Below are 64,910 nucleotides of genomic sequence, written 5' to 3' on the forward strand. Positions count from 1 at the left end.
TGTGTGCCTGGGATGGTGTGTGTGTGTATATACGTGGGATGGGTGTGTGTGTGTGTGGGATGGGTGTGTGTGTGTGTGTATATGTGGGATGGTGTGTGTGTATATACATTGGGATGGTGTGTGTGTGTATATATATGGGATGGTGTGTGTGTGTATATATGTAGGATGGTGTGTGTGTGTGTATATCGTGGGATGGTGTGTGTGTGTATATATGTGGGATGGTGTGTGTGTGTCGTGTATATATGTGGGATGGTGTGTGTGTGTATATCGTGGGATGGTGTGTGTGTGTATATATGTGGGATGGTGTGTGTGTGTGTATATATGTGGGATGGTGTGTGTGTATATATGTGGGATGGTGTGTGTGTGTGTATATATGTGGGATGGTGTGTGTGTATATATGTGGGATGGTGTGTGTGTGTATATGTGGGATGGTGTGTGTGTGTGTATATGTGTGGGGATGGTGTGTGTGTGTGTATATATGTGGGATGGTGTGTGTGTGTGTGTATATATGTGGGATGGTGTGTGTGTGTGTATATGTGGGATGGTGTGTGTGTGTGTATATGTGGGATGGTGTGTGTGTGTATATATGTGGGATGGTGTGTGTGTGTGTGTATATATGTGGGATGGTGTGTGTGTGTGTGTATATATGTGGGATGTGGTGTGTGTGTGTGTGTATATGTGGGATGGTGTGTGTGTGTGTATATATGTGTGGGATGGTGTGTGTGTGTGTGTATATATGTGGGATGGTGTGTGTGTGTGTATATATGTGGGATGTGTGTGTGTGTATATGTGGGATGGGTGTGTGTGTGTATATGTGGGATGGTGTGTGTGTGTATGGCAGATGGTGTGTGTGTGTGTGTGTGTGTATATGTGGGATGGGTAATGTGTGTGTATATATATGTGGGATGGTGTGTGTGTGTGTATATATGTGGGATGGTGTGTGTGTGTATATATGTGGGATGGTGTGTGTGTGTATATGTGGGATGGTGTGTGTGTATATGTGGGATGGTGTGTGTGTGTGTGTATATATGGCAGGATGGTGTGTGTGTGTGTATATATGTGGGATGGTGTGTGTGTGTATATGTGGGATGGTGTGTGTGTGTATATGTGTGGGATGGTGTGTGTGTGTGTATATGTAGGATGGTGTGTGTGTGTATATATGGGATGGTGTGTGTGTGTGTATATGTGGGATGGTGTGTGTGTATATATGTGGGATGGGTGTGTGTGTGTGTGTATATATGTGGAAGGATGGTGTGTGTGTGTGTATATATGTGGGATGGTGTGTGTGTGTGTGTATATGTGGGATGGTGTGTGTGTGTGTATATATGTGGGATGGTGTGTGTGTGTGTATATATGTGGGATGGTGTGTGTGTGTGTATATATGTGGGATGGTGTGTGTGTGTATATATTGGGATGAATTGTGTGTGTGTGTATATGTGGGATGGTGTGTGTGTATATATGTGGGATGGTGTGTGTGTGTGTATATATGTGGGATGGTGTGTGTGTGTGTGTATATATGTGGGATGGTGTGTGTGTGTGTGTATATATGTGGGATGGTGTGTGTGTGTATATGTGGGATGGTGTGTGTGTGTGTATATATGTGGGATGGTGTGTGTGTGTATATGTGGGATGGTGTGTGTGTATATATGGGATGGTGTGTGTGTGTATATGTGGGATGGTGTGTGTGTGTATATGTGGGATGGTGTGTGTGTGTGTATATGTGGGATGGTGTGTGTGTGTGTATATATGTGGGATGGTGTGTGTGTGTATATGTGGGATGGTGTGTGTGTATATATATGTGGGATGGTGTGTGTGTGTGTATATGTGGGATGGTGTGTGTGTGTATATATGTGGGATGGTGTGTGTGTATATATGTGGGATGGTGTGTGTGTATATATGTGGGATGGTGTGTGTGTGTATATGTGGGATGGTGTGTGTGTATATATGTGGGATGGTGTGTGTGTATATGTGGGATGAATTGTGTGTGTATATATGTGGGATGGTGTGTGTGTATATATGTGGGATGGTGTGTGTGTGTGTATATGTGGGATGGTGTGTGTGTGTATATGTGGGATGGTGTGTGTGTATGTGTGGGATGGTGTGTGTGTGTATATGTGGGATGGTGTGTGTGTGTATATATGTGGGATGGTGTGTGTGTGTGTATATGTGAGATGGTGTGTGTGTATATATGTGGGATGGTGTGTGTGTATATATGTGGGATGGTGTGTGTGTGTATATGTGGGATGGTGTGTGTGTGTGTATATATATGGGATGGTGTGTGTGTGTATATATGGGATGGTGTGTGTGTGTATATGTGGGATAGATTGTGTGTGTGTATATGTGGGATGGTGTGTGTGTGTATATATGTGGGATGGTGTGTGTGTGTGTATATATGTGGGATGGTGTGTGTGTGTGTATATATGTGGGATGGTGTGTGTGTATATATGTGGGATGGTGTGTGTGTATATGTGGGATGGTGTGTGTGTGTATATGTGGGATGGTGTGTGTGTATATATGTGGGATGGTGTGTGTGTGTGTATATATGTGGGATGGTGTGTGTGTGTGTATATATGTGGGATGGTGTGTGTGTGTGTGTATATATGTGGGATGGTGTGTGTGTGTATATATGTGGGATGGGTGTGTGTGTGTGTATATATGTGGGATGGTGTGTGTATATATGTGGGATGGTGTGTGTGTGTGTATATGTGGGATGGTGTGTGTGTGTATATATGTGTGGGATGGTGTGTGTGTGTATATGTGGGATGGTGTGTGTGTGTATATATGGGATGGTGTGTGTGTGTATATATGTGGGATGGTGTGTGTGTGTGTATATATGGGATGGTGTGTGTGTGTATATATGTGGGGTGTGTGTGTGTGTGTATATGTGGGATGGTGTGTGTGTGTATATATATGGGATGGTGTGTGTGTGTATATATGTGGGATGGTGTGTGTGTGTGTATATATGTGTGGGATGGTGTGTGTGTGTATATGACAGGATGGTGTGTGTGTGTGTATATTGGGATGGTGTGTGTGTGTGTGTATATATGTGTGGGATGGTGTGTGTGTGTATATGTGGGATGGTGTGTGTGTGTGTATATGTGGGATGGTGTGTGTGTGTGTATATATATGGGATGGTGTGTGTGTGTGTATATATGTGGGATGGTGTGTGTGTGTGTGTATATATATGTGGGATGGTGTGTGTGTGTGTATATATGTGGGATGGTGTGTGTGTGTGTGTATATGTGGGATGGTGTATTGTGTGTGTGTATATGTAGGATGGTGTGTGTGTGTGTATATATGGGATGGTGTGTGTGTGTATATGTGGGATGGTGTGTGTGTGTATATACGTGGGATGGTGTGTGTGTGTGTATATGTGGGATTGTGTGTGTATATACGTGGGATGGTGTGTGTGTGTGTATATGTGGGATGGTGTGTGTGTGTGTATGGGATGGTGTGTGTGTGTGTATATATGGGATGGTGTGTGTGTGTATATGTGGGATATGGGTGTGTGTGTGTGTATATGTGGGATGGTGTGTGTGTGTGTATATATGGGATGGTGTGTGTGTGTGTGTATATGTGGGATGGTGTGTGTGTGTGTATATACGTGGGATGGTGTGTGTGTGTATATATGTGGGATGGTGTGTGTGTATATACGTGGATGGTGTGTGTGTGTGTATATATGGGATGGTGTGTGTGTGTGTATATGTGGGATGGGTGTGTGTGTGTGTATATATAGGATGGTGTGTGTGTGTGTATATGTGGGATGAATTGTGTGTGTGTGTATATATGTGGGATGGTGTGTGTGTGTGTGTATATGTGGGATGGTGTGTGTGTGTGTATATGTGGGATGGTGTGTGTATGTATATGTGGGATGGTGTGTGTGTGTGTATATATGGGATGGTGGGTGTGTGTGTGTATATGTGGGATGGTGTGTGTGTGTGTATATGTGGGATGGTGTGTGTGTATATATGTGGGATGGTGTGTGTGTGTGTGTATATATGGGATGGTGTGTGTGTGTGTATATGTGGGATGGTGTGTGTGTATATATGTAGGATGGTGTGTATTGTATATGTGGGATGGTGTGTGTATATACGTGGGATGGTGTGTGTGTGTGTATATGTGGGATGGTGTGTGTGTGTGTATATATGTGGGATGGTGTGTGTGTGTTTGTATATATGTGGGATGGTGTGTGTGTGTTTGTATATATGTGGGATGGTGTGTGTGTGTGTATAACATTCATTGGCATCCACACCATGTATCACCCATTTCTCTAAATGGAATGACCTTCACAACAGTAGATAAACAAACACCACTTGTCATCAGAGGGATAAGTGGTATACACACACACAGTGAGAACAACTCTACAGTAACAGCTGAATCGTAGCCAAGTTAACCTTTACACAGTGTGGACCCAGGTACCCAGTCATAGCTGCTCGTGAGACCCAACAACACCATCTGTGAGGGAATTACTACACCACGGCAGGCCCCTCAAAACACCATCTGTGAGGGAATTACTACACCACGTCAGGCCCCTCATAACACCATCTGTGAGGGAATTCGTACAGCACTTGAAGCCCCAGTAGCCATGGCAGTACCAGTTATAGTATAATATCTCTACTTGGCATTTTTCGAGATTCATGATCATGCTATTGAAGTTTTACTTCATGGTGATGATTTTGGGTAGTGTGAATAGTTTAATCTGTTTGTATTGATGTAAAATTTAAAATCTTTAGTGTATTTGGTTTATAAAGTTGTATTGGTGTCCAGGGCGGTATATACGAGTGCAGCTTAGTCTATTGTCTCCGTACAATCCTGTTCCTCTACATACAATCCATTACTTGGGGATAATATCTTCGTCGGTCACTTTTCCCTCCCTACCATCACAGACTCTCTCTCTCTCTCTCTCTCTCTCTCTATCATCATCATCATCCTGTTTCCTCAAAATATCATATAATAAACTTTGTAATTATTAAATATTAATATATATTAGTCTATAACTGTATTATTGTTTTGTGCAATTAGAGTTTCTTGTTACATTATGTACAATAGTCATATTTTATACGTGTATAAATTGGTAGTGATTATGTTAGTAAGTCTGAATCATGAGTGTTCCGTGTACACAAGTCCCCATTAGCTCAGCATGTACAGCGATAGTGCAGGTCTACAAATAATAATCGTAGTTCAAGTATACAAACAATATACATAAACAGTACAGGTATACAAACAATGGTAAACAAGAATTAGCCAGTTATCACCAGTCACTGTAGACAATAAGCGGCATTAAATATGTACTCTGCATGACGTTTTTGTACATGGCAAGTATAATACAGTTATTCAAGCACTTCCGTTACCAAGGCATCTGTTTGTGACTTTGCTTCTGTTAACGGGATAGAAACTATGTATTTGTATTTCTTTGGTGAGGTGAGTCGCCAGACGGGTGACTCAGGTTGACATGACTCAGGTAGATGGGTGACTCAGGTTGACATGTGACTCAGGTTGAAATATGACTCAGGTTGATGGGTGACTCGGGTTGATGGGTGACTCAGGTTGATGGGTGACTCAGGTTGACATGACTCAGGTAGATGGGTGACTCAGGAAGACACGTGAGTCAAGGAATCAGTCGGCCATCCCGTGGTGGGTGAAGGTCACGTACCTCAACTTCCTCTCTCACTCCCTGTCAGCACCTACCCTCACTCCTTCCTCCCTCATTCCTTCTCTCCTTCCCTCCCTCCTTACCTCTCTTCTCCCGTCCTCCCTCCTTCCCTCCCTCATTATCGCCCCCCCTCCCTTTCCTCCCTCACTATCGCCCTCTCTCAATTCATTTCCTCCCTCACAATCTTCCTTCCCTCCCTTCCTCACTGTCGCCCTCCCTCCCTCCCTCCCTGACTCCCACCCTAGTCAACATTCTTAATAAGTTAAATCGATAGAAACTTAGGTTAGGTTAAGTTACGTTAGGTGAAGTTAGGTTAATATTAGGTGTCAGATTAGCGTTAGGTTAGGTGATTCATCTCTAGAAAGTTGACATATAAGGTGACGCGGCGACCGGTTCAAGTATATTGATCAAGGCGTCACAAGACACTTTGACATTTACACATCACCTGGTGGTTAGTCCCCCAGCTTATTTCATCTTAAGATTATACATCCTAACATTAACCTAACCTAATCTACCGTAAAACAAGCTAACCTAGCCTAGCATTAACCAAACCTAATCTACCGTAAAACAAGCTAACCTAGCCTAGCATTAACCTAACCTAATCTACCGTAAAACAAGCTAACCTAGCCTAGCATTAACCTAACCTAATCTACCGTAAAACAAGCTGACCTAGCCAAGCATTAACCTAACCTAATCTACCGTAAAACAAGCTAACCTAGCCTAGCATTAACCTAACCTAATCAATCCATGTAGCATTATGATGTTTAATCACCAGGCCAAATAAGCTAGGGTGGCTAATCTTCAGGTGACGCCTTATATACACCTCTTAACCCCTTGTACACGGAGGAGTCTCTCTCTTACTAAATAAAATCGTTTGGGCATTAAAAGTGGCGACCAGTAGCGAATTAAACGGTTTTATATTAATACTCTTGTAAATGAGAATTAGTCGGAAAATCATACTTATGGTAGACTAAGGGAAGTTCGGTGTTATTTTCATGCCATTGTGGATATTGTAGGTTAAATGATCCCGTTCAACAGGTTCTGAGGTGGAAAAAAAAAGTTGTGTCCGTGTTTAAACTTTACCCTTGTGTAAGTCAACGTAAATTTCTAGAAAATCATGACATCATAGAGGATACTTTTACTGTGACTGGTTGGGGAACTAACAACTCCCATCCTTCTAAAATACTTACTGACAATACTTAACACATACTAACAGTACTTAAATACTAACCATATTTATTACATACTATCAGTTCTTAAATACTTACTAACCATACTTAATACTAACTTAATACTAACAGTACTTGAACACTTAACTCATCATATTTAAAAAAAAAATCCTATACTTAACCTACAATACCTATCTCTCGTCGCCACGGCCACCTGGATTCCTGAGAGATCAATGTGGACGTTGCTAGTGAATAACGCAGGTGTGTGTGTTACAGTCAATAATTAATCTAAAACAAGACAAACAACAGATTCACACCACAATAGTATTCACGATGCAAAAAAACTTTCTAAATAACGACGAGGCATAACTAGAATTTCTTAGACAACAGAGCAACACCCAGTACACATAACCCTTGCCAGCCTGCCATAACAGACGTGGCACTTGTGCAAGCAAGAGCACGTTGCAAAACAATGCTAACTCCACTGAATGAGTTGGGTGCCGAAGACTGATATAAAAAGTTTATGTACAGATTTAAATAGTTACAGTAATAAGCTGGTATGTATACTTGAATCCTATGTAACGCCCGATCATGTACAGTACAGTATATGACTATGAATGGTCGTAAGAATTACTGAAAAAAGTTTACTATCCCATAATTTTAGCTAGATTTAAGTCAGAAACATAAATATGTCAATACAGGCATATTACAGTACAAAATACATTGTGATTTCGATGTATTGAAAAGCATGACGTAGTTAATATTAATATGGACAGAGACATTTATAGATACTACATGCACTAGTCATTTGTACTGAATTCAGTGGCCGAGGGAAGGAAGCCAGTGGCCTGTGTAGGATCCCTCCATAGCTTTGTCAGAGCAATGGGACTGTTCTTGATTTCACAGCCTGAGATGGTAGATTGGCCCATCGATCTACCAACCTCTACATTAAGAACTTTATATTGTTCTATGGGTGATACTATATACAATTGCTATTAGACACAAGGACCTTGTAGTTCATATTACACACACACACACACTTTAAATATTCAACTGCGACGATGTCATCAGAATCTATTCATACTAAAGAGAAAAGTGGTCCCTCATGCACAGTTTGGTGGCCTTCATATATTGTATGTGTAATTATAACGTTAATTAAGGCCGTCTTTTGATCATTGTTTTATATAGATGACTTAATGATTAATTTAGAAAAGAGAGAAATTACTAAATTAAAAATTGGAAACTAATATGTACGAAGTATCAGTTTCCATGCATTGTACTCTATTGTGCCAACAGGAAATCTAATACGAGCGAACTGTGTAGGCCTATAGAAAGATTCTTCACATACAGTTTTATTCAATTAATTAATTGTATTTAACAACATAGATAATAAAGGTATTTTAACAGATAAATTATAGAATAATGACGAACTGGCAAATTTATACCAATTGCATTTACCAACGTTCACTAAATGTTTTATCTGTAAAACTATATATAATAGCGTATAGAATTAAACCTTACAGCTTCAAATATAAAAATTATATAAAGGCCTTTATGTATATAAATTGGAAATAACATGATAGTAACGTTAAAGTGGTGAAAATGTATTGGCGGTTGAGCTTGAGGGAGGGGGGAAGACTAGGGAGAGCGAGCAGCAGACGACGCCAGTAGCGAGATGGCCACCACCAGGGTAAGAGGTCTACCGCATTTTGCTGTCGGCACCGTGGTCAAAGGCTTCGGCCGGGGGTCTAAAGAACTGGGAATACCTACTGGTGAGTGTAATAATAACACAGAGGAATATTTATGGCTGTATAGTGAGGGAAAGGTCAGTATTAAGGCATCGCAGCTTGATGAGAAAGTTTCAGGAATTTTATCGTGTGAACGTTTGGTTTTTATTTAAGTTGTGTAATGTACCACCAGCCTGTAACACCATCCTCATTATTATGACTTAAACCCAACGTATAAATACACCATATGCGTATACATACACACTTTTATATGTATAGATAAATACTGTAGGTTTACTGGTAGGTGTTATGTAAAATTATTGCATTATTTATGACTACTGCAGAAACTAGACATTATATTCCTTGCATGTAAATATCATATATTCCATACATTCACACACACATGCACATATGTACACACCTGCACATTACACGACACACACATGTACACGACACACACATGTATACGCACACACACTTGCATCATCGGTGTTACAATAAATACTTATCTGATACCGTAAGATACTCCCCACTATTTCTGGTCAATTCTTGCCCGTCCCTGTAATAAGATAACGTAAGATAACTAGTGTACACAGTGGTAAATGGTAGATAACTAGATAAGGGTGTAAATAACGGCTACCACCAGAATTTGTTTGTTGATTTTCTTTATTTTGCTGTACTTATTGTTTTGATGATTCTAAGTACTGTACAGTGTATATTGAGAGAAACGGTCAATTTATAGTAATACACTGGTCTTTCCCTCAATTTATAGTAATACCCCGGTCTTTCCCTCGCTGTTATTTGGATGTATTTTGTGATGTTTAGACAATCCCAATACATTTTTCTTCTATGGTATTTCCTCCGGAAATTAAGGATAACCGAGATATTAAAATTTCAATATTATTAGATTTCCTCAGTCACAAGTGTTGCCATGATTTGTTTACATCTGGCATTGGTCCTTTTTAGATATTAGAAATATGTTTTTCCTATGGTATATGATGAGTTTCGAACGAATTTTATATTAATTTCAGTCTCTAGATTTTTTTAGATCCCCACCCCACCCTACAATCTTACCGGAATTGGTAACTATTTTACGAGGGGCACACTTTCCGTAAAATTCTGAGAAATTTTTCCCGATATCCGGCAAATTTCAGAGATAGGGGAGTTTTTTCTGGGTTTGAGGTCGTCTCTTTACCCAGAAATCTCTCATTCCTGGAAGAGCTCTGCACCAATTGTTCCGGCTGTTGGAGGTATCATATTATTTACTTTATTATTACTGTACAGTATTTACATTTAAAAAAAATATATTTGTTTGCACAGTAATTACTTTATACTGTATATAGATTGTTTTATGTGGCGGCCCAGGCATAGCCAGGTGTGAAAACTGAACAGAAAATGAACGAATTATCGAACACAAAAATTTTGAAATTGTCAAATGTCAAAATATTCCAAACTTGGTTAATTTAGATTGTATGATAATTCAAGTGACCCAGAGCCCTTATTTTGTTGAATTAATGAGGGTAGAGTTTACCTGAGTGGGTTTGTTTAGATTCTTTTGCAGCCGATCGGTGTGTGTGTGAGGTGTCTGGCTTGCTAAACATGAATATTAAACTAATTCTCTCTTCTTAGTGTTAATTTCTCTGCCATTTTTGTTGAACTGTTATGATTCTCTCACACCTGAAAAAGGAGAAAAGAGATGAACACGAATTTTCTTTAGGTGTGTAGTCTATGAGACATCCTGTATAATCCATGGTACTTATGCACTGTGTGTGTGTGTCATCAGTCTTATGACATGACCCAGTGAGTCAACCTAACATATTATGTATACGGCAGGTCAAGGATTCTGTGATGGTACAGTACTCGACCTTGCAGTCTCTGGTTCTGGGGTGACTCTTGAAAGATAACAAGGCAGATACTGTAATATTTTGTTTTCTTTCAAGATTATCACTTTTACCCTGTGCTAGTTTCCTAGCCAGTCAGGTAGTTGGTCTGTTCTCTGTAATGACCTTCATTGTCCAGATGCTATTTAATAAAGTAGTAAAGCTGGTAAACTTTATTATTGGTGACTTAATCTCTTATCTTAGAACTGTGGTCACTAGTATGTTAGGTTATGACACTTAACACACCCTTATTGCAGAGGGTATGTGTTACAAGCTCTCATTGGTAAAGGTTAATTCACTGCTGGTACAACCTTATGAGGCCAGTACAATAGTTGGGGGTCAAGCCTGATTGAAATTATGATCTATATTGTTGTTGTTATAATGTTACTATTAATGGCCTGGGGATAGTCTTAATCAACATTTGATATTATGATTCACATCAACCCCCATCACTACAGGGATGCCACTCTTGATATTTTATTTGGCTAATGGCAGATTTATTTTATTCAGCACACAAGGGGTTAATGCCCTGGGGATAGTTTGAAGACCCCCAATCTTTCAGAGGATCAGTGTACAGTGTATCACTTATGTTAGAGCTACATTATACTGTACAGAACTCAGTCTCATTATGTTTAAGTACTGTACTATTATTACCCTATTTTTGTAGCTATCAATATGTTGGTTTTCTTTAAAGTCATTGCCACAAAACATTGATTAATGGTACTGAAAGTTTTGTTTGAGATTGCAGTAATATTTTTTCTTGAATGGTGTAACAAGAATAGTTGACGATTGCTCATTCCGAGGACGAGTAGATTTATCAACATATGCCATCAAGGAAATTTAGATACCAGGGGCATTTTGGAGAGAGCAGATGATGTCTAGAATAAGCTGTTGTATGATTTTATTAATTATTTTTTTCCATCAGAAAATTAACACCAACCTGACCTAACATCTTTGCCCTAACCTAGCCATCATTTGCTGCGTCGGGAATCTATTTTTCGTAACCTAACCTGACCTAACAATTCAATCCTTACTTGATTACTGTACAATATCAATCATGTTAAAGGTGTTATTTACTGTTGGTATTATTTTTCTTAACCTAGCTTAACCTAACCCAGTAGACCAGCCAAGAACCTCTAGTTGACCTCATTATGTAAGTTAGAAGCAGGATTTTTGGAGATTAAAGGCAAATGTAGAACTTAGCTGGAAAATCACACGTCCATAAACTGAATAAACGTATAATTGATGTGATCCAGTATACAGGACTGTACTATACTGTATTGTGTTTATATATATGTGTTGGTAAATTTTAAACTCTTGGTGATTCATTTTGTTTGACTATATCAGTTGGAAGCAAGAACAGTTCAGTACAGTGTTAGAGAAAGAAGGGGAAGATGTAAAGGTTTTCTTCTCCTTTATCATCTTCATTATCTTCTAGTTATTCTTCATCTTTGTAATCTTATTATTATTAATATAATTCATCTTCATATAACCCATCGTCAATCGCAGCGAACTTCCCTGAGCACGTGGTAGAGGAGCTGCCCGACGAGATCACGACCGGGATATACTACGGATGGGCCAAAGTGGACGACGGCCCCACCTTCAAGATGGTGATGAGTATTGGCTGGAACCCTTACTATAACAACAAGAAAAAATCAATGGTGAGCTGAACTATTAGACTATGTACTGTGATTTTTAGTGCATGTTCAAGTTATGGAAATTATATGCATACTGTACTGCTAAGAGATAATTACTAAATGATTGAGTTATAAAAGAATCATGAGTGCATTTGATATTAAAGAGAAAGTGCAAAGGGTTATTGTACTATTAACTGGAGAGAATTAATCCACTTACCCACTGACCTATTGTAATACATAAGCTGTTGCATTGTTCTCATATATGACCGTTGTGGTTCTTGTGCACTTTTTGGCTGACTCACTTATTGTGGAGGAATTTTTTTGGGCATTTTCCACCACTGATGACCTTGACTCCACTGGTTGTCCGGGTTATTGGTGTAGAAAGTTTTAGTTTAATAGTTCATATTGTAGTGAGTGAATCCGTCTCACTCAACTCATAATTAGGTCAGCTATAGTAGGAAACAAGGACTTACTATTTGTTCATGCTCTACTTATGTGTGAGGGTTTTGCCTGACTTGAATTGTTGTTGTTAATACAGTACTGTAATTATTTGATGTGACAGGACCCTATTAAGAAATGAGTCTCAAGGGGTAATAATATCTTTGCATTTGAGATGTGTTTGTCAAAGTACAGAGTTTGTCATTACGTTCCACAAATACTGTGTGGGCGGGTTAAGGCATGACAGGGCAACACCTAATGAACTTTCTTCACTGATCCATACACTGCAACAGGAGAGATTTGCAAAGTCATTGTATTGTGGGGAGGGTCACAGTTTCTTCTTTACCTACAATGAAAAGTGACCTTATGAACACTATATACAAGAGTCAAATTTGCATCCTGGGTAAAAAAATATGCTTCATCATGATGTATGAGCTGACTCACTGGTTGCCTCTGTGTTGACCAGCTGGTGACTATTGTGTTGATGATCTCGGCTGTTTTTACATTAGTCTTAACTCTTGTTTTGTGTTGATCTTGTTAGGAGATAAAGTGACTTAGTACAGTGTTCTCACAAAGAAATGTATGCTAGTGCAGATAACTTACAGTCTATGCATAGTAAAAGTTAAACACTGGAAAACATGCAATATTAATATGAAACAAGTAAACTTATTGCCTTTATTATTTTCTAGACACATAATTAGTGAGGAACACGACCTAGACCTATGAATTATTATTATTATTTGTATTATTATTATTATTATTATTATTATTATTATTATTATTATTATTATTATTATTATTATTATTATTATTATTATTATTATTATTATTATTATTATTATTATATTTTCGCCCCCCAGGCCCCAATGTGGGTCAGTGACCTGTGCCTGGGTGGTCTGATCCATGTATTTACAGTATATTAAAAAAAAAACTAACCTTACTACTGTATTCTGAGATCCGAAAAATTCCGAAAAATTCCGAAATGCATCTGGCCCCAAGGATTTTGGAAAAGGGATTGTCACCCTGTATTACTGAAAACAGTGTAATACCAGTGGCATGTTATTTAAATTCACTGTGAAGGAAGAAGAGAAAGTGCATGTGTGTGTGTGTGTGTGTACAGTGAATACAAAGTACGTTGCTTCCGACTAAACCCAGAAATTGTCATGACTCAGAGACGGGGCTGGGTGTTATGTTAATATCCTTCTCTTTGAGCTTCGTCTTGAGTGTTGGTACAAAAGTTTAGGTCTTACACAGTGACAAGTTGAGACAATGGTTATCCCGCGGAGGGTTGCCTGGTTCTTGTTTTGGGGGGATCTTTGTGACATTAAGTGAAGGTGTGAGGTGGGAAGTTGTCTAGAGGTATTTTATCTCTCTCTTTTCATCCACAGTCAAAGAGTTCATGCATCTTTGATGTGTTGGTGATTTAGTTACAATATTTGGGATATCAGTAATGTATTATGCATCACCTGAAGATTAAACAACCCTAATGTTGCCTGGTGAGGGGCTTGGGTTATGTAATGGTTAGATTAGATTATGTTAGGTTAGCATTAGGGGGATTAATCTTAGATGTTATATGCTGGGGGACTAATCTAAGGTGATCCCCAAATTTTTATTTTTTTTATTTTATTTTTTTACTGTATACTGCACTCTCTCTAAGGTTCAGTCACCGCACGATGAACCACTTAGCGTTTTTGTAATATTACTGTCTGTTTTCAGCACTTATTGAATATTTGGACTTTTTTTTTTTTACCTCTGACTATAACATGAGTTTTTGCTCACTGAAACTCAAATTTCAAGAGATTTTCCACAGTGTCTTGTCTTTGTCCTGTAACCCATTATAATCGTGGATACTGGGGTGTACAGTACAGGTTACTAATGAGAAGTTGGGGGAGGGAGGGTAGTGGACTCTGTTTATGTTAAGAGGAAGGAGAGCTGTTTGTGTAGAGAGAGAGAGGAGCTGTTTATGTAGAGAGGGAGAGGAGCTGTTTATGTAGAGAGGGAGAGGAGCTGTTTATGTAGAGAGAGAAGAGCTGTTACTGTATATATATAGAGAGAAACGAGAGCTCGGTATTTGTCAGTTTAAGGTGGACTTGATATTTATTTGCCTGTTCTCTAGCCCTTGGTAATGAATGTTGAAAATAACACTAATAATAAGTGTAGAAGGAGTAATAATGATAGTACAGTAGTAAATACAATGATAATAATAGATATGAAACAATAATTAACCCTTAAACAGTGACCATCATCTATGAATTTAGCTGTAGTGATGGCGGCCATCGTCGGTGGATGTTTAAAGTTCATTGTATTTCTGTTTTTACACAGGATGAGGAGGAGGAGTACTTAGCCACCATAAGGAAAAAAATATGATCCATTATTATAAGCCATGTTGTACAAAGATACCAGCAAAAGATTATTATTATTATTATTATTATTATTATTATTATTATTATTATTAACTATGAATTAAATTCCATGGCTGTGGATTTATCTTCATGTTTACGACTAAAAAAAATGTTTGATATTTCAGAATTTATTAATGAGAACTGATGTACTGTAGCATGTTGCAGTTAATGCTGCAGATGAGATACAGTACAGTACAGTACTGTATAGTAGTGCTGTACAATATTGCTAGCATGGTACACTTAATATACAGGGAACTGCTTGCATGGTACACTTAATACTCTACTGAAGACAGAACTACTAGCATGGTACACTTAATAGACAGACAACTATTAGTATGGTACATTTAATAGACAGAGAACTATTAGTATGGTACACTTAATAGACAGAGAACTATTAGCATGGTGCACTTAATGAACAACGAGCTACTTGCATGGTACAGCACACGATTGAGTTCCGAGCTTAATATATCCTCAGCTTGTACTAACTCACGGTTAGCAAAGCTACACTTGGGACCAGCCTGCAATGACTTGATTCAGAAACTCATTTGCTGTGCTTGATATATTTAGTTTAATTACAGTACCTTTACCCTCAACAGGTAAATTGGAACCTCTGGCTTCCTAATAATTAATGATAGAAATAGCGTGTCTCAGAAATATATATACACACTGCCTTACAGGTTTTCGTGGAGGTAGTACGAATGTTTTTATTACAACGGCAGAAATTTCTCGTCTGTGCATCAATAAGCGAGGTCTATATACTGTATATAGAGCAACATTGTCCGTACTAGTGGGAGACCTCGAACATCACAACAATGCTGTTGTTGCATGGATGGATCCAGGAATATTAAAAGGGAGTCCATGAAGTTGTGGGTGAGAGAACATGGGAAACACAGCAAGCCCATCCAACTGGGTGGGTTGGAGGGGCATTATAAGCCCCCAGATTTATTAATATTTTTTTTTAATCTGACCAATATCATGGGCATTTTGAGGTCATGTGCACTTGATATTAGGAGATATTCTGAGGTCAATAGTCATTACTTTCTACTTCGGTGTACAAAAATGACTGAGTACAATACAGTACTGCATTGAAGAAAATGTATTGGAATTTTCTGATGGAAAGGGGGGGGTCTGGACCCCAAGGATCTGCCCCTGTATTGTAATGTGATAGAGTACAAGTGTTTATACATTCTCCATGAAAATAACTCTAAGGCAGTGTGTACAATACAGTATACATTTTTGTGAGACACTTTATACTATTCTAGTTTTTTTTTTTTTTTTAGTTTTTGTTATTTAGGTAGAATTCTTCCTCTATATTTTTTCTGGTAATTCACTGCTGGGTTTCAGAGGAATATTTGTAATGATTGAGTTTACTTGTTGAAGCACATTAATATCTTCTATTAAATGTCTTGCTGATGTTGTCTGTAATGTGAAGTCAAAGTTAAACAACAATCCTAAACTAATTATTCCCAGTTTTTAAAAGTCTTTTAGGTTCACTTGAAGATTAACCCTCCCAGCTTATTTTACCTGAAGTTTAACTACCTTAATATTAACCTAATCTCATGGTGCACTTATGAGACACCACCTTAGTCACCGTACAGTAAGTTATCTGTCAATGAAAATCTGGTTTACAAAATACAGTAATCTATTTTTTGATACATTTGCTCATTCAGAATACTGTAGGAGGTTTAAGAATATAAAGTAATTGCCTTCCATTTAGTATTTATCACAAAGTACATGAGAGCGAATGAGGAGAAATTTGACAATTGGGCAACTGGCTGAGTGACTGTGTGGATGGAGTCTACTTGTCTTCATATGTGTTTAAGGAGTAAGTTTTTTGGTGATTTCAGGAGAGTGATGACACATGGAAAGCTTAAAGGTAGACACAATAACGTTAAGAGTGCTGGAGACTAATGAAGTAAATAAGTATGACAGGTATTTACAGAAACTAATAATATAACCAGCACTATGGTACATGTTTTCCTTGGACACACATTCATGATAGTATCCACATTACATAATTACTTCTTCATTTTACAGAAGCTTCTTGGTGCTACACTTTGGGGTTGACAGATACTTTACTGTACTATATTAACATCAGTGAGACACAGGCATTTTCTCTTTACCGTTTCCTTTACTTTTGATTAGCTCACTTTATCTCATTTGTAAAAGATGTAGCTGCTAATTATTCTTCTGTGAAGCCTTTATATAATGGACTTTTCTCCATATAATCCGTTAGCTGGGGTAGGTTTCACATCTAACGGACCCTTGATATAGTGGGCTTTAATCTCTATATAGTTCGTTATATAGAGATTTTTTATATAATGGACCTTCGATATAATGAACTTTCATCTCTATATAGTTCGTTAGACGAAATTTTCATCGGTAACGAACCCTGTATATAATGGATTTTCATGTCCATGGAGTCTGTTAAATAGAGGTTTCACTGTAAGCTTTCATAAACACAACACCTCTGAAAAAGTGTTCTTAATGCATGATGGTTTCACACACACACACACACACACACGCATTTGCTTGTTGGTGTTGGCTTCTTACTAATTAGTTATCTCATGTGCGTACACCCATGTGCGCACATCACAGGAGATGTATCTCTTCCAGGAGACGCACATCATGCATGTCTTTAAGGAGGACTTCTACGGATCTGAACTGAAGGTGGTGATGCTCGGCTATATTAGACCCGAGAAGAACTTCAAGTCTTTAGGTGAGCTGGAGAGATAGCTTCAAGTTTTTTGACAGATAGATAGTAATAGGGTAGTTAGATAGATAATGAGAGAATGGCAAGACAAAAGCCAATAAACTGTGAACTAGTACACAAAAAAAATGTTAATCATATACACAAGAGACAAAAGAAGTGCAGGTTAGTTTACATGTGAAGATGGATGTGTTACAGTGTTTTGAGAAGTAGGAGAACGAGCTGTGATCATCAGTCTATTTTTGTTTTGCTCGAGAAAATTTTTCCCCCAAAACATTGTTAAAAGTAAATCTCTCAGTTTAACGTCATTTCTGTTGTTTTCATTCTTTTTTCGTTCTTTTCTTTTTTTACCATACAAAAAATATAATTATTGTTTAGAGTAAATCTTCATATTTTTCAGTGTTTAGTATTAGTTTTGTTGTTTTCGTTGTTTTTCTCATTCAGAAGAAATTACAAACAATATGTTTGAAGTTTTAGGAGTTTTAAATGATGTACGGAACCATACATGTGATAAAAAGGTAAAAAATATCTCCAAGGTATGTAAACCCAACTCCTAACATTAAACTTGTAGTACAGTACTGTACAGTAGTGTTGGGTGATATGCATTCTTCAGGATGTCCTCAACTTTATCTTATCAACAACACCTGCTAGGTTTATCTCCTGAATCATTGCTGTCAGCTGTATGCTAGCAATATTCTGATAATAATTTAGATTCGTACTTTAAGTTACCCGGTAGGGCATTTCCTTACACTATACGGTATACTGTACCGGACTTAAGGAATACAGCATTTCCTCAATTTAACGAACTAATTCGAGCCATCCCTGTTCATTATATTTAAATTTTCCCTAAATTGAGCTTTCCTTTATGTTCGTTCAATTCACTGAACTACACCTTTTCACATATCCGTTAAGACATTGTTACATAACTATTTGACAAATTTCATAACCTAATGACAGAACACATATCGAATGACAATCTAAAATAACTGTTGGTGGTATGTCATTCTCCAATTGTTACATTCTCAAACTATATGTAGACTGTCGGTTTATTGTTCACGTCTGTCAACTTCATAACTTATGTCAATCACTTCCGTTAGCATGGACGAACAGTTATTTTAGATTGTCATTCGATATGTGCTCTGTCATTCGGTTATGAAATTTGTCAAATGGTTATGTAACAATGTCTCAACGAATATGTGAAAAGTTGTAGTTCACTAAAGGTGACCCTACATAACAATAGGTCTGGTCAGTAACATGGGATCCACTAGTACACACACCACCTACACCGCACACAAAAGAAAAATTATAAGGAGCATCTCTGGGGGGAATATCTGTCATAAAAAGTAAGAGCTCACTTTTTATTCGTAATACTGTACCACTGGATATAGCACCATCTATTTATTTTATATTTTTTCATTTGCTCACAGAACTGTAGATTATAGTGAAATATTAGGTCACAATATATATACTGTAGCCTGTGCTGTACACTGTAAATGCAACCACCTGTATCCATGATCCCAGTGTGACTAACACAGTCAAACAAACAGCATCAGTCAGTGCATGACAGTGGACAAGTTTAAAATGGGTATAGTGTGTCTGTTAGTTTATTTTATGTTAGGTTAGGTTAGGTTAGCATTAGATGGTTAGTTAGTTTTATGGCTGGGGGAGGCTAATCCTCAAATGATCCACGATCCTTGAAGGTAAAATTGTCATCAAGCCGTTTTCATAAATTTTTCAGAGGAACTCATCACCGCCATCCACAACGACATCTCAGAGTCAGACAAGCAGCTCTTACAGGCCCAACATCTGCACTACAAGCAACACCCATTCTTCACAGAAAAGTCTGGAGCGCAGTGCAACGGAGTGATCAGTAATGGAGTCGTCACCAATGTACATGGAAAAGAAAATGGTCTGGCTAATGGAAACATAGAACAAAATAGTTGAAAACGGAGTGTGTAATCGGTGCATTATTAAGTTAATTGGCTTTTATTAGTGATCCCTTGTGATACCAAAGGTTGAAAAGTTTAATTCTTGTTGCTCTGTAATACTGTTAACATTATCAACATAAATTTTAATAAGGGCAAGAAAAAAACACCTTTGTGTGAGATACTGTTAATGATGGTTTGAGATAAAAGGATGTAGCTATCTATGGCAATAAACAGTTCTTTAAAGAGTTAGAGTATGACCATCTCTGTGAAGGGAATTAGTTGAGGAAAAGTCAGATGTTAGGTAGACACTGAGAAGAGAAATGACCTGCCTCCTCACTACAATTATTTGTATAGTGTATTTAATGTGTCATTTGCCAGTAAATGCAGAATATCTGCACAAATTCACTTGAGTCGAAGTGTAATTTAGAAACAATGTATTTCAGAAAATCCTTAATAAATAAGTGATTTTAATATAACTGTGAGGAGAGTTGGTAAGAAGAGGAATCATTTTGTGTAACTATCCTTGTGTATTGCTTTTGTAGATGATAGAGAAGCCATTATTACTTAAACGGTAGATACATATATACAGGGTTACATATAGATGAGAAATTACTTTATGAAAAAAACATCAACAGTTAATCCTATGAGGGATTCCTGTCGTTATGTTGGTCACAGGTGTAGTAGACTGTTATTGTGAAGGGTGAAGAACACAGTCATGGCCTCAGTCCTTCTGTTGGTATTGAGAAATAATTTGTTTCAGTTATGACTTACAGTAACACCTGTAAGATGACCAGTTTATGTTATTTCACCATCAGCTAAATTTGTGTTGCCTTATTTTACAGACCAGCCATTATTGTGGAGAGGGGCGACTGTAATGGTATATAATACAGTTATAGGTACAGTGAAACCTCCATATAACAGAGTTTAGACGGGAGTTTAACATATAACGGACCCTCGATAGAACGGACTTTCCTCTCTACACAGTTTGGTAGATGAAGGTTTCACGTCTAACAGGCATTCTTTTTCATATAGTCCGGTAAATAGAGGCTTCACTGTATAGTAGTTAATGGTAATGAAGGTGTCTCACACGAGGTTAGCATTACAGTCTATACAAATGGGTCACTGTGCATTACAAGCTTAACTTAGTGTGTCTTAAACATGTTCATTTTTCACTTCACTGTGATTCTTACATATAGTACAGTATGCAGTGTGTTGGTAATGATCAGTTCAGTGCATATTTTAGTAGTAATTGTAGTTAAATTAATTTGACCATCAGTTTAGTTATTTTGTAGGAAATTGACTGTTAGTAACTTGTGTGTTTTTTATTTAAGATCAATTGGTTATCACTAACCTCTTAATTAAAGATCTAAGTTGAGCATTCTGCAAATATTTTTTTTACTCTGTGTATTCTTGTTTAGTGTTTTACTTAGTTACTTTATACAGCCACTTAGAGAGAAGTACAGTGCAGTATTTACTCCTGCAAGTATATGATTTTGTTGTTGTCTTGAAAAAGTCATAGTTCATTGGTTCATACAGTTTTGGGTTGGAATTCCTTATACATAAATAACTCTGTTTAGGGTCTTGACATATGGCTTCCAGCAGTTTGAAAAGATTACTATTAGTCCATCCCATTACATATTTATCACCAATTAAATGAAAAAAAAGGGGTGTCTCCTGTACACCAGACAGTTACTACTATACAGTATTAGTGAGGAAGACAGACTCGTTACCTGGGGTTTGTCACACACACACACACACACGTCACAGACCCCCAACACACACCTAGTGATCTCCCGTAGTTACCACAAACCAAGCTCTGCCATTTTGTGTGTAGGAAGTTCATTACCCCTAACAGTTGCTACCTGCCTCGTTAATCTTCTCTCGGTGAATTTGATCATCCAAAATCGCTTTCTTTAGGTTTTAGTATCATGCATTTCCCACTGTGTATGCTGTATAGTTTCCAACATTTAGCAGTATTAATGGGAATATTTAAGATTACTTTATCAGTTTACTTTGGACCATGTTCTGGTATATACTGTATAATTACAGTATACCTGTGTATCAGTTGTGGTGTTTTATGCTTAAAGGACCAAACAGTGTGAGTGTATGTGTAGGAAGAGCAACAGGAGCTTATGATGGTGGAGATTATCTTAAAAGTGTTGTTTTATACAGTAAATATCCCCCCCACAAGCCAACTGTCTCTGGGAAGAGTCGCTATCCATGGGAAAATATGTCAGAACTTGGGAAAAATCAGGTCTGTATGTACGTAATGTAATAGGTAATACATTTCCCCTTCCTGTTATAAATTATTTGGATGCAACTTTGAGTGTACCAAAGGTTTTACACACACACATACACATACTCATACACACGTACACATACTCATACACACATACATTTATTTATTTATTTTAACTAGTTTGTTACTATATGTTCCTCTCTGGTGATTTTTATGTGTTGTGTTGTCTAGTAGGCTGAAGGTAGCAATTCCTGAGATGTGACAACCTTAGTGATACCTCTTTCTCTCTCTTACACACACACACACACACACACACACACTGTCCAAACATACAAATTGTTCCCTCAATTGTTCTATATTCACTCACCAGCTATACACATTCCCTCGTTATTCATATAAATACTCCCTCATAAAATGTTCCCTCAATCAGTCTATATACACTCACTAGCTATACACATTTCCTCAGTATTTATACACACCCCCCTCACACTTCACACTAATAGCCATACTGTAGCTGCTTATAACCATCAGTACTTTATCGACCTAACTGATTGTGATAGAATGGCGGCCATCATAAAGATAAACTTTTGTTGTTTGGTAAAGGTGCAGTGTGGTGTGTTGAGGAGGAGTAACATAACACAGATGAAAATATTATTAAAAGATGGATAGACTTTCACAAACTCTGTAAGGCAACGATCAAGGAAATTACGATACCATTTTGTCAATTCTGTTTACTTTCTGAATTCGATATCATTCGACTCTACATTTGCATTTGTTCGTGTTGTCTATTGTATTATAATTAGTAATGTGTGTTGTCCCAGGATGGTTGCAGCAGAGTGTACTTTGTATATTTATGTACTTATGTATTAATTATTAATTTGTGCTTCACACACATGTTATTAATAAGGTGAAGTTGTAATAAACCTTACTTTCCTAATGGCCACCCAGTAGAGTTGGACATACCCAGGGAAGGAAGCCAATGGCCTGTGTAGGATTCCTCCATTGTCCTATTATACCTATTACTAGCTAAGTAGGTCATATATACATTGCAGGTATTTTCTTGCTCACTCAACTCTTTGATTATGGAAGTATGTACAGTAATTCAGTGGCCGAATTCTGCATTTTCATGTTATACAGTACAGCAAGTTGCATGTTAAGCTTATTTCTCTTAGTTACACTCGACATGGTGCCACCACATACACATATGGTGCCATGGCCAGTGCTGCTACTTATAAATTGTGGCCACCTCACACATATGGTGCCGTGGCCATCGCTGCTACTCATAGTTTGTGGCCACAACCAAAATTGTTCTGTTATAGTTAATACATATATATAAAACACTTAATTTCCCTCCAACATTTAGTTTTTTAATAGAAATGTTAATACCTTGTAATATGCTGTTTCTGTAATGTGTACAGTAGTAGGATAAGAGTGAGGATTGGTGTAATATATTGTCTGCTGCCACCACAGTAAGTATAAGTAAAGGACTGCTTCTCCTCCAGTGATGCCCTTGTGTGCTGTATATTATACAGTACAGTACACTGTAATTATTATTATTTAACCTTTTAGTAATAGTGCAGTGTATTATTTTCCTGTACGTATTAATACTTTTATTATTATTATTATTATTATTGTTGTTATTATTATTATTATTATTCGTATCATTATTTTATAATTTATATTTTTGTTATTAGTATTAATTTTCATTAATGTTGAATTTTTTATTCTATGTATAACTGTTATTGTTTTTTAATTATATTATTGCATAAAATGGTAAAAGAAGAGAAACCTTTGTTAAGCGGAGGTGAGGGGACGGCAGTGCGGCCCTCATGATGTGATAGATCTCTGTTTATGGACAAAAGTGGCAGAGATACAGAGAAACTGTTAATAAGAAGAATGTAACTGTCTTTTATGAATAATGAATAGATATTTTATTATACACATTGTTATTTTCTGTCATCCTATATATAGTATCTAAATTATGGTAGAAATTTTGAGATTTTTGTTAAGTATTTTGAAAGGATGAGATGATTAGTGACAGTATTAATACACATATACGTTTATTGTCAAAAACAAAACCTATGCGCACTGTCGTACAGTTTTTCATTGTAGAATGCATGAATGTTTGTTTGTTACAATAGCAATATTGTTTTCACTTGTTGATGTGCAAAGTTTTCCATAAGTGAGGACAATGTTGCTTTTGTACTACAAATATTCACATGATCTCCATGAAAATATGTAAGGCAGTGGTGTATACAATTTTAAGACACTGTATATTTGTACAATCAATTTGTTAACTTTATCATCATTTGCAGTACACTGAGGTCAACCAGCATTAGGTCATAATGTAACTGGTGTATTTTCAAAAAGTCACTTTTGTTGTGGTAGTGACACTACTGACAAGTGTTCCTTTACAAAAGGGGGGGCATTTATGAGCAAATGGATTTTGGATATGTTTGAATATATTTTGTAGAACCCTTTGACTATTTACAATAAAATTTAAACCACTACCGATAAACATTTCAAAAGTTGGCGCCGCAATCTCGAACACAAAGATTTTCTCTATTAGTTTGCATTGCTGTGACAACTCTCTCAATCTTTTACGTGGTCTGCCATCTTGTAGGTATAGACGCTACACGCTAGAGTGATCGCTATCATAAACACAAACACTCCTACTTTGTAAACAAGTTTTTGATGATGATGCATTTATGTGTTGTTGTCGGATGCCACAATACATCTAAGAAGAAAGACAAGTCCCTATCATTTTTACACTATTCCTGCTGTCATTTATAATCAAGAAGATAAAACACGAATTATCTACAAAGAGGAGGGTTTTGTGGATTTCTTGGGTAAACAGAAAAGGGTGGTTGCCTTCCAAACATTCCAAAGTGATTGAGAGCCTGCTGATTATGAATACAGTATGTGGTCCACGATTCGATTGCAGAGTAATTAGTGGCCAAAATGACCCTTGAAAGATTTTACTGACATTTTTCAATGCTAATTACTCATCAACTATGGGTTTCCAAGGTGTGATTTAGGGTTTGTGTGTTATTCTGAAGTACTTAATTAGTTAAACCACTTAAATTTCAATTCTGAGAAAAAGTATATTTTGGTCAAAAATTTTGTAAGGTGTAAGACTTATGTTTTTGGTGGTTTTGGGCCCAAAATTAGATTTTGCTGAAAATCACAGTATGGGTACTCCTGAGCTTGCTGATTATGAATATGTGGTCCACGATTCGATTGCAGAGTAATTAGGGTTTAACTAATTAAGTACTTCCAGAATAACACAAAAAATACATAAATTGCACCTCAGAAACCCATAGTTGGTGAGTAATTAGCATTGAAATAATGTAATTAAAATCTTTCAAGCATCATTACGACCACTATTACTCTGCAATCAAATCGTGGACCATAGAATCAGCATGAACAAGCATGGACAACATTACATGTCCCCCATTGAGGCTAAAGGGACTCTTGAAAGTCGAGTGGAGATGTCACTCTGACCCTCACACAGCTTCTGGGGAGTCTCGGGAGAGGCTTCATAATGCCAAGCTTCACCTCCAAATACATGCCCTCCATACCCATACCCCTCCTCCTCGTCCCCCATACCTACACCCCTCCTCCTCACCCTCCATATCCACATCTCTCCACGCCCTCCATATCCACATCTCTTCTCCTCGCCCTCCATACCCACACCCCTCCTCGCCCTCCATACCCACACCCCTCCTCGCCCTCCATACCCACATCTCTCCTCCTCGTCCCCCATACCCACACCCCTCCTCCTCGCCCTCCATATCCACATCTCTTCTCCTTGTCCTCCATACCCACACCCATCCTCCATGCCCTCTATGGGAGGGCCCTTGGGGGAGCCTCCACCCCTGGTAGGGCCCCTGGCGTGCCACTGTCCCTAAAGAGGGCCCCCGGGGGCGCCGTCGCCCCTGGGAGGTCCCCTGGGGTCAGTTGTTTTTGCACTATTTAGAATGCTGGGAGATATGACGTTAAATAAATACACAGCCCCGTCATATTTCCAGTATCATCGCATCCTGAACAATGAAATGGAGACTAAATATCCAACAGGAAAACATAAGTTGGGGTGTTGTGCTGACTGATTGTTCTGTTCTCCCATTGGCTGTAATTTGGTGGATTTACATTTTAGTCCACCAATCACAGTTAAGTAAGGGATTGCTGGACGTAGGCAATATGTACGACACCACGAACAAGTCCCTGGGGGCGCCACTGCCCTTATCAGGGACCCTGAGGGTGCCACTGCCCCTGGGGGCGCCACCGCACCTGGCAGGGCCCCTGAGGGTGCCACTGCCCCTGGGGTAATTAGTGGTTGTAATGACACTTGGAATACTTAATGACATTTTTCAATGCTAATTACTCACCAACTATGGGTTTCCAAAGTGAGATTTTGGTGTTAATGTGTTATTCTGTAAGTACTAAATTAGTTAAACCCCTTAAATTTAAATTCAGAGAGAAAAGTATATTTTGGTGGAAAAATTACTTAGGTGTAAGGCTTACATTTTTGACAGTTTTGGCCCAAAATTAGATTTACCCCGGTAGTTGAAAATCACATTTTAGGTACTGCTGAGCATGCTGATTTCGAATATATGGTTCACAATTCAATTATGGGGTAATTAATGGTTGTAATGTCGCTTGGAATATTTAATGACATTTTTCAATGCTAATTACTCGCTATCTATAGGTTTCGAATATGCGATTTTGGTGCTAATGTGTTTTGTCATAGCATTGACAATGCACTGAAATTCTTAGGCCATTGTGAGATGGTGAATCAAGCAATGAAGCTAGTAGGTGCTTGCCCATTTGGAGTAGTCACCCCATCTGGTCTTCGAGATATGCTAGAAACTGTCAGTTGATTGAAAACGTCCAAAGGAGGACCACCAGATTATTGCCTCAGTTACCCAGATAAATTAGAACGCTTGCAACTGCCTAGAGTATACTATAGGCAGGCAGATGGAAGTTTATTTTACATGAAGATTTATAATGTACTCAAATGAATAAACAAGTCAGTCAGGTCAATAACAAACACAATACTGAGGAAATATTTATTTGTCAAATTAGAAGATAATAAAATGTGTTGGACACTGGTACAGTGTAGCAACTTTAGTGACACAAACCATGTGTGATTTGACAAGTGTAGTAACTTTAAGTGACATAATAGTGACACATGTAACATCTATGGCCACACAAGAAAATAATGCCAACTAAATTTGAGAGAATTACTACTATGAATCATTGGTTATCATTATGGTATATCTATTGATGATAAACCTTAGTTGATATCCAGCATTAACCAGTTCCGACACCATACTCAAATTAATTTTTAACCTGTTAAGTATCAGCAGACAAAGTTCTCAATAGCATCTCAACATTTACTGATGCAGGTTTTTAACATGTCAACCTTTTTTTGCAGACTAAGCACACACAAATTAATTTATTTACGGTATCTAAATCAAAAACTTTCATCTGTTAATTAAATGTAAATTTTTGTTGGTCACATGTGTTTAACTTCATGTTTGTTTATATACAGGGACATCCAAAAATAATAGCACACTGAATGAAATACTTCCACTTTGTGTTTGCTCAGGTAAAAATGTATCCTTGTTATCTTGTAGGTACTGTATCATTAACTCGCTGAAGTAAAATATCAACCGACTGTGGGAGAACTAAAGTGAACTTCTGCTAGTCAGACGTTAATGATTTATCCCTCGGGCAACCCATAAGGACTAGTCTCAATAGTGGACAATTGATTTGGATGCAGTATTTTTTCACTATGATGGGAAGAACTACTAATGTGCAGGATGATTACCTCATGAAAATTGTGTAAAAGAAAGAGATGGAAAAATCACAGGAAACTGAGTGTTGCAGAGAAGTCTTGAAGTAGTCTGCTAAAGATTGTGACAAGTGGTATTGCAGAACATTGGCAGCCATTTGCAAAGAAGCCTAAGAAAATCACTCACACCCTTGATGCCACAAGTAGGTTTCTCATGAGCATATTCATACACGTTGTTCATGAACTTGTACTCTGTGACACAAAAGTTGGTGAACTTCTGTCAAGGGCTCCAAAATTTCAGAACAGAATCAGATCGAGTTGTAAGCAGCACCTTCTTTATGGATGAGGCAAGATTCACAACACCAAGATTTGGGCCACAGGAAAAAGGCCCAAGCAATGCAGTATTATAAAACCATCATACGAATAAAAAATAAAGTATAACGTGTACTCTCTCCACAATGCATGTTATATTGGACTTATATTTCTTGAAGATACAGTAAACTTTTTCAGGCACATTAGTGATATTCTCAATAATTTTTTTGAAAAACTACAGCATATAAGGAGAAATGAGACAGGCTGTCCCAGAAAGATGATGCAACTTTACACACAACACAGTACAGTACAGTAGTTTTGAAGACCACATTATTTCTAGTGGTTTGTGGCCGCCTTGTTCTCCCTCTAGACTGATCTGTGGGTTAAACTGAAAAACGTGGTGTATACATATTATAATCCCCATATGACAGTGCTGAAGGCTAAGAAATCAGAAGTTATGAATGGCATCCTGGTAGAAAAACTGTAATAAGTGTACAGTACTACATTTCAAAACATGGAGATAAGTCCAACTTTGCTTATAAATAAATGGGTCACAATAACAATTGCTATAAGTTTGACGTAATTGCTCAAGAATTTTCAAAACCCACATCTTCCGTTATTCTGAAATGTATCTGCCGCATTTAAAAAAGAAAAAGAAAAAAAAGACTACTTTCAGCAAAAGATGTGTTCAGTATTTACTAAACTATTTTACCACCCTGTAAAACTGAATAGCTTCATGTATATGGGTGAGGTTGTGTGCGCAATGTGAAATACGTTTGGATGGACTTCATAAGTCTTACACTCCATCGTACTCCCAACAAGGATGGAACAGAGAGCCAAGATACCAGAAAAAGTTCTAAAAAATAGACAGATTACCAGAAAATTTAGGAAAAGTTGAGAGGCATAATAGACATAGACAAACAATGGATAAACTACACAACATTCCAAGTCAGAATTATGGCCCCATCAAAATTAATAAATTAAGAAAAATCAATAAATATGGGAGATTTACTTAAATAGCCCTCATGTCATCGGTATAAAGCTGTACGTTAAATTTCATTAATCTCTTTGCAGGTTATTAAATGAAAATTAAATTTGTACAGGAAGGATTTTGTTTTTTTAAGCTAACTACAGGTATTGATGATATCTGTGGAAGAATCTGTACTTGACAAAATGCAGACTTATCAAACTGAGCATTTATATAAATCTGCTCCATGGTTTAATATGATCAGGCTCCCTCCCAAACCTTCATGGTGGGTGGAAATAACAAACAAAAAATGAGGGAGAGAGAGAGAGAGTAGGATACACAAAATCCTAAAAGGAATATATTACTAAAGATGGTGATATTATATGGACACACAAGGGAAAATGACAATCTCTCCACTGGCAACTAAATGGGGATGGAACAAATATATGCCATATACTACACTGTACTGCCTCACACTAAAGCAAACCATATTACTACATCTTAAAGGACATTGATATGCAGGAAAATTAGGGGGGTGAGGAGGTCAAGTGTACTCAAAACTGTGACATAAGATGAGAGGGTTTTCCTCAAGTCACCTGGTGCATGGCAGGCCTACAAGATTTGACACAAAAATTTTATTTCTATATAGTACAGTGTATGTATGTATGTATGTCAATGTAAATATGACTGAGCAGACATAAATGTTGGAGAGTAGTGTTCATAAACTTGTGTGCTATAGAAGAACAGGGTAAAACACACATCTCAGTAACGATAGAGACATCCAATAACATGACCCACTCAATACTCAGACAAAAATAACAATTGCAAAATTTCAAGAATCTACAGACAGTGTAAATTAGAACAACATAATCTAATAAGAATTAGTAAATTATTACTGGGTATATTTCTCTGTAGTTAGTTCTAACATATGATTAACAAAATACTTTGGAAATAAGAGACTTTATATAAATTTTGGTGAGAGGCAACAGAAAAGGTTGAGGGCTGGTGGAGAAATACTGTACTGTACTTCACATTAATGGACTCTTGACGTACCAGAGATGTTTTACAACACCTGTTTATTTTTTTTAATGTATGTCATCAGTCTGTTACTGTAAATACTGAACACAAGTCATACAGGACATGTCTAATTCAGTGGCTCTTCTTGTATGCAAAAATGAACTAAACCGATGAGAAGAGCGTCAATAAATCTCAATGCTAATATTTGGAGGAAACATTCCTTACTTATACTGAGATGGGAATACACTTTTAAAAGACTGGCCTAATGAGTGAAGACAGCTTAAAAGACTGAAGCCAGAATAAGTATGAGGTACCCAACAGCTACAAGTCAGAGTAGAGAAAATAATTACTCATAATACAATAAAAAACAACCAGTACATATTCAAGTAGGTTAAACAACTCAGATTCAATGGCCCCTCCAAATGTTATGAAGCTCTGTTGGCTGTATCCTCAGGTCACACTAATGTTATGTGTCACCTTAGTTTAGGATAACTAATAATTAACTTGGCTGAGTAAAAACAAAAATATAATACTATAAGTACTGTAACTATATTGCACAATTTGGCTACTGAGTAAGTAAGATTATATACAGGACAACCAATATATATTACAACACATGAATTACACCTATCAATGTTAACGCGTCTGTTGTGGTCAGAAAATCTCTCGGTTAACTGATGCATTTGGGGTCCTGGAGAGCAAGACACCAACGATCTCATCATAGCACAGTGCATGGAGATGACCAGATGATTATGAGGTACATAAAAGAAGTACCTAATGCCAATGTGAGCAAGCACGGAAGTAGCTGAACTGGTGCAAAGGAAGAGCAGCACTCAAGACAAGTTCCAGTGAATGAATGAATGCAAAGAACAATGGACACAAGCTTCTTCAATACAGGATACAAAATTCAACTTCAAGCAATGAAAAAATTCTCATGCGGTAAAAAGAATCAAATGATGGACATGGTATAGAGCATAAGAATTCAACTACTCCCAGAGTGATGCACATGATACAACAGGTCTGTATCAATTCCCGACAAGCAGCAACCCAATAAAGTCCAGTATGACGGGTATGGAACAAAAATCAACATTCCTTAACGAAAGAGGAAGGAATATATGAGTGAGTTATGCAATAATGAACAAGTAAAAAGTGTTGATGGGGAGTAGTACTATACCATGATCGGGTAGTGTTGAAGACATAATGTTCATGCTGTCCTGCTGTAGACTAAGAACAAAATAAGCTCTTACTCCACACAACAGTCATCTTAAACTAATGTTCAGTCTCAAGACTTACTGTTACAAGTGTACAGTGTGTTACATAAATAAATGGAATGAGCAGCAAAGTGAAATAAATCTTATGTATACTAAATAATTATTCGGAATCTGGTTAACTGGGTCATAAATAATATTGGCATTTGTGTCCCTTGAGAGCAACCTCATAGCACTCATGGTTATATTAATCACCTCACAGTAACTCCTTAGAGGGAATATTGTACAACATATAGAGTCATTACCTTAATATAAGTTTATATTCGTTGTAGCAGCTATGAGAAAAATATTGTTAGCAGCCTAGCTGATAGGTTAATAGCAACCTGGCATGTAGGCTAGATGCACCCCAGCAGTCAGGGATGCAAGAGCCTAGCAAGCACCTGATATGAGCCTGGTTAACAACTTGACACAAAACTGAAAAAAGATCAACAGCAGCCTTGCCGACTTACTGCCCATCAGAATAACAGCCCGGCACAAGGATGTCTTATATTCAGCCCATGAGAAGGATAACAAGTTACAAAAAAGGCAGGCAGGTTTTTGGCAGATTGACAGACAGGTTATTCAAAGCCTATCAGACATGTTAAACATTAGCTCAACATGTATGCTGATGGTAGTTTAACAGGTGAGCCAATTAATAAAAAAAAAAGAGAGAGATCATTAAGCAACATAATCTCTGATCCTTATATCTAGTGACTAAAGCTCATATCTGGAATTCACTAGCAGTTTACAGTACATGTAGACAGATAAATATAGCATGCAACTCTGTGTAAGACAAGATCACAATTGAGTATAATATAAGGCTATTAAGTTGTACATATTCAACCATAAGCTTGTTATCATTACAGTGAAGAAATATTGTACAAAAAACTAAATCAGCTAAAAAAAACAAAACTAACTAACTAACTTCCTTGCAGCATCATCAGAGCAACTTCCTTTTCTAAACAGACATTCCTAGAGCTCACAGTCTATCTTTAGCCTTGTCATTTAAAACTAATGTATTCATATTTAAATATATTTTACTGGAAATAAGAAAGTGACCTCATTATGCAGACAGGAAAATGTACACACAGGGACCATGGCCCGCTGGGAACAGTGTGATTCGTTGATCCTTGAATACATATATGCTGAGGTCACAAGCATTTCTTACAATCAATTGGTAAAATAAGACAAATTAAGACACATTACATTATGGCATCCAATGAGGAAGTGGTGATGTGCACTCCCCTCAGAGTGCATCAGGTTGGCTAACTACCCAATGGTAATATACAGTACAGCTTCTGACCACGTGGAGAACCTACAATACTCTTTGTTATATTAATGGTTGTACCACTACAGGCTCTGAGTATACATATTTTGAATACAGTATTAAGCCACAACTCTTAATGAGTCAACCTGATCACGTATGAATAACAATGACCTTAAGTTATAAGTGCGAGGGGTTATTTGGCAAGAGATTAATGCATGATGAAAGGTGGAAACTAAATGGTTCAGAGTTACAGACATGCATTAAAATGTGGGAGTTCATGCAGCAATTCTTAACCCAGAAAAGAAGTAAAGTTTACACAAATATGGGGAAAAATTCTGAGCAAGTGTGGAATCAGTATCAATATGGCCTCATTAAACAAAGAAGAGTTGTGGTAATTTGACATTTGTGAAGGATGGTACACTTCCCGCCATACAATACAATGGATACAGCTACAACACCGAGTTAATAACACAAACCAGTTCTTAGATCATTCAAATTTAGTGTATAATCAGTTGAGAAAATAACTCACGTGTACAATATAAAAATAATAACTACCAAGAAGCACATTATAAATAATTATCACCATCTCGAGGCTCATGGCAAGGAGGTGTTTACATAAGTGACGGTGAAGGAGTCAATAATCAACAATAACACACTGTAATGTCATTCTGTGGGTTAAGTATGTCAAGCTACAAATTTAAGAAGGTTTACGACATACAACGTAAAGGCACAGCTACTTATATTTACTTTCCTTGCTCATTTTGTACGTAGATTTACAAAATGTTTCTAATAACAACTCTATGCAATGATATTACAAAAAATAAACCTGGATAGAAGGAATGCAATCTATACACTGACGAGATTATCATAAATCATTAAACTTGTTACAGTACTAATCATCACCTATAATTTCCTATCATAAATGTCAGTAGTGCATTATGCTGTCAGTAAATTGTAACCTAAGAATTCATAATACAGTACCTGTACAGTATTTTCTCAATTCGAGTCACACCTTTCAGTTAAATTGAAATTTCCGCTAAACCGAATTTCCGTTTTTTTCGCTCGATTTAGCGAACTAGTTCACTAAATCAAGTGAAAATAAGGGAAATAATTCCTTCCACTAAATTGAGAGTTTACTGTATACAAAATATTTACAAACACCAATTTGTGTGCTATTCCTTTATGGGTGAAAAAGAAAAATTACTAAATGACTGTGACATAAAAAAACGACACTTCACATTTACGTAATTTACAAAAAATTTAGTCCATCATTGTAAATTGGAAGAAACAAGGATGTTCCACAATCACCTGAACAAAAACATATCCTTACTGTGTCCTTAAAAAGAAAAATGAAAAAAAAATATAGGCAAGGAAAACAAACTAAAGAAATAATTATAATACAGTGGTCCCTCGGTTAACGATTTACCTTCCATAAGATTCTTAACTTCGGTTAACGAGCAATCCCTCGATTAACGAGTTTTTTACGAGCCGAATTCAACACGTTTTCGCTTGCATTTGGCGGTCCACCAGCTGTAGTATTAGTCCGCCAATACAGTAATCGGTTTTAGGGCTTAAATTCCTTACTATTTTATTTTAGTAAATATCAAGAAGTTTATACTATTCAATAATTTTAAAAGTTTAATATAACTTTTTTAGTCATTTTAACAATTATTGAACATAATTGAAGGTAAAGAAACTAGTTTCTGGCGTGCCATCCAGCCTGTTAACACACCAGACAGGAGTTAGTCTCTCTCTGTTTTCAGTGGAGGTAACATCTTGCTTGAGACTCTTCAACTAAACGCTTTTTTTCTGTGTTTCCAAGCAAATTATTGGTCATTTTGAAATATATTTTACATATTGACAATATATAATGCAGTGCAGTGTTGATTTAAAGAAAATAATCTTGAAATACACCAAGAGAACTAAAATTTTATGGGTGAAATGGTGCCATGGGGTGACTTCTCTTCCACCCCAATGCCTTCATCATCATCCAGGAGCCTTCTACATACACACCTCAAAGTAAGTGTACTTTTCTACCTTTTTTGTTGAATTTAGGCAATTTTTGGTGAGCTGGAACCAATTACCCAAAAACCCATTGAAACAATGGTTTCGGTTAAAGAGCAACCTGCTGGAACGGATTGTGCTCGTTAACCGAGGGACCACTGTACGTATTTGGTCATAATAATTTCTGCCAGTCAATGGCAGTGTCAATATTTAATGTCAAAGATGCGGGAAATAACACGTCTTAAACAAAAATTAATATAAATGTTATTTTCTCAAAAAACTACTACATTCTGAGGTTTGTACACCCATGGTAGCTACCCAATCTGTTACCAATACAGTATATGCAATTCGCTTGTTCTTCACATAAGAGCACACAGATTTAAATTTTTGCCATAATTTATTTTTTACATGGAAAAAAGTGTCATCATTCTTCACCTAGAATTGCCATTACTGTACTGGTAATCATGTGTTTTGTTCCCTTAATGCGAGTACTGTACTGTACTGTATGTGTCGCTATGAAATAAGTGTTCATCATTTATGTTAGCGTCATAAGATTAAAATGTGAATTAAGTTATTGTATACTGTACAACACATTAAAAGCCTTTCTTAACAGATGTCAAACATAATTTCATACATTACTTACAAAGCAAGTTATTATTACTTCTAGTTATTACCTTACAGGTTATAGAGCATTACATAATTATCAACACTTCATATGTTTTCTTACATACAATATATAGATGCTTTATGATTTATATGGTGCACGAATATAGTGCTTTAATCTTCCATGCCATGTCTCGGGGCATACGGTACAGTACCCTAAAGAAAACAATAATGTACAAGCCTTCAGTTCCCTACTTTTACAGGCACACTTGTATAGTTTTGTTAAGTGCTACATACAGCCAAAAATATTGCTTTCCTCTAGCATCAAGCTAATATGATGTTATAATACACAATATTTACCAAACACTGGGCCAGTGAAAAATTTATCTTTAAAACCTGATCCGTGACCTGCAACTTTTGACCCAGGCCTGAATTTAACATTAAGATACTGTACACACTTTTATAGCTTCTCATGATTCCCTCTGTCTGTCTCTACCTGTCAAGAAATTATGGACCAGACACTGGATTCATGAAAAAATGGCTGAAAATAATTACAAGTAAGTGCTTCCCAAAATTTGAGAAGCATAACCATACAGAGTGAACAGTTTGCCAGTATTACTGTACTTAGCATCATTCATAAGTTATGAACAAATACTATTTGTATCTACTTCATGCGCTAATATAACGTAACAGCTGTGTATCCTTCCATTTACATACATTATAAGTAAAAAAATATTAGGACTTTCATATGCAAGTGTGGTGATGGACATATCCTGTAGGCATATGTATATATATAAAATTATACATGATAAATATAAACTGTATACCTTGAGATATACAATTACATTTGTGCATGTCTTCATGCACTCTAAAGTACACAAGTGCATGTGTGAGAGGCCTAAGCAATGAAGTCACTCTGCTATGAATATCACACTGTACATCTGGATAATGTCTCCATCCTCTACGTTAATAATCAGGCACTGAGATTAGTAAACTTTGAAGCTTGACAACACAGAACCTGAGACAATCAAGTTTAAACAATTTGACAAAATATAAAATTCAAAACATCTCATTAGGGAAATAATTGTGCCAAAACTTTTTGTACTTTTATCAACATCTTGGTGAATCTTCAAGGCACTTAAACTGCATCTGAAGAAATAGCTGTACAGTACAACATTACTGTAATAATCATAAAGACAATTCATTTTTGTATCACTCATTTTATTGATGATTATGATAAGAAGGCAGGTAATAATACCTAACTTAAAAGGTATGTATAATATGGCAAACATATTCTCGCCAAGTAAGACAAAATGTTGAGCAGCATCTTAGCCAATTGAACTATACAGAACTGGAAGGTTCACTACTGTACCACCTTTTTGGAGGGTGAGACAGCTAAAGGAAAAGACACATAATATTAGATCACTGATACAGTATTAGGGTAGTGCACTTCAGCTTACAACTCTGTGGTGTCATGGTAGGAATGTATAATAAATGCCTGTATACAAGGAATGCCTGACATAAGGGAATGTTTGATATAACACCATATACTTTATTCTGCTTCTTCCTTTGTATCACATGAATTTGATATTTTCCACTCTCGATGTGTACCAAAGAAATATTCTTTAATTAAGTCTGTTGTGTGTGCACTTCTCATGCTTCCTCAAGTTAAGAGTGTGCACACACACATTCATAAATTCATCTAATTCTAGTCATATACAAATTTACATTAGGCACTAATGCACAACCATATTTTAGTGAATCATTAATGTAGACTAACGCTACACCATGCACACGTGACTTGTGTTTCAGCCTTGTTGTTTTCTTATATATAATTATCTATGTTTCTAGCTGCATATAGTATAGTTATTTATCAATATCCAGCCTGATGGCATTATCACAAAAAAGCTGCTCTAAATGGTTCATCAAGTAGCCTTTGCTGCCAGAAAGTAGGAGTGCTTAGGTCACTGCAGGCGAGACACCATTAAATTAACGGTATTTGAAGTTTTGTTGAGGATGGAGGTTGCAGTCAATAGATCAGCAGAACGCAGGTCAGCACCATCAACCTGCAAGAGCTTGTCTCCAACTTTGAGTGCAGACGACGCAGCTCCTCCACCCACAACACTCATCACATATATGCTCTGTAGAGGAAATTAAAATTACAAATTACAGGGTACTTCAAAATATAAATAAATTATCTTTGGAACAGTTTATCTGATATGCAACAAAAGAGTAGCAACTATTTCATCTGTACTAGACAGACAAGTGTGAGAATGACCTCCCCTGGCCGGCCACATACTCTGACATCTCACCAACCAGCAAGTTTTCATATCCTACAATTGCAACAGCTTGTCCTTGTCACTGAGCTCACCCTGCTTTTGAGTGACTTTTTTATGATACTTCCCGCACCACATCAAGAACTGGGTTACCGGAACTAATCTCACCTTGCTGGCTACATAGCACCAACATGATCTCCTACTCACTCACCTTATCCTCTGGGTCAGTGTGTGACTGGCCAACGGCAAAGCCCAAATCTGGATTCTTTTCTATTACTACCGGGAACTGTGGGAGAAACATAACTTTATTAATAAACGCTAAACACAAGGATATAAGTTATTAATATTTAAACATGAGTGTATCTGGATTGGAGTTAAACATCTATTGAATGTTAAACTGAAAGAATTAACTTGAGAGAGAAGAAGGAAAAATGCCCTAAGTGGTTGAGAGGATAAGGATGAAATAAAGGAAAATGACAGCATTGAACAGGATGGTGTAAGTCAATACTATGATTTAAAAGCATAAAAAAAATATTCATGTTATATAACCACAGATCATGCTTGAAGGGCTCAAGGGTTAAACTAAGAATCAGACAGTTCAAGTAATGGATAGGGATGATGGACATTAGTGTTACAGCAAATTACTGCTTGACCCCAGAGAGCTTAATTATTAACATTTTCAAGGCCGTCCCCAGATGATGCAAATTTCCAGTCCTGCCCACAGTACAATACGATACATTGGGCCAGAACAAACCACAGTTTAACGGTAAATCAGGTTATAACTTAAGAGGTCCAGGTCGATTTCAAAGCCATCCCGAAGTGAAGTGATATAATTCAGAGAGAGACAACTTTGCACAGGAGCTAGACTTGTGTACGAGATTCTCTCTGAGCTGAATAAAATCACCCGGCCTTAGTCAAATAAAATATTAAAATGTGACGTCCCCGTATTGAAGGTTATAAATCATGACCCAGTTTACGACACAGTCCTTATGGGTTGTGGCAATCTTACTCTATCAGTTTACTAGGACCCCCACCATCACCCTGTCTGAATCAGTTTTACCTGAGCCCTTCTGAGAACTGAAAAATAAATCTCAGACATGGACATTGATCAAATTAATCACCATTGTAAGTCAAGCATCTCCTCATGCAGGGTTTGTACAGATTATAAACAATAATATTCCATTACTTCCACAATTATTTTTCCAACATTGTGACAAAATAAATGATTAAAGTTCACAATTTAAATATAACATCACATTCTGTTGTTATAAATCAGGGTGTGAAGTATGAAATCTCCTTTTATTGTCCAGAAAAACAGAGGAGTAACTTGTATGATTACTGGATTATAACTACTGTACAACACTCCCTACCAGAACCTGCCTTGTCCTGAGAGCTTGGTGTTCTAATAACCGACTGCACAAACATGATGGATAAGGCAGGCTCTATCAGAGAGATGTTCTTGTGTGGAAGTCTCAATGAATAACCAGAGCTTGTTAGCAAAATAGTCACCACATTTACCCAACATACTTTATGTGCTTCCATGCCTTTTATAACACGTTAACAAAATTCCAAACTCTCAGACCAAAAAAAGTCAAGTTTTAAATTCCACATCTTTCCGGCATCTCAGGAACTGCACAAACACCAACATGCAAACTTTGTTTAGTTATCCAGTCCTGCACCGGACCAGCAAACATGTAGCAGAGTAAAATAGCTGGTAGGAGCCCATCCATACCAAGGACCCATGGAATCAACATAAATACAGTACACATAAACCATACAAAACATATACTGTACTGTAGTCACATTTAAGTAAGACATAAAAAACTACAACCATCTTAACATGAAACACATACAGTAGCACGTGCTTAATCCTAACAAACTTTGTATTGAGATAACCTTTTTTGATAAAATATACGGCATACATTCATTTAACAATACAGTACCAAAAACATGTCAATAAACCAATTAAAAAGGCTATCTTTACTACATAAAAACATTAGTTTTCACTTTCCCCTAAAATGCCGTACATATGGCAGCAGTGTCTACCATTAGACAATACATTATGCTTCCAATATATTCCCAGAACCTCCCTGTTTGATTGCTGCCTATTACCTGTAAGAAGGGTTCTTAATGGGTATTTCAATTATTTTGAGGAAGATATCTAGAACAGCAAAACAGGGTGGGTGTTCTGAACTACAAGAAAGATAAAATAAACAATATATAAAATAAAGTATATATATTCCTGTGTGTGTGTGTGTGTGTGTGAAAATACAATGAACAAGTACACTGTGAAGAGAAGTGTAGATTCATTACTATACTATACATGCAGTGGTACCAAGTCAGCCAGAAGCACAGTACTATATCAATTATAACTCATTCAGGCCCTTCCGATCACAAGCTTGGGGGCAGCATTTAAGGTTGAAAGAACAAGCATTAAATACCAGACCTGCAATAAAAATTATCCCCCATAAATAATTATCTTGCATGCAACCTCCACTCAAGGCTCTCTGATGCAATTATAGTACCACAAGTCTTCCCATTGTTACATAATGCTCTGAAAAGCTGAATGGCTTCAAATAGTTTAACATGTAATGACTGTGTAAGTAACTGGTGTAATTCTATGTAAATATCAGCAATATTATGTAAATGACTCAACAAATGTCAAACAGTTTACAATACAGGGACTTAATACATATAACACAGTATAGCAGAAAAAAGAACTGACTGGCTGTAAAGATGTTACAATGGTAAATCAGAAGTTGCCTAAATATGCATGTGTATAGTCAAAAAGTGATTCCCATTTGCCTAATGGTCCATTAAAGACAATGTGTATACAGCACACTGTGTATCATGCCTTTGATACACAGGCAGGCAGCATAGTTGGCACTGCACTCAACTGCCTTAATTTCCCAAATTGTACAATTAGGTACTGTATCTGTACTGTACACTATTCATTACAGGTGGGTGGGCTAGGAGTGCCCCCCTGGGATCAAATCAACAACTCCTAGGATAGAAGACAAATGCTGTATCCACTTGGTTGCCACATCTTCATTTTAAGGTAAACTAAGTGCTAAATGACAGTAAAATTCTTGGTAAAATGGTGAATAGCATTTTAAGTGTTATTTAGGTATATTATGCAATAATAAATTATGAAGTCAGCCTCAACACTTGTCCTACAGAGTGTTGCTGATTCCACACCTTTTATAATGTGTACTTTATATGTTATCTGTATATACTATACTGTAAAAAGTGTTGCATGATCATGCACACATACCAGGTGTAGCCCAACCAAGCAAGTGATACGTGTTGAATAAGTGCTGGCCGGTTGTGAGTGCACTAAATATAACTATGACCTTAAACCTAAATATTTACCATTTGTTGTGAAACTTGGAAACTCTTCGTTCAGGAACCCAAAATTTCCTGGTCTGGATGGTAGCATGAGGGGGAGGGGGGGGGGCAGAAGTTTTAAAAAGTCAGAATGAAAAAGTAGGCATGGATTTATCATGTTCCAGCAGAGATGGTGAGTGAGATACGAGTATTAGAAGAGAGAGTGTTAGCTTTTGAGATATTGTTAGCTTTGTAGGACACGTGAGATACACATTAGCGCTGGAACAAAGCAGTGATGGTCAAGCCTAGTTTGGTTAGTGCATACTATACTGTACTACCAAGAACTGTTAAGACTACTATGTTACATTAAAGTTTCAGTTTATATAATCTATCTTGAAAAAAAATCTCTGAAAGTGTCAATAATACTGTCAGGTGAAAACTGTTGGATAGTATTGAGAGACAAGAGTGGTATTTCAAGAAGGAACTTATCCTTTAAATATGTGGTCATTTCAGGTATACAAAACTGTCACCCAAATCCTAGAAAAAGAAAGAGAATAAAATATATTTTAAATTATACTCAAAAGTTCAATTCAAAATTCATACATCACACATTGTCCAAATTCCTGCAAGTGATAAATTTGTTAGTAAGACAATAATAACACACTCACAGCAGCACAGTAAAGCATCTGCCTCCAACACAATACTGTACAGTACACTGATGCCAAGATACATCATTGTGAGCAAGCAGGCAGCATATACTTGTCACTCAAAAATCACAATAAGAGAACTGTCACAACTCGCACTAAATATGATAACACTTTAAAAGAGCACACCGATAGACAGACAAAATACCACAGCAAAATGTACTCCAATAATGTGGGACCATACAGTGTTGTGAAAGGCTAAGGGGCTTCAAGTTTCAACACAATCAATTTAAAAAATAAAAGGCAGCCAAGTGTAGTTCTGAAAAAAAAAAAAAAAAAAATGAAAACAGAGGGAAAAGGAGATATTTTAAAGGTTCCTCCACTTGGTGAGACAATTGATCATTGTACTATTTTTCCTAAAATCTTCCACCTTTTGATTTATTTAATAATTCAGCAACTTTTATAATCACAGTTTCAGAAATTATGGAGAAGAATAGGGAACTGGAGCTGTGAAGTTAACAATGACTGTACTAAAATTTGATGTAATCTACACAGGTGAGTAAAAAAATTTCAGTGCTCTTTTGATAATTTGAGTGACAATGGAACCCATAAGCATTTACTGTACATGTTTTACTGCCCAGAAACATGAAATTAATGATCGAGGCTCTGCTCTAAGTAAAGCAATATAGCGTGGCTGCATTAGTAATATGCCATTAATGTGTTAGTGCAGCGTACGTACATTCTGACATACCACTCGGGCATTCTTGTGTTGACCAAACATCCAGGCAGAGTGGTTGGTCTTGCTGCCATCTGGAGACGGCGCCACTGATGGTGACATCCGCAGCTTGTTGGTCCCTGGGGTTGGTAACCTAGATGCAGCCCCACCTGCCAAGATTAACAGAAATTAATATTACCTTTAGATGTCTGAGTAAAAGTAAAGTAGAATTAAAAAATGTTGTTCCTAAAACTACTACTAGAACATTTTTCAATCAAGCTGTGAAACTTCTTAACATTCTATCTCAAACTATATCATATTATAATGTATACTGGTAGACATAAGAGTTTTTAATATACAGTATTAAACTATTTAAGTGAATTATGTAAATATTCTCAGTCCTTTAAGTGTATAAAATCTTCAATTAACACTTCTTAAAGACTATACTATGCAGCTTGAACCTTTCCAAGTTTGTGTCCAGCGCCATGTTTATTAGAAAGGACAAAACAGTACAGGTAATATAAAGGGATACCTCCTCTGCCTGACTACTATCATATATTCAACGGAAGCATAAGGGAGTCATTTTAATAAAAAAAATATACAAAAACAATTCAAAGCAGCACAGGTTGACCGTTACTCTTCAACAACACTACTACAGATAATAATGCATTTTGCTTTGAACTTTTCTAAGGCATAAAAACAAAGTTTAAAAATCAATAACAAGAACCAGCTCCCACCTGCAGCCATTGGGATGCGAGAAGCTGATCCCGTGGAGGTGACAGAGCCACGAGAGCCAGGGTTCATTAACTGGCTGGTCGGAGAAGCGGGAGATGGTATTGGGATGCCGGGTGTGTTGATGGCTGCATTGACTGTCGGGGGACGTATGCCGCTGGGATATCCCCTCACCTGGGGCTGGTGTGATGGCTGCTGTTGATTAGGTGAGTGAATTGTGGGAGGACGAATCCCAGTAGAATATCCTGGCGAGTGAAGCCGTGACGGTGAAGACATCTGGCCAGTATCTCCAAGATTCTGTGGTTTAGAGGCATATCCATACACAACCTGGTGTTTGCTGGCATCACTCTGCATACCAATTGAGACAGTGCCAGGACTAGGTATGTTGGAGCTCAGGTTACTGCTGCTTCTGCCTTGTGTGACCAGTGATGGAATACCAGATCCATTACTCCCAGGGCTTCCTGCTATTTGGGATTTATTGTTGGGGGTGAAATTTTTATTTCCTGTAATTACATCTGGGCTGCCGTGTTTACCTGCACCCATACCAAGGGACTCACGAGTCAGGTTACTGGAGGTTCGGCCCATCATTCCTATTACGGGAATCCGAGAATCACTCATGTTATGGGGTTCAGCACTGGGGCTGTAACCCACAGGTTTAAGGGTCTCGCCATAAATCTGGGAATCATGTGTTAAGTTACTGGGAGTTCGTCCCACACTGCTTAACATTGGTATGCGAGACTCACCCAGTATGTGTTTATCATGAGTCAAGTTACTTGAACTAGGTCCTTTGGAATTTAATGAGGGAATGTGAGAGTGTGAAGTAACTCTTGATTCTTGAGTCAGACCACCTGGACTTGTGCCCATATTACCTGGAGTTGGTATTCTAGATTCGACAGAAGAATGAGTCTCACTACTTGGGCTGCGTCCCATACTACCCAAAGTGGGAATTCTGGACTCGTGGTGCAAGTGAGATGAGTGACTAGAGATGGGGGAGTCTTTCTGAAGGTTCTTAACAGGTAGAGCTGTTTCAGGGCTCCGAGATGGAATTCTTGAGAGGGGCTTTGGGGCGGCCTTTATAGAAGAAAGAGTGGACTCAGCGTTCCCCACACCATTCACCCCTTCACGGGCCTGGGGTGCTTCAGGGCGTAATTCATGACCGGCCGCTTGCTGAAGATCACTGGGAGTATCTTGGGCAGAAGTTATAGCATCTTGTAAGGATTCATGGGTTAGCCTTGAACTAGAGGAGGAGAGATGTGGGCGGTGGGGTGTTGGGTGCAGCACCTCTCCTCGTGGCTGATCCTGTGTGAAGTTTGTGGGACCAACAGAAGAGCCAACACCACCTACTGAGGACCTACTACTATCCTGGCACTCACTACCACTACCAGAACTTAAGTGAACTCCTGATGAAAATGCATTCACAGAAGTGACTGAAGCCTTTCTTGAGGATTCATATATACCAGAGTGAGTGGTGATCTGAGAATATCCAACTGATGGCACCGGTGTCACAGACATAGTGTTGGAGGACGGCACTACTTTACTGGCCAACATATTGGGTGGTGGACTATCACCATGCTCTAGCAAGCTGCTCGTCACCTGAATGATACAAAACAAAAATATTACAAAATCACATTAAACATTACCCAAGGCTCATAATATGAGGGCCTTGGTCTCAAAAGTGCCTGAATTTGAAGATCTTAAGTGTGATCAGATGCTATGTACACTGCATCTGGTTAATGATCATGAACATGGAGAAGTGGCTATACTGTACAAATAAAGAGCTACGTGTAAGCATGTGTAAATTCGGCTTCCCCTAGAAGTGATACAGTATAAACCGCTGTCACTATTTTGATGATGAAGAGAGACCACAACTCTGGTAAAACAACGAAAGCAGGAAAACAATGACTATCAAGGTCTAGACTTCCATGACATGAAGTTCCACACCAAGATTTATCTTAATCTGAGATGCTTTCTTTGAGGTATTTATCAAAAAAGTTTATGTATGAACTGGGGTTGTCCTTTTCTGCCCCCCCCCCACCCCCACCCCCACTAAGTAATATAAATGGTATAAAAACACATTACCTGATCAATAATGGAGACAAGGCCATTACTCTCCTGCCAATGGTTAGTTGTTCCACCAAAGGACTGTTGGTCTGGGGTCCATCCCCGTCTGGTTGGAGTCAAATCCTGGTTCTTGAACATTGACAGGTCGTGTGGTCTAGTTGGACTTGTGACATTAAGTCCCATGTGAGACACTGCTCTGGCAGGTGCTGGTGGTATGCCCAAGGTATTGATGGGAGCAGCCAAAGATCCCGGCCGCTGGTCACGAGGCAATCTGTTGAGCAGGGCGGAATCTGCCAGAGTTCCTAGGGCAAGGGATCCCGGTCGATGTGGCACTCGAGCGCTGCAATGCTCTAACTGAGTTCCAGTGGCAATAGAAGCTGGTCTGGCATTGGATGTGGCAACACTGTATACTGGGTAAGAAACTTCCCCAGATCTTGATGTGATGGGGTTTTGAAAGTTGTCGTAGGAAGGGCAAGAGACGGGAAATGACAGTGACATGGCTGAAGATATATTCTGTGGTGCAGCAAGTGACTGGCTACTTACTGGTAGTGTTACATTGGAGGAGACTGCAACAGATGCTGATAAAGAAGATGCTTTAGAAGATAATGACATTGGTGTATTGAAGGATTTGACAGAATGTGGAGACACTACATCAGCACTGCCAAGTGGTGATGATAATGTTGAGGGCATTGATAGTGCAGAGTCTGTGAGGTTTTGTGGAGATAAAGGAGTGTTGATACTACTGCCATCACTGCAGTGTTGGTCATCAGTAACTGAAAATAAAGTTCACATTATTGTAATCATAATAAAAGGAATATTCCTTTAGACTATATTTCAAAGATAATGAGTAGGCAAAACTCCCTCCATATCCCATGACCTTCCCCTCAACACTCCCACCAAACCCCCAGACATACAACCACTTTTGAAGAAAGTGAACCAATACAAGATTCCCTGCTGCTGCTGTTGCCACCTTTAATACATTAGACCAGCATGGGCAACCTTTCCTCAGTCATGGGCCGCATTATGATTTAGGTATTTTTCTGTGGGCCAACCCACCAATATTTATATCCTACCTAACCCAAAAGTAATGTTAATACTGTGTTAGCACGGACAGTGAAGCAGTTTATCATCACGTCCACCTTACCATATTTTCAGTTTACAATTAGCCTTTTTCCCATTTATGAAATAAATCCATCATAATAACTTTTAAAGTAATATGTTAATGTTTCTTGGCATTTAACACAAGATGAGTGAAGCAGTCTGTGAATACAATGATTTTGCCTACAGTTACAGCATTTTTTTTTACATATGAGACACCCACCAGAATAATGTCAATGGTAATCTTAACACATGAGGAACTACAATGAAACAACCTATAGGCACATCTCTCTCTCTCTCTCTCTTTATATATATATATATATATATATATATATATATATATATATATATATATATATATATATATATATATATATATATATATATATATATATATATATATATATATATATATATATATATATATATATATATATATATATATATATATATATATATATATATATATGATTCTGAATCTATGGTCCACGATTTGATTGCGGGGTAATTAGCGGTCGTATTGATGCTTGAAAGATTTTCTTTTTTTTTATTCTGGAAGTACTTAATTAGTTGCACCCTGTGTGACCGCTGCCCATGACACCACTTGGACTTACCCAACCTAAGTTAATTCCCTAGTGACTCACTGCCACATAACAGCTAATCCTTCAAACAGACTGTGCTGAACTTGGCCCATAAACTCACACAAGTTAAAATGTTTATATTATTGACTATACTTATTTCACTGTTACATTTTTGTAGTTACTTACTCTTAGGTGATGAAAAAGTAATGAATTGTGTGTGACAAATATTCTTTTAATAAATATAGCTTTACTCACCATAAACTGGCTGCATTTACCTGAATCATGGGCCACATTAAATAGAATCTGTCAATCACTCCGCAGGCTGCACAAACATATGGTCCAGGCCAAGGGTTGCCCATGCCTGCATTAGACCTTCTGCATCACCATTATCAAAATGCCCCAAGATAATAATCAATGTTTGATATTCTTCTTTTCCTCTAAATAATGGGTTGCACAGTAGACTTCACCTATATAATAGACTCCCCTTACACATGACTTACACAAACTAGATTTTAATTACTAATACACAGTCATTGACTGAATCAATGCAAAAATAGGCATAACAAATTCTCAGCCACTTCCTCCAATGTTCTAAATAGGTTGTTAGGAATCAAAGGTACTAAACTGCCTCACAAAAATAACCATGTATTAATTACCAGGTAGCACACTAAGTATCAAACACAAATAGTTATGTAATATTGTCCTGTAATTACACATAACCAGCCATATAAAGGAGAGGGAAAACCTACAAGTAAACATAAGACTCACTCTGTTGACTGGATATCTTCCCATTGCCATAGCCACTGTCACTGGAGCTACTTGTGTCGTTGTTCTCATCTTCTGCTGCTGGTGAGGCAGCTGAGTTCTGTGGTGTAAAATAGATCAAATATTATTTCAATACACACAGAATTGAACCATATTCATCAATAGATGTATACTGCAGTATATCCTAATAGCAGATTTCTTGCTTTTACCAAATACAGTATTTAATAGAGGTATAATATGCACGCACTCACGCACGCATACACACACACATACCTTCAGTGCTATTAATTTAAATACTACATATTCCGGTACCTGTTGTGACGTTGGCAGATCCTTAACAGTGAGTCCAGTACTGCCCTGGATACCACTGGGTGCCGAAGAAACCTCCACACTAGATTCGTTAAAATCTGCAGCGTGCCGTGACATCACAGCTGCAATGTGGTAAGGCGGCGGTTTCTTAATGCGCTTGTCTGAGACATCACCTGCCAATTCCCCTTCTGTTGCAGATGATGGAGTGGCAGCTATGGTGGTTTCTTGGGATAATGGCGGGGAAGACTCGTGTGTTGGGTAAGCAACTTGTGCTCTGCTCTCCTCCATACCAGACACAACAGGTTTACTGGGGTCGATCACCACTTTATCCCGAGATTGAGTCATTGCCACAACCTGAAATAAAAATCATGGTCACATTTAATGTATGGTAAGAAAAATTACCATCAAGATCCAATAAAATACTTAACCTGTATTTTCACAGTAAGTTTGTATGTGTAGGCCACAGGATGTTTTTAATTTTTTTTCCAAAGAGTGAGGATCACCCAAAAGCAACTTCTGCACAAGAGCATTACAGTACAGGTATATGAAAACCATTGTAAGCCAATTGGACAGTGTGACAGGTACAGGTACTACTGTAATTCTTCAAATGATTCATGAAGAAGATACACAGTAAGTAATATTCTCACCTGTGCATGACCAAACATCTTTCTATCCCCGATGGCATAAGGACGGTCAGTTGCCATCGCAGTATCTGGGGTCACATGCTTAGATACGTTGGAAAGACTGGCGTTATTTTTGTTGTTGAGGGCAGCCGAGGCACTGGTCATGTTGCCGTAGGTGTTGCGGACATTGCGAGCCTCCCGCAGCAGTGGACGCTCCTCAGCCTGTGGTTCTATTACTGTTAGAGGTGAGGTGATCTCTTCTGCCTCCAGTGAGTCATCAACAGGGACACAAGCATTACCAGACTGATCTAGTAATGGCTGCTTCAGTGCAATGTCATTACCCTGAAATATCAACATCAATTCACTGTAGAATATCTACACAACTCACAACTTCTGTCATTATTGAGAGACAGGTAAACTATCTCTCTTTATGTTTACCAAATAATGTTCCAACATTATACGAAAATCTAATGTGAGTTTACAATCCATTCCCTAAGAGTGTAAATTCTCCACTAAAAACTAGAAAGATAATAATTACATCCTTTTTTATTTTTTCTAATAGAAAAGATGACTATAAAGTTTCCATAACTGGCATTAAGAATCTTTAAAACACTATTTAATGATGAAATATATACAGTATTGTGATTTTCAGCAAAATCTTATTTTTGGCCCAAAACCACCAAAAACGTAAGTCTTACACCTTACAAAATTTTTGACCAAAATATACTTTTTTCTCAGAATTGAAATTGAAGTGGTTTAACTAATTAAGTACTTTCAGAATAACACACAACCCCTAAATCACACCTTGGAAACCCATAGTTGAAGAGTAATTAGCATCGAAAAAGTCAGAAAAATCTTTCAAGGGTCATTTTGGCCACTAATTACTCTGCAATCGAATCGTGGACCACATATTCATAATCAGCAAGCTCAGGAGTACCCATACAGTGGTCCCTCAGTTAACGAACAGTTCGATTAACGAAATTTCGGTTAACGAATTACCTCCCATAAGGATCTTCAATTCGGTTAACGAACAAAACTTTGATTAACGAAATCCTTACGACAAACAAGTTTTATTGTGAGCATCAGCTGATGGGCTAGTCTGCCAATTCAGTAATCTGTTCTATGTTTACATTTGTTTCCAGGGGAGTAAATATCAAGACAGTTGTGCTCTTTAATATTTTTGCATTTTTTATATTAAAATTATTAGTCATTTTAAAATTTAGTTATCATGTTGATAATAAATGCAGTACAGGGAACTAATTTTTTGTGCGCCCATCAGCCGCTTGACTCACCCACCAGGCGTCAGTTTGGCTTTGTTTATAGTGGAGTGAACATCGATTTTGTTGGTGTCTTGAATATTTTTGTATTTTTACATTAAAATTATTGGTCATTCTGAAGTATAGTTAATACAGGTTGTACCTCTCTAGTCCGGCATTCTGTGGTCCGGAAACTCCCATGGTCAGGAACGATTTTAGTTTGCCCATGGAGAAAATTAATTTGAGTCTGGTTGATTTTAAGAAAATAATCTTGAATTATACCTAGTGAACTTAAAATTTTATTGGTGAAATGACTGCATCAAGCATGGATCCCCTGGAATGTGATTTTTCCTCCATCCCCCTCTTCCTTCTCTTCTCCCTTCTCCTCCACCCCCACTTCTAATTTCCATCATCATCATCATCAACCAGGAGCCTTCTACATACACACCTCAAAGTAAGTGTACTTTACTGCATTTTATTTTTACTTTGTATGTAGTTTTCGGTGAGCTGGAACCAATTACCCAATATCCCATTGAAACAATGGATTCGGTTAACGAAATTTTCAATTAACGAACGACCTTCTGGAACGAATTGTATTCGTTAACCGAGGGACCACTGTATTGCACAGAAGAAAAAAAAGAGTGTGAAAGGACAGAGAGTTTTACTACCCTGACAGCTACAACATAGATATTAACTTTTATCTCACCTTTCTGGACGAATCTATCTCAGTTTCATCTTTTGTTGATGGAATTATTGATGATGAGGAAGTTTTGTTAGAATCCTGACTACGTCCCAGCACAAACTGACGGCCTGGGTCCCTTTGCAGACTGTGTAAGTTACGGGCATGTTTAGCCAGTGCCTTGAGCTCTTTTGGGTAGGGCGTTGGAGCACGGGTTAAGAGACCCGGCTTGTCAACGTCTCCGTCGAAGGCAAATTTAATGAGTGTTTTTGCTCGTCGCTGTTCGTCCCAACTCTGGCCAGGGAAGTTGTCTGTCTCCACTACAGTTTCTGTTAATTACAGCACAAGGTAAATGTTATCCATGCATTCTACTAGAGTTCCTATGTTATAAATGACTATAATTATCACTACAACATTGTCATCATAATAAAGGACTAACATCCTCATGGTGAAATCTACCTCAGGTCCTCTTTGTACACTATTCTGTACTCCCTATCTGGTGACCAATAAATTCTTCAAGTAAATGGGATGGAAAATGTGAATACATTTACCCACCAACACACCAAAAGACATATAATCTATCAACATACACAACCAGACAAAGAATACTGTACTGACCTGGCTGGAGAACACGAGGTTGTTGGGGAAGCATGAAACAGGTCAGGACTCGTTGACCAGTCTCAGGCAGGGTCTCAGACTGTAACTGGACTTGAGGTTTGTTCTGGTTCTCTGACAACCACAGGGCTCGCAGCTGTCAGCATCAACATAAATTAGTCTCATTACAATTTATGACTACAGGAACTCTGGATAACATCTATAGATATCAACATTAACACTAATCTGTATCAATGCAATGCTTGATAAATACCTTCTTGTTATGATTCCATGATATTTTATTTATAGCCATAAGACAACTAACAAGTGACACATATGTAAGTACCAGTAAATGTCTTTAGTTATTGAAGGTGTTAATATTAGTTTACATTAAGCAATGATATCCTCACCCCATGACTGTAGGTGGTGAGGAAATATTCAGTAGGTACCTGTATGATCCTTACTTTAATTAAGACAAGAGTTTGGCTGATAAAGACTGATTGATTGATTGGGTTATATATCTGGGGTTGATTTATAAGAACTTATAAATCAAATGTAGCTGAGTACCCCTTATTGCAGTTAAAAATTTAAAAAGTCCCCCTTCAGATCCTGCACTTTTCCCATTGAGCTGATAAAGACAAAATTAACACAGGTAAAACAATACATAAGCAGGTACTTCTTACCTTCAGCTTGGTGAGAGACACAGGCAGGTGAAGAATTAGATTATCACATAAGTTAAGAATAGCAAGACGAGGCAAATGGCCAAGCTCAGCTGGCACACTCATGAGGCGATTTGAAGCGGCCGTGAGGACAGTGAGCTGAGAACATGACCCCAACTCTGGTGGCAGCTCTGTGAAATGGATTTCTCAAGTCAATAAAGATGTCTTAACATATGTCTTATGTCCAATAGTTATCTATAAAGGCCTCCATTACCTTCATTCAGAGAAGTTTTCTGTCCGTCTTAAATACTGCAACGGTTTACTGCATTTTTGCTCATAGGAACTGTCTCTTTATAAACTAAATTCAAATATCCTTGAGGCTAATAATATTATCATATCTATATTTATTTTTGGGCCTACAAGTTTCACCTTCTACAGCTCAAGACTTTTAATTAAACTATAAAGGTGCTTATTACAACATGACCCTCCAGTCAGCTGAAAACTCTGACCTACTTTCTCCTAAACAGTACAATATTTCCTTGGCCAATATCCATACTACTTCCCAAGTTTCATCTTATTCTGGATCATTTAGTTTTATATACACCAACTGATGGAGAAACAAAATTGTTCTCATGTATTCGACCCAAATTGAACTCCTTTAAAATATCCTTCAGTTGATTATTAGGATTACCTGTTAAAAGATTATCATCGACGTGTAAGGTGTGTAGTGCACGGAGGAGACCCATTGATGCTGGCAGAGTCTCTAACTCATTCTGGGTGACCACCAGCTCTTCAAGGGCAGCCAGACAACCAACTGACTCAGGAAGGTGAGTTAGGGCATTGTCATCAAGCTTTAGCACCTGGAGTTGCTGACAACCTCCCAGCTTCTCAGGAAGTTCCTGTCAAGGTAAATAATATTCTCATGTGTAAAAACTGTATTGGTTCAGACTTGAGGAAGATAAATACCAAATATAATAAATGAAATAACATTTGTCTCATATATCTAGGATAGGTGATGTTACTTCAATACTGATATATGTACACTGTATATCATACTGGAAGTTGATGAATAACAGTTGCTGTACCTTAAGGTTATTGGAGGAGAGGTGCAGGTCAGTGAGCATGACACAATTCTCCACCTCACCAGCCACCCAGTCCACTTTGTTTTTAGACGCGTCAACATGAACCAGTTTCTTCAGCCGACCAAGGAGAGGAGGAAGCGACTTAATCTTGTTGTTGTCAAACCACAATTCAGTCAAGTTCTCAAGACTGCCAATTACCTCTGGCTGAAAAATAAAACAGGGATTACTGTGCTGTTCCTAATGATCAATAAAATTAAGATAAAATAAACCATCACAGCCTATAGATTCCCTGAAGGATGCTGGAGAGAGAAGTTAAAGACAAAACAATAAAAGGGAAAAGGAGTTAAGAGAGTTATGTTCAATTATGATGGTTAACTGACAGTGAGTGAGAAAGGAAGACAACACCCAATTATTTACTGTGGTCAAGAGAATGATGGATTCTAATACAAGTGAAGAAATATTTGACCGTTTGTTTAAAGATAATGCACACGCTAGTGGAGGATGAATGTATTGTAAGAAAAAACCAACTTCGCTTGTCTTGATGACGAATGATATTAAACTAACTTACTAATTCTGAAAAATCATTCTGGCCAACATCCAGGCGCTGCAAACTGGTGAGACGTGCGATGGACTTTGGCAGAGTGTTCAGCTGATTTTCACGTAGCTCCAAAATCTTTAGTCGCGACAGCCGACCAAAGTTTGCAGGTAGATATTCCTGAAATATTACATAATGACTGACCTCTCACCCAATAACTATGCACACAGACATACCTCGATATAGGAATGGTTTTTAGGAACAAAACCCTTACACAGATGGCTGTATAAACAACTATTCTACTACTGTATCTCGTGACAATGTTTACGGTCTCATCTTGACCCCAATTTTACAATCAATTATCTCACAATGAAATCTACCAGTATACAGCACATATATTTTTTTCATAATCTTAATACTTTCCATCTTCTTTTAATGGAAAACCTTTCATCAGCAAGATTATCTCATCCAAATATTATACCAGAAGATGATACAAGACCCAGTAGTAACAGTACCAGTACCTACCAGAAAAGTATCATTGAGATATAGTTCTTGTAATGAAAGCAATTGTGTGAAGCCTTCAGGGAGTCGGCACAGAGGGTTGATACTGGCGTCCACCACACTCAGCTGCTTGCAGCCTTTGATGTGGTCTGGGATGTCAGAAATGGCTGTGGGAAAGATTCAGATTATATAAGTACTGTAGAGTGGAAGAGCAGATATTGGAATATAAAACACACAGGTACGATAATTCTCATGTAGTGACAGAATAAGTCATGAGATATACCATACAGTACAAGGGTGTCTCAAAAGATCCAAAGATTAGGTATCAAATTAGGGTTGAAACAGTTTAGTTCATGATTAATCAAATCAACTTCTTACAGGTAACAGGCTTGAGGGAGGCTTGTAAATTTTTGTAAAACCCAAAATTACTTTAAACAAAATAAGTTTAACCTATACATTAAATTCTTGTGTCTACAAGATCTATAGTTATACCCAGGATTTTCATTAAGTACAATTATTGAATCTAGAGCAAATACTGCATAACTAAAGGAGCTTGGTCCTTACCATTCTTGCTGAGGTCAATATTGGTGAGGGTTATAAGGGAAGCCACAGCAGGAGGCAGTGAGGTGAGCTCATTGTCACTCAGACCAAGTATCCGTAAACCATGACAATAAAACAACTGTCGTGGTAATTCACTCAGCTGAAGCAATGTATTCAGTAATTAGTAATCATTCATATCTATCCTATTCAAATGTACATACTCAAGGCTGATTCTTCTAACTAAGACAGAGTGATGCCTGCATGTTTCCTGCAATACCTGGGTGACAATTGAATTTCACTTTGCATTGTCACTGACACACAAACACACACACAAAAGTTCCTTATGTCCAATACCCTGTACTGCACTGTATTATACAGTAGTTTGATATTTTCTAATTCACTTTTCTACAAACCTCATTCAAATCTATGACAATTTAAAGGAACATATAAAATAGATTTGGCTAATACATCATGCCTGAGAAGGACAATCCTAGAATTACAGTTAGCAGTCTCAAGCAGAAATTATACAGGGACCATGATTGATCGACTGTACTTATAATATTACGACATAATTTTACAACAACATTTACACACGAAGTTCAACCTAGATCATTGTAAATGGAATATACAAGGTATGAAGAATAATATAGAACAGCAAATTTAAATCCTATGCTGTGAGCACTGGACTATTAAAATCAGATCCTTCACAAGTCTAGTTCCCGGTATTACCAGAACCTGCCTGCATGCACGCACACACAAATGAAGACGTTCTGCCCTGCTCCTCTAAAGCTCCACCCTGCCTAATTTAAAGACTGGACCGCCCCAGTAAGAATTTACCCTGTTCAAGTAATCAAAGTATTTATCCTTGAATTTCTCTACCACAAAATTATTAAAATCTATGGATGTTTATATATAATTTTTTTTTCTAATTTCCCATAACATAATAATAAAAATGATAATTAAATTTTTTATTAATGAACAGCCTCAACATTTACCAGGTATTTGCTGTTCCTTTTAAAATATAGCGAGAATAAAAAAAAACTTCATTAACATTCCACTCGACACACATGCACCCACCCACGCACACACACAGAGGGCTCCACCCCATACTTGTTATATTTAAACCTTTTCTTCTTTTTTTAAGCTGGGGGGAAGGGGGTCTAGTTAACATATTAAATGACTCATCAAACGTCTCTGAGTTACAAGTGACATAGAACAGCATACCATCCAAACTACCACACTTACGATACCAAGAATATTCACATGATTTAGATATCTTTATTCTTTCATCATAGACCTAATGTACTTACGCACGTATACACACAGGTCATTTCTTCAGTGTCTAGCTGGATAATTTCTTAATGACACTGCAAAACTGTCAATGAGATGTTGTACAGTACTTCTGAAGCAAATTCCAGTCTACAAAGAGAAATGTGTTGCCAAGAACGATACCTGGTTAATGACGTACCTGATTTGAATCCAGATAAAGCTCTTCTAAGGTACGCTCGCAGGCAAAGACATCCGACGGAACATCATTGAGGGAACAGTGACAGTAGTCCAGCGTTCGAATATCATCACTCTCCCCACCTCCACCACACCCAAAGCATGCAAATAAGGACGGCATCTTCTCAGGTAGAAGCTGCTAATCTTCCACCTGTTGAATCTATTAAGTTTCTTTCCTTGAGTTCTGCTGCATCTTGCTCCAACCTCCTTTACTTGTACACATCCTTCATGGAGACAAACTCATACCTGTGGAATAAATAGCAACTTAAAGCAGTGCGGTGGCACCCATAAACAACTTTCTCCTTTTAACTAACCACGAAAAAAACGAAGGAGAAAAGGTTACGTTATTACAGAGAGAAAATATAATACCCTTAGTTATACACTAACCAAGAATGTGTGTAGCTAGATACAGTTGGTCAGGTTATTCTCAGATCAAGCTGGGATGGGTGAAAAGCCTGTAACTACCAGGAGGAGGAGAGTAGTATTGATGTGATGCTGGCCCAGGAACCTAGCTATTGACAAACTGATTATACCTGACTTTAAAGTGGTCGGTTGTATGGATATTGTTCAGAGGTCAAGCTATAATAGTTATCATTTAGCTGGTTTTGTTATGAATCTGCCGGTGAATTAGTTATTAGATGCCGAAGTAAATTTTCAATCACAAATGTTCCCATGTACTGTGCTATAGTGCTGTATCAGTAATCTGATTTATGTGTAGCTAATTCATTTACATTCCATTATTTCACTACACTGTAATACATTACTGGTAATGTAACAAAATAAGTATGTTACAGTTACAGTTTTCTTCAGTCCTTGAGTTTTGGTTACAGTACTCAACACCCACAGTATACAGCATATAGTGGTTATTGTTTTTCTGTCTTTAAGATCATTAACTGGTACCATTTTCTGGGTGGAAAGGAAGGAGGTGGCAGCAGTGAATTATACTGTATGTCACTATGACTGATGTGTTAACTACAGTAGTCCCACCTAGATGTCAACACAATCCATGGCTGTTATAACACACTTGTCTCAAGGTAAACACACTATCCAAGAAAACTCTGTATTTCAAAACTTCTAATGACAAAAATTGAATTCCCTGTTTAAGTAATCATTCATTATAGAAGGCATGGCAGATGAGTGGATACAACACTCACTTCCTGACCCAAACATCACCAGGCTGAATCCTGTGGCCAGCCAGAGTGGAGTGTGCTCAGTCAACTCAGCAGCAGAATGGTTACTGGTACAGTACTTAACTTTACAGTTGTGAAAGTGAAGGCAGCAGTGTGCTCTACCACCTAAGCTGTTCCCTTGTGGACTGAAGGTTTAGTCTTCAGTGTGCTGTATACACATATGTAGCTCCTAACAGGCCACGACACCAATGGGAACTATTTTCATTCACAATACAGTGCAGTACAGTACTTGTATACTGCAGCTACAGCACTCTTTATATCTACTGTTCTATACTGTATACAGTACTGTATATAATCTTATCTTTCTGGATATCCTCCCAATTTTCCTTGATAACTAGTGAACTCTCACAGCATTGAATTACTCTGCATTGCTATAATATACATGATAATATATACCTGACCAATTCTGTGCTTGTAGCTATATTTCTGAATAAAGTTCCTGAATGTGAATATTCTCAAATTTTACAAGTACTGTATACAGCCCAGATGTCAAATACTGTATTAAGATATAATTTTAAAAACTACAAAATTACATTAAATTATGCATGGTCAAGGATACAGTAATACAATACAGTATACAGGTACAGTATAACCACAATCCCACACAACATAATTATGCATTCATGAACTGTATGATAAAATGTTCAGTTACTGAGCACAATATTTTCAAAAACATAAGAATTACCACACAAACACATCATCATGCCTTCACATCATAAACACAATTCACATCACATCACCAATTTTATCACCACACTCAAGGGACCCATAAACTAGAGCAGAAGACACCCTTAAGCCAACTCACTAACACCTCCACACTGCCGTGACCAACACAAGTGACTGAGGGATTAGATGATACACCTTGAGAATATGTTGATGTTTCTGACAAGTCATCCTCTTCATCCCTACCAGCCTGGGACACCCACACTACCGCAAGTCATCCCATATTACCATGCGTGGCTTGTCACAACTCCCTGCCAGCCCTTATACTAAACAGGAATAGCTAGCTACCCGGTATTTTTGCTTTGCCATACAACTGCAGATGCTAATCTATAGAATTTCAATTAGCTACCTTTAAATTACCCTGACTTAGAAATATACAATCATACTGCAACTCACTCAAGCACTCATTTTCCCTCTTAATGAGACTGATTAGACCATAATTTTTTATTATTTCCCATTTTTCAATCCAACACATAAGCCCAGCTACACACTACCATACTCTTATTCAAAACTCATGCTCAAACACCCCCCACCTACATATAGCTACTGTACTGTAGGCACAAATGGAGGTGGAGGGGAGTTTACAAAAGGATCATCACAGTCTCTGGTTGATGGAAATCATGACGTTATGGTTTGAAAACCACCAATCTAGTTAAATCATCGGTTGCTGGGAAGGATTTGTGGGTATGATGAAACACTGTTCAGGGCAACATCACCTAACTCATAATACAGTACAAAGTGAAGATTGTTATTTGGATATTCTTGGGGTAAGATAAAAGTTTCCCTCTATATCCATCCCCCTAAAGTTGCTCCTTCTCACAAGATGGTGTTCCAGACTGTCACACACACAATTTCACAGTCATCAGTAGCTCAGTCATGGATCCTGAACCTCAAGGGTTGGAGGGTACCAGGACAAAATGTAAAAAAGAACTCAAGCCAAAACTGACTTATCGTTAAATGAAGTCAACAATTCCAATGCATCAGCCGTTCAATTATTGATAAAGTTCTGGTAAAGGATAAGGAGATGGTTGTCACCTTATTTACTGATATATATATATTGTTTGATGGAATATTTATGGGCATACCAGTATTTATTTAGTTCTGTATTTCATTACACAGAATGGAAACCTGTGAGGGAGAAAGGAATTAGGAGAACTAACTTAAGAGAACTCACTCACAAAAAAATATACAGTATAAAGTATCCCTCTGCATGGCTTTCACACAAACAAAGTATCCTTTGGGAAATTACCGGGCTGAACCACTATTGATAGAAGACAACATGAATCAGTCTAGCATACTGTAATTATCTCAACACAGTACTGTAATGGGTATATGGGTAATAGCTACACCCATCAAAGGGACTGTCAAAAAGATATGTACCAGCTATATATAATAATGTGGAAAACAAAAATAAAAGTAAATTAAAGCTCCACCTGCTTGAACATAGCAGTCAGTGGTTCATCCAATTGGTGGAAATTCCCTAGGGTGAGTCATGACAGTTAGCAGGGGAAGGGGGGGGGGGGTTAAGAATGAGTTGGCCAATTGTTCATTTTCAACAGTTCCTCACTTTTTGTTTCATTGGCATCACTATACAGTACAGTTATGATCTACTATTTTGCTTTTGCTTAACAACTACACAAGCTACACTATAAGTGAGCTAGGGAGTGACCTTGAGCCTTGACAATGCTGAGTGCTACTGTACTGAAGGGGTAGGATGTCTCAGGTAGCCTAAATGGCATTTGAAGTGTGTGCAGCATTAAACTCCACAAATTATGGAAGACGGGAAACTGGGATTGTAGGTTCAATGCTTTCTTGATATATTATTGGTATAAAATATGAAGATCTATTAAGTATATAACTCATGAATGGAAAAATAGCCTAGCTCCAGTCTCAATAAGAGATCAGCATTCATAAAATTAAAATGGTCATGTTAAAAGAATATCCTTTAGTTATACCGTACTGTACATGATTTTCATATCTTATTGTAGTTGTTTTTTCCTTTCTATATATATTAAAAAAACAAAACACACCTGTGAAGATCCTAGTACCTGTACAGGTGTACCCATACAAGACAAATTAACATTTACTTTAGGGTGGAATAATCAATAAAATTAAAACAAATTAATAACACTTCACCATTCTTGCATACCTAAAGCAGCAATTTTAGAGCAAAGTTGTTCTTGACTATAGTGACCCATATCTCGAGGGTATTCAAAGTCAACTTCTTTTAAGACATGAAATAAACCACCCACACCCATCCTATCTTATCTACCTTAACTAAAGTACAGAGGTATTCTAACAGCATGAGGTTAGGCTTGCTTGGTTCTCATTTTCAATAAACAGACAGACACACACCATTTGAGTAAAAACACTTTGTATATATAGAAGACCTTATCAGATTTTTTTTTGTACTACAGTGTAGCTTTACTAAATATCTGGGGAACAGACTGTTCTGAACAGTAAATTTAAAAAAATAATGCAGATTGAAAAAAATCAAATCAAAGCAACAATAACAAGGCACTCTAATAAGTTTTAAATGCTGTAAAAGATCGTTATCACTGGCAACTCTATTTCAATAAGAACAGTTCAAACATGGCATTGGTTGACCTTATAATTTCTCAGAAGAAAACCACGAAAAAATCAAATACAAATCATAAGAGGGTATGGGCTCTGCTTCAGACAAGGAAGAACTTTTACCAATTTAAAATGTAATTAAATATTATGCTACGATCATTTGGTCAGGTCAGACCATGACCTACACTTAATAATGCCCAGGCACATTCAAAGTAATCTACGCTGTACTTCCCTTTCTCAACCACTGAATCTGCATTCTGTACTATCTAAATTTTTAGTTAAGAGTATTTTTGTAATAAAAACGTTGGTCCTTTCCCTACAATATTAGGTATTATCCCCGCCTGATGATGATGTTGACAGTTGATGAAGAATAATAATTGCCAACAATAGTTATTCAAAATGGTCAATACTACTTATATTTCAACACTACTCAAATAAACTTCACTGTCACGCGGATAACATTAATACATCACACTGTTATTATCTCTACTGGCCGGTGGGAAAAATGTGGAATAGTGCATTGGAGAGTGAAGACAAGGCCCTGCCCACCATGCAACTTATCTCTGCAGTGCCCACCACTTAACACTCCTTCCAACACCACGTAATCCACTATAAACCCATGAGAGTGGCGGCCTACAGGAGTTAACAGACTCAGGCAGCTCACCTCCCGTAGATCACATGACAAGACTCTAACAGGTGTCGTCCACACGCACTGAGAACAACAAACGTCAACAAAACTGACGCCAAGGTAAAGTATAGACGAAGGTATCCTGAGCCACCGTAGTGTTCACCCCCCACATGGTCAACAACAGAGCATCGTTTATTACCACACAACAACATCTTTAATATTATTTAATTTCTTATAGTGAGATCGTAATAATATTTAACATTTGAAAGGGACTTGGTTGTTGTTTGGATTTTTAGATAATGGGAAAAGGAAAGGAATCTCTTCAAAAGATTCCAAGAGCACAGAGCTTATTGCTAAACTACCTCGACCTCCAAGGTGTCTCAGATCACCACAGTAAAGCAATAGTCGCCTTCTTTATGCTCCTTAAGTAAAGAGACTATGGACGATGCTTGGAATAATTTTGCTCTGTCCAATCCCGATCTCATGTACAGTAGTTGTATCTAAATATTGTTATACTTAATATTGAAGTGTGATGTTTGACGAAGTGATGTCATATAATTCTATCTTCGTTTAAAGTGTCTGAGTACAACGCAATATCCTAAAAACACACCGATTCCAAAGACACTTCTTACAATTAATGTTACTACAAAACTTTCATATCTAATCAATATTTTTTTTCTGTCCCTCCTTCACACACCTAATCTACTTAATCACGCCCACCTCATTATTATCAGACACACTCTCAACAAACAAGGATTTCAAGGATATGGGAGCCCTCGGGTGAGTCATGTAGTCATAAAAATGTTTCCTCAGGGCATGAAAGTGTGCTTCTCATCAACTATAAATAACTGACTTCGTACTTTTAATTTTCACCTCCAAATGCATCATTTTGACGCCACAACTGACAAATGTCTTCATCACTATCGACGTGTTTTATACTTCCCCTAGCCTTTATATATGACTATCCATCATTAGTTTTACCTTTGTGTGTCAAGGGCAGACCGGCAGGGGTGAGAACATTGCCGTCGGTCATGATTGTGATCTATATGTCTCATAACTGTACTTGTGTAGTTGAAGATCATATTATAAGTACTTGTCACTAATGTATTTTTAATTTTCTCTAGTCGCCCAATATATTTCAGTACTCTAACTACAGTATATACGATACCTTTGTTAGCTCCTAGCTTTCTAAACTTCTTACAACTGTAGCCTTGAGGGAAGATATTCCGTACTGAATGCAGCTCGTCCGGCTGTCCGTCCGTGAACAAGATGTTTTGCGGTTGAATATCTAAGTTTCTATTCACTGGTTTTCAATAAACTAAGGGTGTATATTTTTCTTGGCAAGATGGTGGATCTTATTGATTTCAAAGCTAAATATCAAGGTTTCTTAGGTCAGAGTGAGTGACAACCACTGTATTTTGCACATCTCTTGAATAGCACTTTTTTCCGTAAATTAGATTTACTATTTCAAGAATTTTTGAGCTAGATTATTAGTCAGTGTAGGAGTTCCAATAAAGATAATGATTAAGAAAGTTTCCGCTTTCTCTGGTTCAAGACTTCAGTTGCCAACACCTCGGGGTACCTTAGGTTGTCATTGCTCATGCATCAGTTTACCGGTAATTTATTTTGCATAGACCTTTTCATTTATAAATTTGTTTATATTTCAAATGTTTAACAGATTCCATGACTCTTTCCTCTAGAGTAACGCGATGAACTAATTTGGCCAATGTAGAAAAAGTTATACACATCAATGATCTGCGGGGTATGTGGACACGTCCTCTGCTGTCCTAACTTCTCGTACAGTTTTGTTTTTCTCCATTGGAAGTTCTGTTTTACTGCCTAGCTCATTCTACTCTTCCTGGCTTCATCATATGGAAGTCTAAGCAGTCCTCACACCCCGCCCAGCAACTCGTCAATGAACACAATTGCCCCCTCCCCCAAACCTGAAATTCTGGATCCACCATGTACGATTTTTTTTTGCGTATTTCCTGCGGGAGTCAACAACAGTTTCCTTACTGTTGATTTAACGGTAATTTGAGAGTGAGTTAAATTTAAATAAATATTTAACTATTTCGTGACGTGGATGAGCGAGGTACAGTTAGATAAACACGACTGTATAACCTGCAGTTGTAGTTCATCGTACTTTTGAAGTCGCCAGCCTATCAAAGGTAAGTTCTTAAGACAAAGTTCATCTCTCATTACAGTGTCTTGGGTTCAAGTCCCGGCCTGGGACAAATGGGGGAAGGGTGTTTTCCAGAATAATAGATTGATCCAACCAAACGTTAAACGTTTCCTCCGGTTACTCTGGTTTCCTTCTGTACTAATACTGGACAATAAGGTTCATAACAAATTAACAAAGAACTGGATAGTAAGCTGATAAGTGGTGAGAAGCTAAATTAAACAAATAAATAAATAAATTACAAATTAAACTAACGTTGATAACGGTATGGGCACGATGAGTTAGTTACCTGGAGGGGACTGTGGGAGAAGGCAAGAGTTCAACACAGAGTAATGTTACGCTCTGCCGAGTCTTGCTTGATGGTAAGTATTTGATTAGCGTTAAAAGTTACAGCAGGTGTGTACGCTTGATAACAATCACATATGTGGCTCTTATTACAGGGAAGCTCCGGGAAATATGTTTATTCCACGAAGTGATTACATGGCTTTCTAAATCACCTATAAATAAATTTTGAGTTGAAGTAGAATTTTCTTTGCTTATCTGGTTTTGGGGGATCTTAGTATAATTAATGCTATTGAGGCAGGTTTTTTTTTACTTGCCGGATAATGTAGTTCATTCTACTTTTTTCTCTACTGTAGTGCGGGTCTGTTCTAAGCCCTGGGAACAACACACACACACACACACACACACACACACACACACACATACACTATTGGCCTCTAAACAAAGTAGCGAAAAAATATTTCTAACAAATCTTTGAGAATCCAGAAGTTTTATCAACTGTGTTTCAACAACAAGGACATTAATTTACAGAAATACGAAGTTAGCAATAGTGTGTACCCCATCACATATAATACTGATAAAAAGGGACATTTTGTAACGTGTATTTCATTATTCGTCTTTTTTAGTTTTTCGAGTTTGAAAAAAATATATATAATTCCTGAGACGTATTGAGCCCCGATACAAAAGTTTCAGAATAATAGTTTAATTTCTCTCTGAAGGTAAACTGTTCTGGTATAGGCTACAAGTATCAGCCCAACTTTTCAGTTATAGGATTTAATGAGGCATAAAGAGTCAAAACAACATATAACATCTACGAGCTACAGCGAGAGTTGAGTCCTCTGCTTCTGTGTAAAACCATTCAGAAGCAATATTCTCAACAAATAAATGATTGGCAGCTTCTCGCACCGAGATGATGCAGCGGTGGGAGGAGGGAGGACTGGGGGGTGGAGATACTCGGCCAATTGATTCGGTGTTCCACGTTGACCTCGGCCGCAGTCACTGACCTCCTCTTGAACTCTTATCGGAGAAGAGCTTCTATAAAATTAAGTTTTTAAAGTCTATCTTGTGCTATTTTCGACTGAATCATCTATATATTACAGTATGCATGCTGAACCCATGTGATCTTGTAAGATGACTTCACCGAGTAAAATATCCATCTTGTCTTTAATCAATATGTGTTGACCTCACACGACTTACCTTATATGCTGATCCAATATGTTAACATCGCATTTGTTTCATGACCACACACACACCTGTCAAGTGACCCAGCGTCAATAGCTTGGATGTTACGTAACCAGTAAAATTTCTCAACTGTATTTTGTCCTGTATTTTCTGTGAATTTTCATCAAGGACATTGAAAATTATTACCTTTTAATTTTTCTATATTTAATGAGTATTGCCAGACTCTATGTTAGGGGATCTTACCATTCATATACAACACTGAACTGTTTGTGATAATGTACAGTGCAAATTGAATCCATATCAACTTGTATGATATTTTTACTGAATCGCTATCTATCTATCTACCAGAGGCCAGTCAGTGGTTAAGCGGCATCTCCTAACCCGGTGATCCCGACGCTCGTCCGTGTAGGTGTAAACACCGACATACCTCCGCCGCCTCCGTTAGCGTCTCTCCGGGGCAGGAACCTCTTGATGTGCCTCGCCCCTCACGTTTATCTTGCCACTTCCTCTTCTCTAATTTTATATTCTAAGCCACTTGTTTGCTCAGTCTCCAGTCGATCAGTTTTCTCTTGCTTACTGTTGGCAAGTACTGGGCATGCAAGTGTTCACCTCACCTCACTACCACTTAACTACCACCATCACCTCACTACCACTTAACTACCACCATCGCCTCAC

The 64,910-nt window shown here is 37.6% G+C and overlaps 2 protein-coding genes across 6 annotated transcripts; one reads left to right on the top strand and one right to left on the bottom strand.

Moving 5' to 3' along the window:
* Nucleotides 1-8,462: 8,462 nt before the first annotated feature.
* On the top strand, nt 8,463-23,726 carry LOC121864811 (riboflavin kinase-like). 2 transcript variants are annotated; one of them, XM_042363975.1, is made up of 4 exons: nt 8,463-8,594; nt 11,939-12,090; nt 17,505-17,625; nt 19,355-23,726. In XM_042363975.1, the coding sequence occupies exons 1-4, from the start codon at nt 8,498-8,500 to the stop codon at nt 19,558-19,560; spliced, it is 576 nt and encodes a 191-aa protein (XP_042219909.1). In that variant the 5' UTR covers nt 8,463-8,497; the 3' UTR covers nt 19,561-23,726. The 2 variants fall into 2 exon arrangements, with proteins under 2 accessions (XP_042219909.1, XP_042219910.1); XM_042363976.1 differs by having other exon boundaries at nt 17,523-17,625.
* A 10,915-nt stretch (nt 23,727-34,641) lies between these two features.
* Nucleotides 34,642-60,706, bottom strand: LOC121864812 (flocculation protein FLO11-like). 4 transcript variants are annotated; one of them, XR_006088666.1, is made up of 19 exons: nt 60,629-60,706; nt 55,443-55,723; nt 53,999-54,134; nt 53,459-53,601; nt 52,967-53,113; nt 52,402-52,602; nt 52,008-52,215; nt 51,341-51,507; nt 50,682-50,814; nt 50,091-50,392; nt 48,153-48,470; nt 47,509-47,859; nt 47,200-47,296; nt 44,771-45,525; nt 42,697-44,284; nt 41,984-42,129; nt 40,646-40,698; nt 37,485-37,559; nt 37,068-37,138 (listed from the first exon to the last, which is right to left on the bottom strand). XR_006088666.1 is itself a non-coding variant. In XM_042363978.1 (18 exons), exons 2-18 carry the CDS (start codon nt 55,596-55,598, stop codon nt 36,962-36,964), a joined length of 5,088 nt encoding a protein of 1,695 aa, XP_042219912.1. In that variant the 5' UTR covers nt 55,599-55,723; nt 60,629-60,706; the 3' UTR covers nt 34,642-36,961. The 4 variants fall into 4 exon arrangements, 3 of the variants coding, with proteins under 3 accessions (XP_042219912.1, XP_042219911.1, XP_042219914.1); XM_042363978.1 differs by lacking the exon at nt 40,646-40,698 and having other exon boundaries at nt 34,642-37,138; nt 41,996-42,129; XM_042363977.1 differs by lacking the exon at nt 40,646-40,698 and having other exon boundaries at nt 34,642-37,138.
* Between the last annotated feature and the right edge of the window lie 4,204 nt (nt 60,707-64,910).

The sequence above is a fragment of the Homarus americanus genome, unplaced genomic scaffold (genome assembly GCF_018991925.1).
Source record: "Homarus americanus isolate GMGI-L3 unplaced genomic scaffold, GMGI_Hamer_2.0 scaffold46273, whole genome shotgun sequence".
Classification (NCBI taxonomy): Eukaryota; Metazoa; Arthropoda; class Malacostraca; order Decapoda; family Nephropidae; genus Homarus; species Homarus americanus.

Coding starts and splice junctions, on each gene's coding strand:
- LOC121864812 (XM_042363977.1), bottom strand. CDS start 55,598: ATGCCGTCCTTATTTGCATGCTTTGGGTGTGGTGGAGGTGGGGAGAGT. Junction 48,471..50,090: donor AGATAGATTCGTCCAGAAAG/GTGAGATAAAAG, acceptor TTGATATTTCAG/GGTAATGACATTGCACTGAA. Junction 45,526..47,199: donor GAAGATATCCAGTCAACAGA/GTGAGTCTTATG, acceptor CTTTATTTTCAG/TTACTGATGACCAACACTGC.
- LOC121864811 (XM_042363975.1), top strand. CDS start 8,498: ATGGCCACCACCAGGGTAAGAGGTCTACCGCATTTTGCTGTCGGCACC. Junction 8,595..11,938: donor AGAACTGGGAATACCTACTG/GTGAGTGTAATA, acceptor CGTCAATCGCAG/CGAACTTCCCTGAGCACGTG. Junction 17,626..19,354: donor GAAGAACTTCAAGTCTTTAG/GTGAGCTGGAGA, acceptor TAAATTTTTCAG/AGGAACTCATCACCGCCATC.